The sequence below is a fragment of the Lissotriton helveticus genome, chromosome 1_1 (genome assembly GCF_964261635.1).
Source record: "Lissotriton helveticus chromosome 1_1, aLisHel1.1, whole genome shotgun sequence".
NCBI lineage: Eukaryota > Metazoa > Chordata > Amphibia > Caudata > Salamandridae > Lissotriton > Lissotriton helveticus.
The window spans coordinates 402,680,841-402,752,929 of NC_136057.1; positions in this window are offsets into that span (position 1 = coordinate 402,680,841).

Sequence of the window (72,089 nt, forward strand, 5' to 3'; positions counted from 1 at the left end):
CCATCGTCTTGCTGAATCATTTAGCTGAAAATGGGCATAAGGTATCTCCGAGCAAATTACAGTACTGCCTGACAGAAGTACAGTACTTGGGTCACCGGATAGAAAAAGGAAAGCGCAGGGTGTCACCAGATAGGATAGAGGCGATAATGAAGATGAACGCGCCTAGGACACAGAGAGAAGTCAGGATGTTCCTAGGAATGGTTGGTTATTGCCGACAGTGGATAGCTAACTTTTCCCTGAAAGCAAAACCCTTACAAAAATTGACGCACAAGGAGGTGAGTGATCCGGTACCATGGGATAAGGATTGTTTGATGTCGTTCCTACAGCTGAGAGAGGACTTGTGCTGTGCTCCAGCTTTGGGGATGCCTGATTACGAAAAACCATTTTCACTTTACTGCTGCGAAAGAGAGGGTTGTGCTTTGTCAGTTTTAGTACAAACTCATGGAAATGCCCGTAGACCAGTTGCATACTTTTCGGCTACTTTAGATCCGGTAGCCGCAGCGTTGCCCGGATGTCTCAAATCCGTTGCTGCAACAGGTGTCAGCATTGAAAGGTGTGAGAACATAGTCATGGGACACCAATTAGTGGTGTATGTACCTCATTCTGTAGAACTGTTAATGACCAGGACTAAGACACAGCACTTAACCAATAATAGGCTCACGCGCTACGAGCAAGTTATTCTTGCTGCGGAGAACGTGACCCTTAAGAGGTGCTCTGTTTTGAATCCTGCTACATTGATGCCACTTCCTAATGATATAGAAGGCGAAGAATGTGAAGATCACGATTGCCTTGATGTGACTGAACTATGCACCAAGCCAAGACCAGATATTGTGGATGAGCCGTTGACTGACCCTGATGAAATTTTCTTTGTTGATGGCTCATGTTTAAGAGACGATACTGGTCGGTTGAGAGCAGCTTATGCTGTTTGCACCATTACTGGAGTTGTGGAAGCCGCTTGCCTGGAAGGAGTACACTCCGCTCAGGTAGCCGAAATCATTGCATTGACACGTGCCTGTTTAGCAGGTAGCAAAATTAGAGTCACCATTTATACCGATAGCCAATATGGTTTTGGTGTAGTTCATGATTATGGGCAATTGTGGTCTCAGAGAGGTTACATGACCTCCTCTGGTTCGCCTATTCGAAATGGGGAATTTGTGCGACTGTTGTTAGAAGCATTACAAGGTCCAGCAGCAATTGCGATCGTTAAATGTGTAGCCCACACCAAAAATACAGATTTTGTATCGCAAGGTAATCGATATGCAGATGAAGTTGCCCGCTATTGTGCGGAGCAAGGATATTCTTTCACGGAAGTGGAAGTAGGTGGGGCTCAGGAAAAGACAGAGTTAAACATGATGCTAGAAACAGTTGATACTTGGGAGGATTTAAAAGACAGCCAAGAGAACGCACCTGATTCTGAGAAAAAGGCATGGGAAACAGCAGGCTGTGTGAAAAGTGAAATGGATTTGTGGGTTTCAGCAGATGGAAGGGCAGTATTACCTGATGAATTAGTGAGTCCAATGGCACGACAGATACATGGTCCAGTACACTTAGGAAGAGATGCCATGCTGAGGTTATTTAGGCAGACTTGGTATAATCCTAAATTTAGGATTGCAGCAGAAGCAGTGTGTCAAAGATGTGTCACATGTCAGCAATTGAACGTAGTGAAAAGAACACCAGTTACAATGAGTCACATTGGGAGGTCTGGTGGGCCTTTCAACCGAATGCAATTAGATTTTATTGAGATGCCAAAAATCAACCGCCTCAGGTATGTTCTGGTGGTTGTATGCATATTTTCCAGATGGGTCGAAGCATACCCTACACGCAGGTGCGACACACTCACAGTAGCAAAGTTGTTGCTTAGAGAGTTGATCCCGCGCTTTGGGGTGCCGACCTCCTTGGAATCAGACAGAGGAACTCATTTCAACAGTGAAGTTGTGAAGATGCTTTGCTCTGCATTAAACATTGATCAGAAGTTGCACTGTAGCTATCGACCAGAGGCTTCAGGTATCGTGGAGCAGATAAACGGAACTCTAAAGTCCCGAATAGCCAAAGTATGTTCATCGACGTCCTTAAGCTGGCCTGATGCTCTGCCCTTGGTACTTATGAGTATGCGTAGCACACCAGACAGGAGGACAGGTCTCTCTCCACATGAGGTTTTAATGGGGAGGGCAATGAGACTTCCGTCTGTTCCAACTACAGCCTTGTTGAATATTACAGATGACCTGATCCTGGATTATTGCAAGGGACTTTCTGACGTCATTCATTCTGTGTCTCTTCAGGTGCACGCTGCTGAAGTTCCATCTTCAAGGGACCTGTGTCACGACTTATGCCCTGGAGATTGGGTGCTTATTAAAAAACACGTCCGGAAGAACTGCCTAGACGTGCGTTGGAAGGGGCCCTACGAAATAATCCTGACAACGAACACTGCTGTAAAGTGTGGAGGGCTGCCAAACTGGATCCACGCTTCCCATACTCGAAGAGTTCCAGCACCCTTAGAAGAAACAGCTCCTCTCACAGATGAAAATCCAGCTGTGGACAGCGAACCACTAGAGGGGATCAGTCAAGCTGTGGGGGTGTCAGAAGAAGTTGGGAGTGCTACAGATCCAGAAGAAGAAAGACAGGACGACAGTGAAACTGAAGTTGCCACCGAAGGAGAAAGTTGCTGTGAATACGGCTCAGACACGGATCAAAACAAGAGTGATCAAGAACCGAGTGTGAGGACAAGAAATAGGAGAACAAGACGTGGAGAAGCTAGTTGGCCTGAAAGAAAGAAGAGGCCGAGCTTGAAGCCAACTCCAGAGAGAACTCTTGCTCCTATATCTGAAGACTCGGATCTGGACGAAGGTGCACAAAGACAGGAACAGGAAGGTCCAAGAAGATCGAGGAGGGTGCGAGTGCCCTGCAGAAGATACGCTACTCCTGAGTGGACCTACCTAGCAGCAAATGTACAGTGCACGGAGATCTGGGAAGGTGAGGGAAGTCACATTGACCAGTACTGACCCAATCATAACATTGGAAGTAGTGTTGTTGATACCCGGAGTGGAAGTCGAAGGGTTGCTGACACTCACTAGCCCTAATCCTCCTTATCTGAGCAGGATAAGAGAACTGGTTTTAAACAGAATAAAATTTCCGACTTGTTGTTCAATGAGGCCAACACCCGAGGAGATCACTCTTCGTTTAGAAATACTAGAATACGTGATTAGAGCCGCTGGAAGATTTTGTAAATAAACAGATTGAAAGATAACCTAGCGCCAAGTGGAAGAAGAAGAAATTTAGGGACTTCCCATGTAGTGGACGGAGAAGGGCTAGGGTTGTCTGCTGCTATAGAACTCAAAGACTGATCTTGCGGAAGGGATTATCAGCTTCCAGGTGTGGTTCGGAAAGACTGAATAAGCAAAGAAAAGAGACTTTGTGTTGTGAAAGAAAACCAGAACTACACTGTCTTGAGATCATGGAGGCCGGCAACCCAAACCGCAGGACAAAATGCATAGTAGGCACACTTTTAGTAGGAGTAATTTTTCTTATAGTTTTAGTAGTTACAATATCATATGTAGTGGGACATGAAAATGAAGAGAAGGCAACAAAGGAAGCAAAAATTGTATCGATACAGAAACCTACTACTGCTGGTCAAAGGGGGGACAATACCGAGAAAGATAAAGCTTTACTAGCAGCAGAGACTCGTAGGTTGCATGTGGATGAATCACAGGGAAATTTCAAATCAAATGCATATGCTAAATTGCTTTATGAATATATTGATGCTATGGAGGCCAAGAATTGCTATGTGTGCATGCAATTGCCAGCCTCTGTAGACGAAGGTATTAGATATCATCATCTTCCATTGACTTATGGAATCACATTTAGTTTGTTGCTTAGTATATTTTATGAACGTGATGGTTTTGAGTATTATTTTTCAAATTGTGATGCTGTTTTACCAGAAGTTCCAAACTACAAGCACATGAACAAGTGAAGATAGATTAAAGAAATTTTTAATTCCTTGGAAAACGTTGGATATTTCACATGCCCGAAGAAATAATTTGACTTGTAAAGTGTCAGAAATTGAGAAAAGGTTTATAGGACAGGTGGATGATCGGTACAGGAGACAGAAGATCTTGAAGGCTTCAGGCCAATGGAAAACAGATTGGACTGAGGAAGAAAGGTCACACCAAAGAAAGGGTAGTAATGGTCCAATAGCTTTAGATCGAGAGAAAAAGGGGAAACTGTGTAAAACCTATTATGAGAACGTGTTTGTGGGAGAAGTAAATTGTGAACATGCTTTCCAATTAGAATATTATACAAAAGATTTCTTGAAGGGAATGCAGGTGATCCCGAATGTATATTTTGTTTGTGGAAGAAATGCATACGTGAAACTACCGGATAATTGGTATGGATCATGTTATTTAGCAATTGTCTTCCCCAAAATATACCATGCTAAGGATTTGGAAATTATAGAGAGAGGAACTCAAGCTAGAGGAAGAAGGGATGTAAGCTATGAGGAGGTAGTTGGAGATGTATTTGGTGGTATGTTTCCTGTCTTAGGGATAGCACTGAATGATGTCAAGATTAGAAGATTGGCAACAGTTGTAGATAGGTTGTCCGCCAGTACTGCTAGATCATTAATGTTGGTGGAGGGAGAGATGCAATCGATAAGGGCAATGGTTCTTCAGAACCGACTTGCTCTAGACGTTCTGTTAGCCAAAGAGGGAGGAGTCTGTAAGGCTTTGAAGGTTCAGGAATGTTGTACTTACATTCCAGACAATTCAAAACCTCTAGAAAAGTATATACGGAACATCACTGAAATTCATCATGAGATTGAGGATTTGACACAGGTAACTGTGTGGGAAAAAAGTAGGTCAGGGAATGGGTAAAGTTGGAGGTTGGTTTGCCAACTTAGGAAAGGGTTTCATTTGGTACATACTGAAACCTATCATCATAATAGTGATTTGTATAATCACCTTGTGGGGATTGGTGCGGCTGTACCAATGGTATAGATCAAACAGGTTGCAGAGATCCATGAGAGAGCAGGAAAGGAGATTAGCTACGATGCAGGATAATCAGTACAGGAGTCTGAGGGCTCTAGAGATGATGAAACGAGAGAGTACTGCAACGAGTTCTATTTGATTCAGTTCAAACCTCAGGGATGGTGTTGTGATGGTGATGACTACTAAAAGTCATCAAAGGGGGGAACTGAGAGAGCGCAAATCAAGAAAAAATAGTAGTGCACCATATTTACAAGCACGTTGCATCAGCTTAGTAAAGATTACATAAGAGTGTCGAATTTATAGAGTGAAAATATATAAGAGTGTTTAATTAAAATAGAATGCATATATCAGTGTGAAAAGCTAATGTAGAAGTGTGTAGAGATGTTAGAATGATGTTGAAATCCCATGTTATGTGGCTGTTGTAGAGGAGAATGTAATACTGATAAACGTAGAAATGTGTAGGCCACATGGCAGTTCACAGAGAATGAAAAGGTGCTGTTACACTCTCACATGATATGGATTTTAATGTTGTTGTAATTCAAAGTATTATTGATCATAGAACTGAAATATATTTTATAGAAGTGTTTCATATAACCATTGTGTGTAATAAGTTAGAATACTGTTTAGACTAAGAAATTAGAGGTTTACAGAGTGCACAGGCCCGTTTCATGTAATTGTAATAGGCCTGAATAAAGAAGTTCATTTCTTTTGATCTGCATGTGTTAGTTAGAGGAAGGTCATGTTAAGCATAACTTACAGAGACTGTTCGATGGTTTACGACTTAGAAGATACGGTGGAGGCCGGAATTTGGGGCCCACTGTACAAGTGTCTGTTTGCAGGTGCGAGGAGGTTCCAATCAAGAGAGTGATGAATAGAGTTTTGTTCAGGGAGCCAGGCACAGGCCTGGAGGAGGCTTCAGGAATTTCCTGGGGGGTACCGTCCTGCCGGAGAAGAGCCTGAGAAGCAAGGTCAACGCTAACGATGGGCCTAGAGGATTATCAGCATGGAAAATGCCAGAACCGACACCACGTGAGGGGCGTCTCTAAAGGGCGTTTCTATTGTAAATGTGATTTTTGTATTAGGGACAGCACCCCTGGGTGGAGTTAGGAGCAGATGGTCTGAGGAACCTAAGAGAGCGGATGGGTAGGCAGATAGGATAACTGCGAGACACTGATTCACAACGAAGACTAAGGGAAGTGAGTGATCTTCTTTGGAAGTCACTACGGCTGACACCTTTTTAGGTTAAGATTTTACTAGTAGGGATGTCACTTAGTCTAGTGTAGGGACAGTCTAATCTGTATTTTCTTCCTTTCTGTAAATGATTTACAAGTTACAGCTTGTGTCTATTCTTGCAACTCTGATGATTTTTGAATTGGTTTTGGTGATATTCTTCTGCCGACTAAGAGCATTTAGAAAATTTATGTTTGTATTGATACCCGTATATCTTTTGAACCTTATTTTGAGATGTTTGTATCTCCAGTTAACTTTGGCTTTGTAATAAACTTTTAAACTTATTCGTAGTTAGTGGTTCTTTAGAGTGGTGTAAGTCCTTAACTGATTGACCTAGTAGTGGATTGCCTTTTACTCTATGACAGGTATCAACGGTTCAGTCGACCTGAGTTGGGATCTAGATCTATAGCAATAGTTCAGAAATCCCACCGTAACAGGGTCGTACCAAGGCATGACAGTGACCACAACACCCTGGTCTTAACTCTTAAGCCTGGGTCCTTTGGCTTAACTAACCCCAACCCTAATCCCACCACGGTGTGTATACCCCACACGGTAACTAACAATAGGAGAAGGATCAAATGGCCCCATTGTGTAAACTCCCCCACCCTGCTCCCTAAAATCTATCAGATAGCTATACCGCACATAAGTGAGATGGGTAACTTGATTTCCCACCGGCAGGCCATAGAAATTCATAGGCAGTTAGCCGTGATGTTAGGGGATGTATTCTACACAGTAGGTGGAAACAAACAGCAAAAGTCTATGACTCACCCCTGGTTTGATCACACCTGCAAGAAAGCAAAGAGGGACCTCCTTGCAGGGAGGAAGTGGGAGGAATCAAAGTGGGAAGACCTGAGACATGCATTTCTCTTAAAGGATGCTAAGACATTTTGGGCTATAGTCTCTTCTGGAGTGAAGGAAGAAGGAGAGGCTGTACAACAGAACATTGCACCCTCAGTATGGGAGGCTCACTTCATGGCACTTTACGCAACCCCCGAGTTTGGCGCCCAAGAGCCCCAACATAGGGATAATATGCCAGAAGCAGACACGGCCCCCCGGATTTCCCCGGCCATAGACCCCCCCCCCCCCACGAGTATAGACTGGCGGGGGACTCGGCATTCTGGTCGGGCTTGCTGAATGGTCGGGAGACGATCCCTACTGAAAGATTGGAGAACATTTCTCTCAAAGAAGTGGAATCTGCTATTCAAAGATTGCTCCCAAACAAAGCCCCGGGCCTTGACAAGCTCCCAGGTGACCTCTTTCGCTCCCAGCCCAAAATTTGGGCACCTTACCTGGTAGTCCTTTTTAATGCAGTTCTCCGGGGCCCTGTGTACCGGAGAACTGGCTGGGAGCGGAGATCGTCCCAATCTTTAAGAAGGGTTGCCCGCTAGTTCCATCTAACTACAGGCCCATTAGTCTTCTAGATACCACCCAGAAACTAATGGGCCGGATACTACTGTGTTGTGTTTGTTTTCCAGGATGTCAATAAAGCGCCGGGACACTCTTTTGAGTAGCCGTGCGCTATAAAAGTCACAAATAACATAACATAACATAACATAACTATTGGACAGACTATTGGGTTGGATGGAGGAACACGATACATTAACCACCCTCCATGCCGGATTTAGAACGGGCATCTCGACCTTGGACCAAATCTTCCGGCTTCAGGTCCTATTCTGGAAAACTGCAAGAGTAGAGGGTGGCAGCCTCTACCTTGTCTTCGTGGACCTGCTTGCCGCTTTCGATTTGGTGCCTAGGGAGAGATTATGGGTGGTGCTGGAAGAACCAGGTCTCCCGCCCTACCTATTGGATGTCCTAATTAGACTACATGCAGGGAACTATGCGCAGGTGAGGTGTGGGAGGAACGGTGAACTCTCGGCTCGTTTCCCTGTAACCAGAGGCGTATGCCAGGGCTGCGTCCTGGCCCCTACACTTTTCAGCCTCTACATTAATGGTTTGGTAGACGCACTTAATGGTGTTAGGGACAGTGATGCCTCGCGGTTGGCCACTGGTCGGGTGCCCGCTCTGATGTTCGCGGACGACACTCTGTTGCTGTCCCGAACGTCAACATGCATCCAGCGGGTCTTGGACGGGTTTGTAACCTTCTGTGCCTCGAGGGGATTGGAGATAAACTTGGAGAAAACCAAGTTTATGATCTTCAATCCCCCGAGGCACACCCGTCCGAACCCTGTCTTAAGTGGTATTCCACTTGAATGGGTAAAAACTTTCGTCTACCTGGGGGTTGCGCTGACTGAACACTTTGATTGGGGCCACCAAGTATCTAAATCTTCCCTGAGACTCTCGCAGATTTTAGGGGGCATTGGTAAATTTCATAGATCCTCTCAATTTAAACCAGTTGCCCCTGTTGTCGAGATTTACAGTACCCAAGCAAGGTCAGCAGCCATGTATGGTGCAGAACTTTGGGGACATACGAACATAGAGAGCCTACTAAAGGTTGAGCAGGCCTTCATGCGTAGTTTGGTGGGCCTACCCCAAAGTACTCCTCTTATACCATTGCGGCTGGACATGGGCCTGTAGTCTATCAAAGAACTGGTGGCGCACGACCACTGCTCTACTGGAGAAGGCTCTGGTCTGTACCAGAGCTTGCTGCCTATAGAAGAGAATTTGTTGCGGTCTGGGGCCTTATAAAGAATAAAAACATACAGTGGCTATCCCATATTAAAGCTTTCCTCTACCAAATTGGCCTACCACAACTATGGGACACCCCTGAGGAAAGTTGCCTGAGGATCCAGAGGTCAGAGTTGTTGGCCTCTGTGAGATATTACAACTTTAAATTACTACATTGTTCGACAACTTTGGGCAGGTTATCCACCGAGTTTTTGTTGATGAAAACTGAATCCAAGAAAGAGGAATTCTTGGACTAAGTCCAGCCCCCGCTTGCAAGGAAATTATACACTCAATTGAGACATGGTTCTTTGCCTATTAGGGCACTAACTTCTAAATGGGCCAATTCAAATGAGGGTAGTTGCCCTGCTTGTAACAATGGCAGAGAGAACATTGCGCATGTTATGTTCTTCTGCCCGGCATATAGTATAATTCGGAGATGTTGGCTGATGCCGCTGTGTAGAAATTTGGGACTCAGACAATGCACACAGGCCTGTAGAGTTTTAACATTCGATACCTCCCCCCTTATTGTTTTCTCTGTTTCCCGTTTCCTGTATGGTATGTGGCGTAGAAGAACTGTTTTTGTTAATAGGAATTAACTGCCCCCTTCTTCTGATAACTCACTGTTTAATAATTCTTTTTTTTTAAACTGTTTTTATCTATGTATTTTATCATTGTGCTTGTACATATTTTATCTGCACTTTTATGGTCAATGACCGAAATAAAGTCATCAAAGAAGAAGAAGATATTTTATATGATGCTTGTTGCATGATTTACATACAAACTATTTTACGGGCTTGGCGTGCGTATTAGCTCTCAGAGTCAAGCCAGACCTTTGGCTCTACTCTAGCTAGGATTGTTCTGTTAATTTGTTGGCTTGCTCACCTCTATATTTAATAGATTTGGGATTTAGACTTGGGGGAGCACAGCATTCGCAGAGCTTCAGGATTTGCACCATGGCACAGAGGCCCAACACAATGCCACTGAATTGTGGTAGTTTAATAGATGGCCAACCACCAGGCAACTGACCGACACTAAGTCACATGGTCAATGACCATTTCTTACAGTTTCATGCAGTCAGTCAAAAACCCAGTAGCAGGGCTTGGCTCCCGCTAATTAGAAGGTTAGGATGCTCAGGGCCATGTTTGATTACAGACTGCCCCTGTAGATTCAAATAAATGAAGTAATTCTCTCCATTAGATAGCTCATTAATCTTCTGTGGAAGATCAGATACTTAGAAGAGAAATAAAGGGAACGAATTGGCAGGGCAGTTGTGAGTTCTAATTGTGATTGTTGACGCTCTATGTGTGTTGGTTCTTCTAAATCCAACATATCCAAACTGAGGCTGCTGCGGAATTACAATCAAGAGGTAAAATGTTGGTGACATAAAACAAAAATCCAAACAAGAGCAAGAGGCAGAAGCTTTCAACCCAACAGGACAGCCTTGTGGCATTCTCTATCAATGAAAATGTGCAGCTGCTCAATTCTCTGCACCTGAGAAAGGGATTAGATGTTTGTGATGAGTGCAATAGTTGTATCTTGTATAGTTCCTGTTGCAGAATATTTTTGTAGCTTAGAGCCAGATCTATGAAGCCATTTAGTGATTGCAAAGAGTGTGCTTCACTAAATCACAGGCTTTGCTATCACTAAATGACTTGTTTTAATTGTACTAATCCCAGTTTGTGTATTGGTTAACTGCTTAGGGAGTCACAAAATGGGTTTATAAATGTACAACTTATCCCTATATCCCTTTTGGATTGTGGTTCAGAGTGCTATCTATTAATGGTTTGTGACTGCAACTTCAGTTGCAAACCATTGATAGGTTACCAACTCCACAAAGTGGGTGGCAACCAATTCACCGCGGCACCCATTCCCCTTTGCGAAAGTAAAAAAAGTTTTTAAAAGTTTATTTGGGAGTGGGCAATGGTCCAGGGAACCACTGCGAATGTTTGAACAATTAAAAAAAGTAAGGGTTTTCTCAAATGCTGACCCGCTCCATTTAAGGAAAACTGTATTTACTAAAAAAAAATGTACTTTAATTAAATGCGATCACAGACATGGTGGTCTGCTGATCCTAGCAGGACACTATCCCTGTGAGGGATTCCAATTGGATTGGAATGCAATTTGTAACCTATCTTATAAGTATTGATGAGGTAGGTCAAATTGCAACGTATTCTGAGTGGTAATTTTGCAAACTGACCTGTTAGTACAGAGGTCTCTTCACAAAATCAGAGGGGAATCTCAAAAGTTTGTTCGCAATTAGAAAATGCTTATTGCAAAAAAATCTTTGTATGTCTGACCCCTGGTTCCTTTTAATGCCCATTTGTTGTGGGGAGGTGGGTGTTAAGTGGTCTCAACTTTTATGGGATTTTGAAAGTGGATGTTGATTTGGAGTGCATGACTGTAGAAGAGAACACCACGTTGTCAGTGGAAAACATTCAGCTCGCTTGGAGTTGGAGATCAATGACAGGCTCTATACTATTGTAAATGTCTGGAGAGCTAGAAAATTAGGTGTGTTGTTGGGATGGGAAAGTCCCCTGCATAGTAAACAAGCATGTATGCCTCTCCTGACTACCTGACTGCATGTGAAACTGGTATCCATGCTTTTCCTTAAGCCTAGCTTCACCTTAACGAGGTGTGTTTGAAGATGCATAGGCCTGTGTCTGGTCCAGACCCAAAGGTGCACACCAAGCATACCCTCTTATCTGGGCTGGATAGCATAAACAGTGGTGTAAGCATTCTGAATTTTAGCTAATTATCAAGTACCAGTAAGACTGGCAGTGCTGCAGGGCTTCATCCATACCACATCAATACCTATGGGTACAAATCCTGACTAGCTCATAGTGCTTTATCGGCCCTCCTAACCTTTTCCAGAGTAACAGGTAAGTTGGCACCCCAGAACACTACTCTCTAGTCCGCCCAGAGTACCGGAGTAAGAGGTAATTACCTTTCATCCTCTCACTCATGCATGTCCATAATAAACAAACAAACGACATGTGGAAAGTTTACAATATTTATTGAAATTATCGTGCTCTATTAATTTTTTTCTTTGTAAACAAACTTTATTGGGGTTTACAGACTTTTCAAGAGACCATCAATATATCACATTTACCAAGTATTCGGATATTAAGTTACTGGACACTGATATGTACAACTCCATTATGTAACAACATGAAGATGTCTCAGGTCCTTGCTGTACTCACAAGACCTCTATTGTGCTCTATCATGTAGCAACTGTGCTGCAATAACAAAAAACATATGCAACTGAGCAGAATACTTAGCAATGCTAATAAACTGTATACAATGAAAAGCCCTGTCATGGCAAATGATATATAATTGTAATTAGTAGATTTATATAGCTAGGCTTATCACCCATGTGGATATTCAGGCGATGTCCCTGGGCACGGGGAGATTAAGTGATTTTCCCAGAATCACAGGATGCTGAGCTGAAGCCGAGACGTGAACTCGGATCCCTAGCTCCAGAGTCAGCAGCTCTAGCCGCTGCACCACACCCTTTTCCCTATTTGCCTAAGCCTAACCTCATAGGTGGGCAGAGGTCTCTGGGACTGGAACCTGGCCCCATACTTGCCAGTTGCTGTTAGCTGGTCTGCATCTAAGATTGAGCAGAGCTGGCGCTCTTATCCCTAGACCCAGGGGCGTAACACAGGCCCTCGCAGCCCACGCGGTGCGAGGGGCCCCTAGCTCCAAGGGGCTCCCTCGGCACTGAACTCTGGCCGGAAGAGCTCCTGATTGAGCCCTGAGGGGGCTACCCTAAGTACCGTGCAGGGATGCCCCCTCACTTTTCGTTACGCCAGTGCCTACACCTTTCCTCGGCTACATATCCTACTATGTGTTTTCAAAATGTCAAGTATTGGCTTATATGATAAGAAATGCCGTGCTAGAAAACAACAGCTGGGTCTCGCTGTTATATCTATATATTAGAATGTGTTAGTGACTGACCACAGAGAAAAATAAGGCACAATGTTGTATCGCCCAAATCCAGGACCTGTCTCATCTGCTCATGACCTGCAGTTGCTGCAACTGCAGAAGACGAGAGCTGCTTGCAGGAGCTACTGCAATGAAATCCCCATCCACTTCAAGTCTCAAGTGAAGCGCTGATGCCATGCCGATGGTTCCGAAGGTGCTGCCACATGAGCAGGATTGCTGCATGCATCTGTCTCAAATCTGTCCAGATTGCAGCTTCGAGACGCAGGTACTTGTTGGGCCTATGAGCTGTGTGTGAATGAGAGACTGAATAGCAAGCTGGGCCTTTGAGCTGTGTGAGAATGAGAGACTGAATAGCAAGCTGGGCCTATGAGCTGTGTGTGAATGGGAGACTGAATAGCAAGCTGGGCCTATGAGCTGTGTGTGAATGGGAGACTGAATAGCAAGCTGGGCCTATGAGCTGTGTGTGAATGAGAGACTGAATAGCAAGCTGGGCCTATGAGCTGTGTGTGAATGAGAGACTGAATAGCAAGCTGGGCCTATGAGCTGTGTGTGAATGAGAGACTGAATAGCAAGCTGGGCCTATGAGCTGTGTGTGAATGAGAGACTGAATAGCAAGCTGGCCTGTTGCATGAAATAAAAACATCTTTATGAATGTCTCTGACACTGGGGAACTCCGTTAGCAGAGGGTTTGTACTAAAGGGGGCAGCACCTCAATAACACATGCAGGATTTTAACCCCATGTTCCATTTCCCTACTTATGCTGTGTATTATTAGGTAACACTGGGGGTATTAAAGCATTTTTTTCTATTCAAAAGACAAGCATTGGAATGTGCAATATATTATTGTATATATTGGTTGAGTGTTGAGCACCTGTCTCCCACATTACCTCACTGAGAAACCTTTAAGTGCTCGCTTCACTAATGTGAGAGTAAAGAGTGAAACTGGTGTGGAGAGGTGTGGTGCAGCGGCCAGGGCAGCTAACTTCAGAGCACTGGGTTCACGGTTCGATCCCCGGTTGCAGCAGCTCAGCTCAGCACCATGTGACTCTGGGCAATAGATGCTTAATTTCCACGATGGCCCCCAGTGCCTGGAGACCCGTAAGGGTGAGTATTTCGCTTTACAAATACGGATATACATTTATATTTATTTACACTAGTGTACTTGGCCCAGTTTGCAGAGCTATAATGTAATGGACACCATTAGCAAGCCACCTCAGTCGGGGCCCAGTATCCACAGTTTTACATGTACTAAGTATGATGGACACCAGTAGATATTAACCTCAACCTCCGCAGGTGGGGCTCAGCGGCCCTAGTCTGCACTGTGGCCTCTGGGTCTGACGTGGTTTCACAGACAAATCTAGGGGACCCTATTACCCTTGTGTAGGAGTGGTTCTTAGTAGTTGCATCGGTACCCTTGCCCCACAACCCTCCACCCAAATAATACACAGACAAGTATGTTTGGGAATAAAAAGTTGCAGGTTTATTTGTGATACAAATAACAGAGCGGGTTAACTGACAGGCGACCCCTCCACCCCGCAACCCCTTGTTGCAGGGCGCCTGAAGTAGAGCCAATGAAGCAGACACTAGTGGCCCTGGCCACGTGTCGACCGGGGAGGCGAGCCTCCCCCCGGTGGACCTATCGTCCACCTGCCCCGCCCACCTCTGAACAAGGGAGAGTCAACTCACACCTTGCCCAGCTAGGAGGGGCGTTATTAGCAAACCCCCGGTTGCTCAGGTTACAACCGCCCTAAGGACTAACGGGGTGCCGTTGAACCAAGTCCCCAAGAAGGGCCCCTTGGCTATGTATGACTCAGTATGGTGCCTCTCGCACTGTGGCTTCAGGTCCTGTTCCTGGGCCTGTCCTGTATGGGGGTCGCCTTGTAACTCCTCCTGCAACCTGGAAGACAAAGACATCATTACTATTCCCCCCTCCCCACTTCCCCCCTTCCATCGGGTGAGCGGTAGGGAGGGGAGTGAATTTGCGGGCCTCGCGTCCGGCGTCGTGGGGGGGAAGTGAGGGAGCGGAGGGGGCTCGGGGCCTGAGACTGGGCTGGCGAGGGCAGCCGGGAGCGACCGACGGGGGCAAGGAGCAGCGGCAAAGAGGGCGCCAAGGAGGAAGTGCGCCCCGTATAGTCAGCAAGGGAAAGGGGGGTGGCCTGATGTCCTGCCCCGCCCACCCACCCTCCCCAAGGCGGGCCCGCGGTTCCCTGCGCACTACTACGGGGTTTGCCCTCCTATGGGGTCCCCTGCAGGGACCGCGGGCCTCCCGCATAGTAGTTGCATCGGTACCCTTGCCCCACAACCCTCCACCCAAATAATACACAGACAAGTATGTTTGGGAATAAAAAGTTGCAGGTTTATTTGTGATACAAATAACAGAGCGGGTTAACTGACAGGCGACCCCTCCACCCCGCAACCCCTTGTTGCAGGGCGCCTGAAGTAGAGCCAATGAAGCAGACACTAGTGGCCCTGGCCACGTGTTGACCGGGGAGGCGAGCCTCCCCCCGGTGGACCTATCGTCCACCTGCCCCGCCCACCTCTGAACAAGGGAGAGTCAACTCACACCTTGCCCAGCTAGGAGGGGCGTTATTAGCAAACCCCCGGTTGCTCAGGTTACAACCGCCCTAAGGACTAACGGGGTGCCGTTGAACCAAGTCCCCAAGAAGGGCCCCTTGGCTATGTATGACTCAGTATGGTGCCTCTCGCACTGTGGCTTCAGGTCCTGTTCCTGCGCCTGTCCTGTATGGGGGTCGCCTTCTTTTTCCACAGCCCTGGGCGTGGCATCCGCTGCGCCCAGAGCCCCCACTACCTAGCCTCTAGTTCCCTCTCTATCTGCATCCGGCTCTTTCTGGCACTTCCCCCAAGTCTAAGAGGAAATCGCCATCCCCACTTTGGACTTTTAGTTAGCTTTTTATCCGTATCCGGATGTTTCGTGTGCTTCCCAGTTGCGCATGGCTGCGTGTACGCGCATGCGGCAACCTCCCGTGTTCCTGGTGGCTCGCCCCTTTCCATATGGGGCCAGGAGTCATTCCAGACCATCAGAGGCACGTGGTCCCAGTTCACTGCTCAGTGCGCAGAGTCCGGTGCGCGGCAGCGGTCTACCCTCTGTCACCGGCATGCCTCAACTTAAATTTGAAAGGGGCTGAAACTAAGACAAGGGCATTGGGGCGGGGGGGGGGGGTGGGGCACCCCGCCTGTCCAGTTATAACTGGCCTTGGTATGTTTCCTAACCCAAAGCCCTTGAACATGAAAAACGGCCTTCTAAATTGCTGACACTCATGTCAAGACTAAAACTCTCCAAGTTGAAAAACGGCCTTCTAGTTTGCTGACACCTATGTCAAGACGAAAACTCTCCAAGTTGCATGGGGCCTCGCTGTATCATCTCACCTCTGCTGCGGAAACCATCCGTGCTAAGAGCCTTGATGATTGGATATCAAGGAATTCGCCTCAATTATCGCATGGAAGCTGTCTGGGTGCCGGGGTGGTTCTATGTGAACCGGGGGATGTGCTTTCTGTTGTATTGACCCGGACCGTGTCCTGCTTCTAGCATTCTGGGTAATTTTATAATGAATCTGTTATCCGTCAGCGCGCCCAGTGATAGGACCTTCCTGTGCGAATTACTAGAGGAAACTGAATCTGTTGTGTCTTTTACGTCGCTTTCGCTTTAACGGAAGTTTACCCCAGATCATATAGATGTTTTCTGGTCTATATTGTTTGCAGATCAGGGCACCGTGAGGTGTGCCCGCAAAATCTGGCATGACTACCGCGGCTCTGTTAGGCTGTTAATACTGCGTCGCTCTTAGTAACGGACCTACCAGGATCCCTGCCATTCGGCCCGGTACCCGGAGATCTTTACATTCCCAGACATAACGTTGGGAGTGCCTTAATTCACCCAAGTTCACTGTTGATAACCGTTTGGCAGAGAAAGAGTCGAGCATGTCTACATCAACGCTCACGAATAGAGTCAGTATACGTGGACCCTTGCATGGACGGAATAACTTATATACCATGCCGGCTGCTGATGCCCATTATAATGCCTCACAACATATGACCGAAAGCGGAAACACCATTATATATAACTTAGCTAAAGCAAGTGTAGAAGTATACACAGCATAAAGGGATGATCACTTATTCTAAAATAAATTGCTTATAAACCCGCCCTTGTCAATTTACCACTGCACAGCACTACAACTATGTTACCACTGCACAGCACTACAACTAACAGATGCAACTGTTAAACGGCCCGGTGAACTCAGTTCATCAGCATCGCTATGATGAAGGTACAGGCAGGTGCTGCAGGGATTCCAACTGTACGGTGATACTGCCTACCTGGGAGCCGAAGATGGTCATTATGTAATGTAACTTACTGACTGCATCCGAGGCAAAGTAACGTGCGACAGGAAGGGAAGTTCTGAAGTGTTCAATTACTTAATTCAATAGGAATAACATTAGGCAATGCGCACGTGTGATGACACGACAGCCCTAAGTCTAATACGAGGACCAGGGAAGAAATGTAGATTGTGGGGGGATCCCCAACCCAGTTTGAGTCACAAAGATATACCCCTCAATGTCGGTGGTGGAGTCTAACTCCTCGAGGTGCAGAGGAGTACACATCTCCGGCCTGTGGCGGCGTCTCCGCAAAGGCATGGGAGCGCTCCCCCCATGGCTGGCAGTCACTGACAATAACCCAATGACATCACCTGCTGCTGCAGCTCGGCAGGCAGGCGGGGCAGGGCAGCTCACAGATGCGATGAGGAGAAGTCATTCGCCCCTCCCCGGGGTGGGGAACCCACCCGGCTCCTACTGCGTGTTCGAGCCCCGAATAAGCACCAAGGTATTGTAGCATTGCGAGTGGCGATGAGGTACCAGGTGCTTCCTGCTTCCTGTTCGGGCTAAGACAGATGACAGAGGAAGACGCGAGGGAGACGCGGCTATAAGGATAGTTTGCTGTTCACAGCAGTGCAAGGACTTCCATGTGCAAGCCCTTGAGCGAGAATGGAGGGCGCACCTCGTGCCAGCCCCAATCCCATCTCAAGTCCACGCGCTATCTCATGCAGTAAACTATGGCGTCACGACTGGGGAGCAGCCTGGAGCAGCCGCATCACTGCTGTTCGGGGAAATTTAGAAACATTTCTCATATATTGGAAGTGTGCCACCGTCAGTTGTGAAGCGCCAATATTACTTTAACTAACAAGATGTGCATTAAAACCCAAAGGCACCCGCACATTAATCGGTACCTTCCCCAGCCCGTTCGACGTTATGATATTTGAAAATTGGCCTAAACGGCCCGAAAGTGCATTACCGCATTCTTATTTGCCACTGTAGACCTCCTATGGAGACCTAACGCCTAAACGGCTTCAAGGTCATTGCATTTCTTGAAGCCCGTGCGTCCCACCCAGGGGGTTTCCGACTGGGTGCATGCCATTCAAGCAGCGGACCTCGTCCACCGCGAGAATCAAAGCACCGCTCAAGTTCCGCTGTGGGTCCTCCGAGGACACGTGGACACTACTGAGATAAACTATGCGTTCATTCCAATCTGTAATGAGATTCCATCTTGTCTATGGGCGGGATGTGCAGGTATAGTTAAATACAATCTTTATAGCTAGCAAAGTCCAGAGTGGATTCCTACTCTGACGGGCCTAATTAAAAGTATCTGTTTTGAGGAGCTCGTTCCATAACGTCTCCCTCTGCCAACATGAATGGCCGCACCAGCCGATCCCTTGATACATTATGTAATATTGTACATCTTGCAGCCCGAAGCCGTCGAGGGGTGCTTCCCAGGACGAACGTGTGTTGAATGGCAAACTTTCCGGCTTAAAGAGGAACACTCAATTACAACTGCACTTTCTTTGCATAATATATGCCCTCTTGAGTTCTGTGAAAATGTACGTATCATGTCGCCATAAGCACTGTAATTTCCGTGTGCATGGCTTGCAGTGGCAGTAGTTGCCCATGAATATGTAAAGCCAGATGAAGTAATGTATGCATGCTACAAACTTCTTTAAAAGCAATTTCGCCAATCTTGAGGACCAACAACACATTCCCATTGGGTAAATGAGAAACCACTCCAGTCTCGCTCACTCATACACCGACATTTGAGCCTGAGTTTACCAACTGGAGTTGGCTGTGCTCGAACTCCCAACCTTTCAGTTAGTAGCCGACACTGAAAGGACGGCGTCACAGAGGCTGAAAATTACGCCAATAGAAATTAATCTCCTTTCTCAATCCCTTTTCTTGTGTGAGTTCACACGGGCCCTGCAATTGACGCCTCTAAAAGTGAAACTCCGGGGTTTTGGTCGCATGTTTGCCATGAACCTTTGCCACTTCCACTGTAAGCGTTAAAAGTTGATTCACTGTCTATGTTGCAACCTAAATTTTTATCATGTAAATCCCCCTCTTATTCCCGTGTCCTCTTGATGCGCAACCTAAGTTGATCGTCGCAGGCTAATAACAGCTCCCGAAACTTCTCGCCCCCTCGTGACCGCAAAGGGTGCAACGACCTGAACTAATCCGAGGCTAAATGGGGAAGGAGGCTCGGTCCCCCGGTACAGTCGCAGCCAGGACCGGGGGGTGGCACCAAAGGGGGGCCTTATCTTTAAATGCGCGTTGGTGGCCCAGCCAGCTCAGCGCTCTTCCACGTCTTCAAGTAAACCTGGATCCTTAGCATGCCGCACAGGCATGTTGGGGGGGGGGTCGCCGAGGCCACGAGGAAGGGCTACGGCATGGATGCCAGGGAATGCGGGCACCGTGCTGTCAGGATGTAAGCAGCCGCTGCCTGCGGTCCCCAACCTTGCCCTCCCCCACCCTTGTCCTGCTCCTCTACCTCTAACAGACACACCCTCCAGTAGCAGGCATGTGCAAAGCAAAATTGCACGCCCACTGCTTGCGGCGTGTTGATGTTAAACAGCTGCATGTGTATAGTTACCACGGAATCGTTGTCAGTTTATCGACCTCAGGAGGATGAAAGTGAATTGGCCCTGCCGCAATTCGAAGCGGTGAACCAAATTCGTGGAGTGGAGGTAGAAGCAGTCCAGGGAGAACTAGGGGGTGGCGGTCATCTACGGGGCTGGGACTCGTATCTGGCTTGTCCGGAGCGAGGCTGTGCTACCTGGAGCCTGATGCCCTTTGACCAGATGGCGCCCCTGACCAGATGACCACCGTCAGACCAGCGCGGTCCCATCTCCAGCCCCACGCTGATTTGCTGACCACCGCGAATCCACAGAGACGCACACAGCTGCCCATCTGACCCCCACGCCCCCGGCACACCGAGGGTGCCATTTGCGACGTGCCGAGACGCCCCGCCCCTCCCCCTGAGTGGGAGCAGAGACTGCGGCCACCCCACGAGGAGCAGCAGTAGCCGGAGCTGTCCCAGCAGTGAGAGTCAGGACACGGACCTCACCAACGTTTGGCTTTACTTTTGCTGCCTTTCCCCCGGCACACCGAGGGTGCCATTTGCTAAGCGCCGGCACACCGAGGGTGCCATTTGCGAAGCGCCGAGACGCCCCGCCCCTCCTACTGAGTGGGAGCAGAGACTGAGGCAACATCAGCGAGGAGCAGCAGCAGCAGGGGCCGCACCAGGCCATGCACACAACCCCCGCTTGGCCAGGCGCACCGCAGCGCCGCTGTTTGCCCCGACCACGCTGCTAAAAAAGGGGAGGGGGTTGCCTCACCGCCCGTGACTCCCCGACGCTGCTGGCCCTTCAAATGCGGCCGGCGGACCCCACGCGGAGATCAGCGCATATGTAAATCGCCCCCGTTGATCAAGTTGACAAATTTGGCAGCGGTTTGCGACCCATTGTATTTGCAGCCAGTGGCGGGTAATTCATCGAGGCCACTCTACCCTTCTCGTCGCGCGCATCACCCCCACCATATTTATGTTGATGGCTTGATGGCGGCGGCGAGACCCAGACGGTAAAATCAGCCAATTTGGCGGCCGTTTGCAAGACCATTGTATTTGCAGCCAGTGGCGGGTAATTCATCGAGGCCACTCTACACTTCTCGTCGCGCGCATAACCCCCACCATATTTATGTTGATGGCGGCGGCGAGACCCAGACGGTAAAATCAGCCAATTTGGCGGCCGTTTGCAAGGCCATTGTATATGCAGCCAGTGGCGGGTAATTCATCGAGGCCACTCTACCCTTCTCGACGCGCGCATCACCACCACCATATTTTCGTTGATGGCTTGCTGGCGGCGACGGGACCCAGAGGCAGTAACCCCTCCATCGCGCGCATCACCACGACCCAGGCCGCAGAGAACTCCCACAAACAATGGCGATCGGCCATCATTGAAATTGATGACGGCGGCGGAGCACATACGGCGAGCAGCGTGAGGCCCGCTTGATCTAACTGCAGTTCTGCCCTGTACTGTTGCAGCGGGGCAAACCTTTCGTTATTGTACATGCGCCTCACCAACACCAATCTGATTTCGGTGACGGAGGCGGGCCCCACGCGGTGATTTTGGTGGCGGGCCCCACGCGGCGGAGCATATGGCCCCCCCCCCCCGACGACCCTCCGCCACTTAGAACTCGCAACAACAAATGCGACCGGCCACAAAGTGGGATCTGAACCCTCGCCTTCAAGTAAACCATGCCCCGAACGCAACGCCTTAGACCACTCGGCCAAGTCCAGCGCTTGTGCCTTGAGCGGCACCCGTGCACTGCTGCAATACATTAATGGGAGAGAGCCGGCACCTTTAAGGATCAAAAATGTACTCTAAATAGGGATTACCTGCACTTCTATAGGTCCATTTAAAGCAATAGTCTCCGGCACAGAATGAAATCGAACCAGCCGCCTACCAACGGCCTTTAGAGACAAATTGGCTTTGCCATAATGTGGGAAACCCCGTAAAAACACACATTAACGCCGGGAGGAGATTAATGGACGTAAGAAGAGTTGGCCCCCCGGGGCACTGCTCGGTAGTGCTTCTAGGTAATGCTCGTCAAGCTTTGATAACAGTAATTGCGGCTCAGCGCCACTCCTGAAAACCTGTTTCTTTTGTGCACCGCCTCTTGAACCCGAAAAGGGCGCGTGAAGCACAGGGTGCGGCCTATGCTCGTCAAGCTTTGATAACAGTAATTGCGGCTCAGCGCCACTCCTGAAAACCTGTTTCTTTTGTGCACCGCCTCTTGAACCCGAAAAGGGCGCGTGAAGCACAGGGTGCGGCCTATGCTCGTCAAGCTTTGATAACAGTAATTGCGGCTCAGCGCCACTCCTGAAAACCTGTTTCTTTTGTGCACCGCCTCTTGAACCCGAAAAGGGCGCGTGAAGCACAGGGTGCGGCCTATGCTCGTCAAGCTTTGATAACAGTAATTGCGGCTCAGCGCCACTCCTGAAAACCTGTATCTTTTGTGCACCGCCTCTTGAACCCGAAAAGGGCGCGTGAAGCACAGGGTGCGGCCTGGGGGGGGTGGCGGGGTAGCTGGCCCAGAGAGCGGCGCCCTTACCCGGCCCGGGGGGGGGATGTGGTACTGGCGCGCATTACAGGAGCTCCCCAGGCCAAGCCTGGTTCCTACAGTCAGCACCCATAAACCGCCCGGCCTGGGGGGGGAGGTGCGACGAACTGCCAGGCCCCCAATAATTATACCTTTAATATCACTTTAGACTAAGCGCATCACAAATCATACATTACGACGCCATGTCATTACCCGCCCCGCCGCTGGAGCCCGTTGCCTTAGGCCTTATTACCCCACGTGTCTTCTTTACCGCGGGGTGGTAAAAGGACCATTATCCGCGCATATTGGAGCGCTGCCCCACATTACATTACCGCCTTAAATCACTCAAATAAAGCGTCACGTAATGGCCAGTGGCGGCGGACCCACACGCCGATCCCCGCCACAGCCCCCGTCTTCCGGATGGACACACCACACTTAGCGGCGCCACCATTTATTTCCCCCGTATAACACCCTGCGCCTTCCCTCCCCTTCCAAAGCATTCAAGACGCCGACTCGGCACACACAACAACTTGGATCCTGGGCTCCCCCGTGGTACAACCACGCAGCCCGTCGACCCGGATATTCCGGGGACTGGGCTCGGGGGGGAGGCCTAAAATGATCCCTTACCTTGCGGGCCTCGCGTCCGGCGTCGTGGGGGGGAAGTGAGGGAGCGGAGGGGGCTCGGGGCCTGAGACTGGGCTGGCGAGGGCAGCCGGGAGCGACCGACGGGGGCAAGGAGCAGCGGCAAAGAGGGCGCCAAGGAGGAAGTGCGCCCCGTATAGTCAGCAAGGGAAAGGGGGGTGGCCTGATGTCCTGCCCCGCCCACCCACCCTCCCCAAGGCGGGCCCGCGGTTCCCTGCGCACTACTACGGGGTTTGCCCTCCTATGGGGTCCCCTGCAGGGACCGCGGGCCTCCCGCATTCTAGACAGACTCTTGCGGCGGGAAGCCTAGCCTGCTTCTCCGTCCAGTATTGTCCATCACACATGTCCAGCAAAGGAACATCAGCAAATCAAGCAATACCCTAGTCAGTGACCCTCAGACCTCTCTCTTCTCCTTGACCCCGCATCATCCGTGTCTGCACCAAAGGTACTTGAACTAGTCTGAGCCTTCTATGAAACCCTCGGGCTGTTCATAAATGAAATATAAGCATGGTCCACAGTGGGAAAGGAATAAAACTGTCACGGCATCTGCCAAAATGTTTATGCATCATATAAAATTAGAAAACTCAAGGCTGCAAGGACAGGAAAATGTCTTGGAAAATCCTGCTGCTGACAAGGGGGAAGGGCGACGGAGGGGAGGCGGAGGTGAGGTTTCCTCTCTAGGGTGGTCCCGTGTTCAGGAATGAAAGCAGACCTCCAGTGATAAGTCTCTTTGGGCACTGCAGACCCTTGGGTTGCTCGGCTGTGTTTGCTTTATGAATTGCAGCAGCTTCCTGCTGCTCGCTTTACTGGTCCCGGGCCTGGATTTCAGAGGCATCCATTACTGTGCAGGGAAGAGGGAGCAGGAAGCCGAAAATGGCCTCTCTCTGAAGCCAAAGCCGTCTGTCAAGTCACTGGGTTCATCTGGCAATGCCACAGTGTGTTGTGTGATAAACCAGCTATTGAGAGGCTCTTCCAGAGTTTTATTTTCGACTGGGGAATTTTTATTCAAATGTAAAAAAGTAGAAATGCCGTTTTCTGGAAGTGGGCCTTCTAAAACATTGGCATGCTGGGAGGCTGTAGAGCATGCCCGTGGCCTCATTCGGGACCGAGTGCAAGAGCAACCGCACACTTAGAGCCGGAGGACATCTTATTCCCAGCCCTCGCTGTAAAAATAGATCAGGTGCATTCAGCACTGGCAATACCGTTGACGCCAATTCTATAAATGCAATGGAAGCAAATGTTGGGGAGAATTCATTCTCACCTCTGCTCCATGTAAATGTAAAATTATCGAGGTTGATCCTATTGAGAAATAAAATTCTGGAAATTAAAATGTCGAATTTTATTGAGAACTGGGCACACTTTGCCAGAAATGCTGGGTATGATGTATTATTTTTCACTAAAGCCGTACATGTGCACAAACTAAAACAAAGAGCAATCCGAATGGTTTTGATCCTTGAAAATTCTTTGCAGCGTTTGATAGGAGAAGATTAAAAAAAAACTGATATAAGGCAAGTGTTCTACCCCACCTTTTAATTTCGGCCACTTATGAACACGAACACTTATTGACCCTACTTTCAGCAGGTCTTAATTTTGTGGGTCGCAGAGGAGCCAAGTCAAGGGTTGGAGACTTTAGATGGAGGACGTGAAGAACACTTCTAGGTGGGTGTGGCTTACAGACTACGGTTTGATCACGATAAGCCATTATTTGCTGCTCACACTCCTACATGACATAATGGCAACTCATTCTCTGAGCGCACATATTCACTCTCTGGAGTACCACAGGACCTGCTCACTGCTCCCGCATACTTCTACATCTATTTTAAAATGCCAGGAGAACTTCTGTATTGGCTCAGAACCTCATTCAGCGAAAAGATATGGGTGGCACTCAGTTATATCAAAAAGTGGACTGGACAAAAAGCTTCCATACACTGACCCCAAGTACCTCTAAAATCCAAACATTGTTACGACATATGAAAATGAAACTCAGGGGCATATTCTCAAGGATTAAATGCCGAGTTATCAGCACTTGATCGCAGCCAAAGTCACGATAAATATATCGCCCCATTCGCAAGCTGGTGCTAACAGCCCATATCACCAGTTTACCTGCGATAGCAGCCTCAAAAAACATCGCCACAGATGAGCCCGGCAACTATCGCTAATGAGATGCAGAGTAGGAGTTCCCGTGCAAAAAGCCGTGACAACACCACTCCGCAACATTCTCAACGACCAGCCAGATCAGCGATAAGAACCCAAAACAGGCGATAAGGCGCGTTGGCAGCAGGAAATTGACACCTGCTCTCACCTGGTGTAAAGTCGGATGACAGCCTGCACCAGAAAAGGGAGCCCTGACCAGAGCCACACCTGAAGGGCAACCGATGCCGTGGAGCCTCTGATCATGCAGATAGGAGCCCCAACAGGGCCACAACACCCACCGCCACCACCCCCAGACCCTGCTCCGCATCCCCACCGGACCACCACGGAAGCAGCGCAGAAAAGGACAGCAACCTTCAGAAAACACACCAACCTCACAGACCCAACACCAGAGAATGTCATTGCCCACCACAGGTTCAAAAGGACAACCCTCCTCCGCATCCTGAACATCATGCCCACAGGCTGACGGTACCAACACAGTGCACAACCAACATCCCACCTCAGACAAAGCTGCTGACCTTGCTGCACTTGTTGGCCTCTGGTACCTTCCAACCAACGACCGGCAAAGTCAGAGGAGTCTCACAGCCAGCCCAATCCAAGTTCCTCACAACTGTCTTGGATGACATCATCAGCTTGGTACCCCACTACCTATACTTCCTCCACACTGCGTAGGAACAGCTGGAGACCAAGCAAAGTGTCTACGCCATAGCTGGCTTCCTGCACGTGTTAGGGGGCAATTGACTGCGCACATGGCCTACTTGTGCCCACTGGCAACACTGCACACAATAACCGCAACAGAAAGCACACACATTCCATCAATGTGCAGGCAACATTGGACCACTGGGGAATCACCACCAACGCCGTCGCCAACTACCCAGGCAGTGTGCATGATTACTACCTCTACCGACAGTCCATCATCACCCATGGAAATGCACTGCTCGTTGGCAAGTACCAAATGAACGCATCACACACCTAAACTCCACAATTCTGCAACTCACAACTCTGGGAATGCACATGTTACAAACTTACATACAGCATGCCCATCCACCAGTCACAATAGCACAACTTTTTGTCGGTACCTGGGCCAGCCATGTACATAAGCCATCAACGGCATGGCACCTCAGCCAGACAATAGCAGATTGTGGGGAGAGGTGCATGTGCGAAGTAAGTGATGGCCAGACTGCAGTATGCAGACCACACACATATCCATGTCGACATACACCGCTGGTGTATGGAGTGTAATGGACGCAACCATGTCACCCCAGCCAGTGGGGAAGATAGAAGAATTGTAGCTTGTTACATCCCCCCTGAAAGCGTGAGCGGAGTGGGCTGGCCCAGCATATGCCAGGCCAGCGTAAAGGTGTGAATAAAAAGCACATAACTCTGGGTGTGGTTCTCTTCCGGAATGCCCAATGTCTCTGCCAGAGCAGCGCCTCTCACCCCTCCACGAGGCCGACGTCGTGAGCGGTGTTGCCTGCGATCCTGTGTGCCTGCTGCACCCCGGGCCGCTGGTCCTCGAACCCATCTTGGCTGCCCCTGCGCACCCAGGTCTCACTGCTCACCTGCAGACACTGGCGTGTGTCAAAGAGGGCCACCACTTGCCGGTGCAAGCTCCAAGCCCGAGGCCTGCAACCTTGGCAGTCTCCTCAGACCATCTCGGCCTCCGCGACACAGGCCCGCAGTACTCCTTTCTCGTTGACGTACTCCACCAGCATACACAGCGGACTAGTAGGTCTCACATTTGGAACGGATTCTTGATTACACTATGGCAGAGTAAATTTTTTATGGTAGAGTTCATATCACTATACTCCCTTCAATGTGGTGCCACCACGTCTGTGCATTCCAACCACACGTGTGTGTGGGTCCTCGCGGACTACTGCCCTTGGGCCACACTGCGCTCGAGTAGGTCACACATTTGGAACTGAGACTTGATTTCTTCATGGCAGAATTCATATCATTGCACGCAAGGAGAGGGGTAAGAGGAAGATGCGTTTCAGTCAGGAGGAAAAAAGGATCATCGTTATGGACGTGATCGAAAACTGCCAACAACTGCCCTGGTGTCACTAACTCTGTGCATCATAAGAAAACGACACGTGGCTGTGGGCCCCTGCTCACTGCTGCCTCTGGCCTACACTGCGGTCGAGTAGGTCACACACTTGGGACTGAGTCTTGATTTAGCAATGGTAGAGTTCATATCATTGTACCAGCCTCATCGCAGACTGTATCCCATCTCACCCCCAGTGCCACTAAGTCTGTTAACTGGCATTCATGGACAATTTCTGATTGATCTTTGGTGGTGTCTGATTCTATGGACTGGGGGTTGTCTTCACCCTCATGTAGCTGATACTGACTTGGTGGTAATAATGAGGCTGCCACTTCCGGATGGCTTCTGCCTTCTGCATCATGCCATGGAGGACACCTTCCACTGTACCCCGCAACCCTCGCCACATTCTCCTTCGACATCGACAAGGTCCGGCTCAGTCCACGTGGCCCTACCTCAGTGCACAGCAAGTCACCGTCCTGTGGCGGTGTGCATGTGCCTGCCGCAGTGCATCCTGGGTCACTAACTCAGTGCAACTCAAGTCAGGGACCCTGTCTGATGAGATATTGGATTGCCGCTGGGACAATTGCCTTGTGGTCATCAACGCCATGAGTGTGGGCTCTGCGCTGTCCATTGCCTCCAACCTCAACTGCAGTCCAACAGGGCTCCCACATCAAATCGAGTCCTGACCGGCCCAGACGTCGCATCACCGCAGGAGGCACACGCCACCACTTCCAGGACCACCTCTAAATGCCAACTGTCAGAGTTGAAACAGTCGTACTGGCAGACTAACGGAGTTGCTCACACCTATTGTGGATGTCATCATCTGCCTGAAACCCTGCTCAGCACTCCTGGTGCCACTGACTCAGTGCACCACAACTCATGGACCATTACTGATTGAGTTGTGTTGTGTGGATGGTTCACGCAGCAATGTCACCTCAGGCAGTGTCGGAGACCTGGGACGATGATGAGGAAGATGATGCGGGTGTACCACACCCCACTCCAGCTGCATCAAGAATATCCTGCAGGGACACAATCCTAGACAAGTTCTTCACATGAGCGCGCTCAGCTATAGAGCCCCAACCGTAGTGTACTGCAACTCACGGACACTTCTGTTTGCATATTGGGTGACTGACCTCTGTACTTGCTCCGGCTACCATCATGATGGTGTTTTCTGTTTCTATTTCAATAGTGTTCACTGTTCAAGTTGTTGCCAGCAACAAGCACTCCATGCGGGCTGGCTTACATTGACCCCACACACATCCAGCACAGGTGTCACTGTACATGTGACCCTGCCAATAAAGGGGACGGGCGCACGTGCCCATAGCCAGTTCCACAAACTATCTGCGTTTGTCCGTGTGGTCATAATGTATGCATGAGGGCCCCAGGCCCTATAACATTACATTGTGCTGTGTAAAGCGGATGCAACCATGTCCCCACTGGCAGCGTGTGAGTCCTTGGACATGTAGCTTTGTTGTCCCCCATTCAATACGTAAGGGGAGTGGACTGGGCCGCCGTACGGAGGTCCAGCATGGGTGTGTGAATGATAATTGCGGGACTCTGGGAGTAGTTCAATACAGGGAATGTGGAAATGCATGTGTCTCTGTCGCAGTGTGGGTCTCCTTTGTGGGCTGTAGGTGGTCCCTGATGGGACTTAGACACCCACGTATGTGATCTAGTTCGGCTTCCATGAGCTCTGACCCCACCCGTACCTGTTCGGCCACCTCCTTTTGGCATTCTAACACCTGCCATTGGAATGCGATGTGTGCCTCGGTGAAGTGTTGGGAGCCAGCTGTGGTGGCGGATGCTTCCTGCTGTGTGATCTGTGCAAGGGCTGGGGTCTTCTCTATGTAGCTTGGCTGCCCTGCTCCTGGGAGTGGGTTGCCTGAGATGTCCATGAGCTGATGTCGGGCGTCGGTGTCGAAGGTGTGGTGGTCCTCTCCAGCATCACTGATGAGTTGTCTGGTCTGCTCTGCTGGAGTTTTTTGTTTGTCCCTCTGCAATGTGAAGGGTAGATGCTTGTTGACATTGTGTTGACATGTATGTTGGTGCATTGTTCTTGTTTACATGCAGACTGTATGACAATGTACATTGTGACTGTTTGGGAGGTGCTGAATATTTGATGCAGGACAGTGGACATTTGGACTACATAACAGATGTGAGGTTGTACACGTACATTTCCATCTCACAGTTTCCTGCTATGTTAGATGTGATTGGCCTGTTTCTGCGCATTAGCGGACCCAATTGTGTCCTCTGTTCTGTAGTGTTGGTTGCACTTTACAACACATTGTCGTCGGATGTGCTGTTTTTGCTATGTGTGTGTGTTGCAGTGTGCTACGGGGATAAGGGACATGATCCTGGGTGATTGTGGGTATGCAGTGTGCTACACATCATTGTGCATGTGTGCCATTGTGCCCATCTCCCCCCTTTTCCCCGAGTCCCTGGTCGTTACTCACCCTGTTGATGTTGTGTCAGGTCCTATCGAGCTGTGTCCGTACTCCCTACTCCTGGCACAGTCTCCACACTGATGACTGTGGCCTCCATTTCCTCCAGCTCCTCCTGTAGCGCAGGACTCCCACTTCCTGTCACCATTGCTGCCTTCCTATTAGCAGCCGGTTTGTGCTTGGTTTGGCTTTTCACATCATGCCAGCGCCTCTTGGCCTCCTCCATTGACCTCCTTGACACTCCGACTGCATTCACGTTTGTCAAATTGACGTTCAGTTGATGGTAGTGTTCTGTCACGTTGTGACGCTGATCTGGTTTTTCTGCAGACTGCACTCCGTCTTCCTCTTCCTCTTCTCTTTGGCCTTCCCCGACCCCGGGGTTCCTTGCTGGTGCTCTGTGGGGCTTGTGGGGTTTGCGTTGGCCTCTGCACTCAGTCCAGGTGCATCCATGGTGCTATGCAGTTTGTTTTTGTTTCCCTTTGTTTTCATTCTGCTTTCATAGTGCCTTTTCCTGCTTGATGCATGGGAATTGCAGGCCTGTCGCTGGTTAACGCTGATTTTTGTATTGCGATTGGTCTCATCGCAACTTTTTTTGCGTTCGTGTTTTGCATTTTTGCAGTGTTGCGTTGACTTAATCGCGGACATTTGACGCGTTATCGTTGGCCTAGCGCATGGTACCACCATGTTGAGAATACAATGTTAACACAGCGTTATTTTCCCGCGATAGACTGCGATGTGAAGAGCTGCGTTAAGCTAATTTTGCAGTAATTATCACACGTTCTTGAGAAAATCGCCCTCAGTCCATAAAAAATTAATTCCTCACCTCCCTAAACTGAAAATCACGCACCTTATCAGATATTTCCTCTCTGAAATTGTATTTAAGGAGCCTTGTTAAAGTTATGGCCATCTGAAGAACTGAATGTGGGACTGCACTCATAGGTATCCAAGACACTTATTTTACAGCACTCAAAATAGTCCTACAATCTGCACTCCATCTCATCTCTCGAAGCACCAGGCATGGCTACCCCTGCAAGCATGCAGTACATGTATGACCACGTGCATTAGTTAAAAGACACCACATATAAGCAACTTTAGGCAGAAACATTGCTTCAGGTGGAAAGAGAGCCTTCACAAGCATATTGCATCTTTAGTTTGAAATCCTCAAGATTAATCGACAGTCCGGCCTTACACAGTTCCACAACAGAAGTCAATACATGTCTAAAGGGCCATCTGCTGCTTACCTCTACTACCACGAGATGACAGAATCCAGAGTTATATACCTGTAATGTTGGGCTCTTCTACTGATAGAATATTCCATCAGAGAACAGATTTTATTCTGACTCCTACTCCGGACAATCATTATCAAGAGCAGCTGGAATAATTCTCTTCAGATAAAGCGGTGGCAGAAGAGACGTTTATTATACAACTGACACCTCCGGGTCACTAAACAACAATGAATCTAAATCACCATCATTCTAAGGTATTCCAATGACAATGGAAGGCAGGGGGGGGACAAAAGAAGTCACGGAAAGGGAAGGTAGGGGAAATACCAAGTGGAGAAGTAAAGGAAAATGGTACATACAACTGATACTACTGTTCGAAATAGTGCGGGTAAGTATAAGAAGTTACATTACAGCAGCAACATTCACCGAGATGAAATAAACCAACAAAATTAATTTTCTCACATGTGATGTAGTAAATGCTCTCACTCCTGTTACCAGAACTCCCCGCGCACTAGCTGTTAACTCAGTGGGTACATTGTCATCCATGTGCGGCTGCCTGCCGTTTTTGAGCAAGTATATGTTTCGCTCACATTATTAATACCTGTGACTCAACTCTATCAATAGATCAGCCACGTTGTTGAAGGTTGAGTTTGTGCTGTAAAACCAATAAATAAACAAAAATAATTGACAGGGTGAGTTGCAAGAATGTTTTCAGGGCACGCTCATCAGGAAGATAACATTTTATGTAGAAGTAGCAGGAACTGAAACACCCTGGCAAGATATCTAAAGCAAGTGAGATGATGATCCTGAGAAATCAGTATGTAAGGTGAACTTAAGGGTGCCAGGGGCCCAATGGAGCATGTGGGAAAGAGCTTCAGGCTTGACATCTGACAGGCTGGCAGGGACAGAGAGGAGTGAATGTGTGGAATGAGTGAAGGACTGAAAGATAACGTTTTCTTTTTATTTCTGTCTAGAGCCGAGGGATCCAGCAGTAAAGAAAGTGGACCCTACTGTTAACTTCGTTTTCATTAACTTGTTTTTCATGGTGAGGAGTTGATAAAGCTCACAGCCCCACAGGGCTCACCGAGCCCTTAGTAAACTTTCCAGAAGGTAGTTATGTGTCATTTCTTGATTGCCAATTAATTCAAATCATTGCAGTAGACACCTAAATATTTGTGCAAGGAAAATTTGTAAAACCCACCAGAGATCAAATTAAAACTAGTGATCACATTAAAACAAGGCAGCACAGAGTATACATATGATGGCACAGACTTCCACAATTACAGCAAGGTTGGGTATTCCAGAACCAGAGCTTAAAGTGCCTGTACATCCAAAGTGACCAATGCTTATTAGTGTATAAAGTCCATATAATGAATGAAAACTGTGACCTGAGATTATTGTCAGGTAAAGTGCATCTGATGAATGGGATACTGACACCCTATTGATGGGGTCCTAGGAATGAGAATCCTCACAGTCACTTGACGGACAATCTCTGGCGTTCTAAACTGTTCGACTTTGTGCAGTTTGTTGCGGCGTTCTCTGTGTTATGCCCGGGCTTTTTACAATGTTGGTCCTTTTGTCAATATTCAATTTTGGTCATGTGCGCTGTTTGTTGTGAGAGCTGGTTTGCACCCTGGAGCACAAACCTGGTTGTCTTGCATGATAGGTGGATGGAGTGACCGTTCGAAAGTGTCATTACTGCAGGTGTCAGGACCTGATTTGAAGGGCCCTCAGTGTTTGGAGTAACAATTTCCTCCTGAGAGATAGAAGGCCAGGGCACGTGCAGATTAGATGGAGCATGCTTTCTTGGCTCTGACCACATAAACTGCAATGGCTATCTGGCCAGGCCTGCTTCCAGGTGGGTACAAGGGCCTTAGATGGAAATTTTTGGTAATTCGGAAGAGCAGTAAGGCGTGTTTTGTGGCCGATGACAGATGTGTGGTCAGATATGGCTACAGAAGGTGTATGATTGGAAGATTGCCCAAGCGCGCCGTTTGTGGGTGAGCTCTGCTTTGTCGATGATCCAAGATGGCAGTTTTGTAGCTTTGTTGGTTGCTAATTTGAAGGCGGCAAATTCCATGTTTGAATTCCAGGCTTTTTATAGTTTTAGGACACGAATGGCCTATTGGAGGACAATTCGCGATGAGTTTTTATAGTGATTTTGCTTTGCGATTTCTAACCAGCACATGCCGGCTAGTGAATCTAATAGAGATGATCTGATCTTCCAGCAGAACGTGATAAGCACTCCACTCCCCACTGGGCCTTGGTGAAACAGACCAAACTCCAGTCTGACCTGAGCTTGTGAAGTATGTTGTGGGAGGGTGAATAACCTCTTGAAGTGTGTCGATTGGAGCAAATTTAGTTTGGTTGCGTCGCTCCCTTTCAATAGTTCCGAGCCATAGATGAGTGATGGTAAAAGCTTTGCACCGATGACCTGAAGCAGGTAGTGATAAGATGTATTGCATAATGTTTTTGTAGCAGTTTGAAAGCGAACTGAAGTTTATTTACGGTGGCTCGTCTACCAGAAAGTGCTCTCTGAAGGTTAGATGAGCGTCCATATGCACACGTAAATATTTATACGATTTAACCAATTCTAAGGGTTGACCTGAGGCTTTCCAACTGAAGAGAGGGGTTAGTTCTCAGATATAAAGTTGATAAACATACCACTTTTGTTGTACTATGGTTTCGTTCCAACCCCAGCATTTGATGTATTTTGCCAGTTAGATGATAACACGCTGAAGGCCGATCAGGGGGTGGCTCAGTAGGACAATGTCATCAGCATATTGAAGGCATTGCACTAGTTGGCGGGCTGGTTAAGGGGGGATGCACATCACTTGGGCTAGTTGGTTTTCAAGGTCAGCCTAATAGATGTTAAATAGGGAGAGGGCTAGACTGCATCCCTGCTTTAGGCCTCTGTGTGTGCTGATCTTGCGAGTGGTTCTTCGACCATCGCCGACCTCGATATTAATCCCGTTGTCTAAATATGAGTTTATAACAGCTTCCAGTAGTAGTTTTTGGCACTCCCCAACAGGACATTTCTGCCCAAAGGCGATACCTTGGTACCCTATTGAAAGCTGCTTTCAGGTTCACAAAGCATACATAAAGTTTGTTTCTTTTGGCTTTTGCCTTTTTCTGTGAGAAGGCTGACTTCCAGAAGATTGGTTGTTGTGTTCATGCATGCTCTGAATCCTGTCTGGGTTTTTGGAATGATGTTTGCAATGGAAACCCAAACTTACAGGTATATTTAAAGTTTAAAGGCATATATCTTTGTTTCCACATCGATGAAGGTGATCAATCTGTTGCTTGAAGGATTAGACTGCAAGCCTGATTAGTAGATTGGATGGAGTATGTTGACTTACCAAGATGCCGGTATGGAGTTGGTGAAGAAAGCGTAATTGAACAGTGAGGTTATGTTAGTGGCCCAAAATGATTGATCTTTTTTAAATAAAGTGTTTGGAAGTCCATTCGGTCCTGTTGCCCCCTTGGATCTAAGGTCTGATAATGAGCAGTCTAATGAAGTGGTTGTAGAATCCTCCATTAAAGTAGATTGGACTTGAGGCCCGGAGTGCGCCAATGTAGGTCTTGATGAATGAACAACATTGTCCAAAGTGTAGACAGCTGCAATGTATGCGACCTAGCAACCTTCAGTAATGTACGGATTGTGATGGTGGGTGCTCCCGTTTGCATCCGCCTGGATCAGGCTCTCCTACTTAAGGAACACATTACCCAAGTCACAGGTGCATGTTTCCGTGTGGTTGGGCTGCTCCGACGTGTTTTCCCATTTCTACCAGACAACCACAGAAAAACGCTTGTTCAGACCCTAATAATAAGTAGGATGGATTATTGTAATGGCCTCTATATATCAGCTAATGAGGAACAACTGAAGAAATTGCAAATAGTGCAAAACACTGCAGCAAGGTTAGTTCTCAATGCCCCTCCCAGAACTCCCTCCCGTCCCCTTCTTCACCAACTCCACTGGCTACCAGTAAAGCAACGCGTGAAATTCAAGATATGTGTCACTATACATAAATGCCTGTTTGGCTCTGGTCCCAGATACTTAAAGGAAAAATTTGTTCCATACACTCCCGGACGCACTCTACGGTCCAGCAGCCATCACCTACTCCAGGTTCCAAAGTTTAGAAGAGCCAGACAGGGAGGACGGTCCCTCTCCTATAAGGGCCCTGTCCTCTGGAACTCCCTACCACCTGTGCTGAAACAAATCACAAGCCTTGAATCCTTTAGAAAAAATCTAAAAACCTACCTTTACACCATGCCATAGGTATAGTCTCCTCATACCACAGCCATAACCAACCAACCATATTACCCTGTTAGAGATTACCAGTAGAAGCACAAGCGCAGAGATATCCCTTTGGGAATTGAATCAGGCGCTATACAAAACTATAAATAAATAAATAAATAAAGTATGTTGATCGCAGCCCAGAACAGTTTAATTTTTTTCTGTTTTTTTCTGTTTGCTCACATGGAGGAGGTTTGTCCATACTTTTGTCTGGTTTGTGATTTTGGCTGCCCATATGGCCTTTCAGTTAACTTGACTTATTGAGGAAAGCTTATTCTTGGTTTCTTGATTAATCTGGGGTTGGTTTTGAGGGTCCGTCGGATCTCCGTATTTAACTGCCTCTTCTTCAGTAGTAATTGGGGGGGAGAACCATTCTGCCCCGTGGAATAGTTACCTTGCTTCAGGATGGATTTAATTGGAATAGTAGTACTGATGGAGTTGACAAAGGACTCTCAGGCCTGTATGTATGGGTTGAGGCAAGCTTTGGGGGCTTAATTGCCAGGTGGACAGTGGCAAAGTCCAAAACTTCTCTGCAGGCGGGTCTGACCATGTGAGATTTTTTAAATTAAAGGCCCTGGGATATGTTAGTACATTATTAGCCTCTTTGCACCTTAATGGGCAAATCTTTAGCTCAAAGTGCTGGAGAGAGTGGTCACTCTGCACCCTAGATGTTATGCCATAATGATTAATCATCGGAATAGCTCAGCATCTGCCAGTGTACAGTACAAGACTGTATTTGTTTTGTGTGACAGCCTGGTGTATGCTGCTGGCTGATCCTGGGGGAGGCATCCATTTAGTGTACGAATGCCAATACTTTATAAGGCCCACAAACAAGATGTTCAGTGCAGGTCAGTTCTGGTGTATTTGAAATGATTAGTGAGAAGGCTTGTTGGGTCTGTACTTGATGGTCTGGAACTGCTTTGTAATATGTGCATATTAATGTCCCATTAGAGCACCAGGTGAGCTTGAGAAAAGGTGGACTGGAGAGTTTTGAACAGGGCAATCAAAGCCTTTATTTGATAAGTTTTGTTCATATTACCTGAGTGGATATATAAGTTTAGAACTAGGAGGGAAGGGGGGTAAAATGGTTATGTGAAGGGGAGGAGGTTGGGAGTTTGATGCATTGTATCCAGGGAAGACCCAGGTCTGAAGGTTCTTGGTCCCATTGAAGACTGGTGGCAATATTGGTGGAAAGCACTCCTGTAGCTCTTCCTGTTGGGCTCCATTTAGTTGCTTTGTTGTGAGATTCATTGAAGCCAGCTAATGGTGTCAGCGTTTGCTTCCAAGTTTCCTGCAATAGCAGGATGTCAACATTTTGTAAGTAGGTTGTGAAGTCATTCTCACCCACTTTGTTGCTGAGCCCATTGAAATTCCATGAACAAAATTTTAATGACCTTTGTTCCATGCCTGGGCCCCTTTGTCATTGAACTCATGCTGCCCACAAGCCCTTGATGAGGATCCCATCAGTCGCTGTAGGGTGACCAGCCTTGTATTCAATGGCACTTTCGTTTGAGATATCCTGGCATCCTCTAGTTTTATAGTGTGGGATCAATTATAGCCATGACAGGGCTGTATCAGGATTGCCTCCCTGTGATAGTGTTAGGACCCCCTTCTCGGGCTGGTGGAATATCGGGAGGGGATTCCACTGCTGCGTTAAAACTGTGTGCCTAGTTTGTTTGAGAGCTGTGTATCATTGGGACGTTTGAAAGAGCGGTTGCACGTTGGATGTTGTGAACGTGCTGCTTCAAAATGTGACCACTGGTATGTTGCATGTTTATGAGAATCTGGCCTAGGGCCCCTGGAGGGTGTGGAGAGACCTCACCCGACCGTTCTCGGGGGCCTACGGTACTAAGTGTTATGGAGTCGGCTCATTGGTTGTAGTAAAAATGTCTATGCGCCTTGAGGGTGATGATGTCGTTGCTTGGGGGGGATACTGACCTTTTCAAACTCTTGGGTTTTAGAGGTTACTAGGCTATGATTACCAGTCGTCAAGCCGCAGGGTCGGATCCCTGACTGCTGATTACATTTATACATTTATGCTATACCACCTACCACACTGCTGGAAGCGCGCTAGCATAGCGCTGTGTAATCTCTTTTAACTCGATTTTGTTTTAGTATTTGGTTTTTGTTGTGTTGTGGGCTTACTCCCTTACCTGTTTTAAATAACTCGCTGTCTTCAGCTGTGTTCCGCTCCCCTCACTGCACATAAAAAGGGCACCTCTGTGCCTCCAAAGCACCACTATTTTGGTGGGTCCGGGTCTCCATTTCGGCAGCCATCTTAGTTTGGGGCTTGAGATTCCGCGGCGGCCGCCATCTTTGAGCGGACTCGCGCGCCAAAGGGCTTGCAGGTGAGCCTATTTAAGGCGGTCTTTCTTGTGGCTGGCTCCTATACCACCTACCACACTGCTGGAAGCGCGCTAGCATAGCGCTGTGTAATCTCTTTTAACTCGATTTTGTTTTAGTATTTGGTTTTTGTTGTGTTGTGGGCTTACTCCCTTACCTGTTTTAAATAACTCGCTGTCTTCAGCTGTGTTCCGCTCCCCTCACTGCACATAAAAAGGGCACCTCTGTGCCTCCAAAGCACCACTATTTTGGTGGGTCCGGGTCTCCATTTCGGCAGCCATCTTAGTTTGGGGCTTGAGATTCGGCGGCGGCCGCCATCTTTGAGCGGACTCGCGCGCCAAAGGGCTTGCAGGTGAGCCTATTTAAAGTCGCTCCCCTACGCGCAGGTGTACGCCCTCGCTTAGCCTGAGTCGTGCCGGAGTCCTGCCCGTCTGCGCCCGTCAGCGTCCCGGAGGCGCCGGGGCGGCGGAGGACTGCGTCACGGCCGGTTGATGAGGGAGGATGCGTACTTACACCTCGGCGATGTTGCGTGCCATGCGGACTTTCTCATGCTCTTGCCGCTCGGTCTTCCCTGGCCGCTGTAACGGCAAGAGGCGCTGTCCGGCCTGTGGCTGGTCGCCCACGTGGACTCCGGTCAACGTGCATAGACCTCCTGAGGCTTCTGTTAAACATCTGTGCTTGTTGCTGAACACAAGGTCGTTGGGCTGTCACGCTCTACACTTATTCGATCTTCTTGTGAGGGAAAACCCTTTGTGTCTTCTCCTTACCGAAACTTGGTTGGGAGAAGCGTCAAACCCTGACATTTTCTCTGCTATTCCTCCGGCTTACAACATCTACCGGCAGGACAGAGAGAAGGGCAGGGGCGGTGGAGTGGCGGTGGTGGTGAGGAAGAGTGTCTCATGCTCGGTTCTCCCCCCGAACCCCATTGGGAGCTCGGAATCCATTGCCCTCACGCTTAGACTGTCCCCGTCCCAAGCACTGAAGGTGCTGTTGGTCTATAGGGCGCCAGGCCCCATGGGTTCCTTCCTGGAGGATCTGCAGGTTGTCATCTCTGAGTTGGCACTGACCACTCAGCATTGTATAGTGGCGGGCGACTTTAACTTCCATCTTGATGTGACAGGTGACCCGGACACAATTAAACTGCTGGATATAACATCCCCGCTGGGTCTTGTCCCATACGTGTCTGGTCCCACGCACGAGAGAGGGCACACTCTTGATCAAGTGTTCTCATCAGTTCCGGTTGCTGATGTAGAAACCTTGCCTGTGCTCTGGACAGACCACAGGCTGATCAAGTTCTCGGTGCCGGAGATTGGGCGGCCGGGTAATATTGCTCCCGTGTTACCTAGACCAGCTTCGAGAGCGCTGCACAGAGTGACAGCCGACATGCTGGAGCAGGCGCTCGCGGAACACCCCTGTCAGCTTTCGGGTGTTCTGGAAAAAGACACGGAGGCCTGGCAGTCGTGGCTGACCGAAAGGTTGGACGATCTTGCCCCGCAAGTTGCCCCTCGGTCCACGGTAGCGCGGCAATCTGCGCCGTGGTTTACTGAGGCGTTGAGGGTGGCTCGCAGCCAGTGCAAGGTTGCTGAGCGGGCCTGGCGCCTTCAGTATAATGGGGAGGCTAAACTTGCCTATAGGGCGGCTATCAAGGCCTATCACCGGGACATCTTGGAGGCCAAGAAAGCATACCTGGCTAGGAGGATTGAGGCAGCGGCGAACTCCTGCAAGGAGATCTTCACGGTGGTGAAGGAGTTCACGTCCCCCAGCTCCCAGACACCCCCGTCAGTATCATCGGAGTCGTGGGCTTGTGATCTTGCCAGCTTCTTCACAAATAAAATCAAGGCGATTCAAGCCTCCTTCTCGGAGAGCACCGTGGATAGTGATTGCGGCCCCGGTGCGGGATGTGAGCTACCGCCCACGCCTGTCGCTGTTCTGACAGATTTTCCTGCTGTCTCGAGCGAGGCGTCGCGGGCGCTGCTTGCCAGCCTTAAATCGGGTTCGCCACTTGACCCCTGCCCTGCCAGATTTTTGGCTGAGATGGCGGCGGTGGTGAATCCTCTGGTTAATCCTATCCTCAACGCCTCCTTGAGGGAAGGGAAGGTGCCTTGTACCTGGAAGAGGGCGATGGTCATTCCCCTCTTGAAAAAGCCAGGTCTTGATGCTGAGGTCTTGGCCAATTATAGGCCAATTTCACTCTTGCCGGCGTTGGCTAAGATCACCGAGAAACATGTTCATGGCGTCTTGTCGAGCTTCTTAGAAACGAACCATCTGCTCCATCCTTCCCAATCCGGATTCCGTCCTAATTTTAGTACGGAAACGGCACTGTTGGAGGTCTCTGAGATCATCAGGGAGACTCTGGATGTTGGTGGCAAGGCCATGTTAGTCATGTTGGACCTGTCGGCGGCCTTCGACACCGTCCCTCATGCGGCGCTCCTCGCCAGGCTTCATGACATCGGCATTAGGGGGACGGTGTTCAAATGGTTTACATCTTTTTTGGAAGACCGCCGCCAGACGATCTGGGTCTCGCAGCGCTCCGCCGAGATGCCGCCTTTGGGGGTTGGGGTTCCACAGGGCTCTGTGTTGAGCCCATCATTATTTAACATCTTTATGACCCCTTTGGCGGCGGCGGTGGAGGCGTATGGGGCCCAGATCGTGTCCTATGCCGACGATACGCAACTCCTCTTCACATGTGGCAAAGACCAGCCATTTGATGGAGAGGGTATTCGGGCCTGTTTGGCCATGGTATTTGATTGGTTCCAGCATAACAACTTGAAGGCCAATTCCAGCAAATCTGAGGTTCTCTTTTTTGGATGTGCCACTGACCCTGAGTGGCGACAATGGTGGCCGGTTGAAATGGATCCCCCGGCACAGTCATCGTTGGTTGCCAAAAATCTCGGGGTTAAACTTGACAATAAATTGTCATTGAGAGCCCATGTACTTGGTCTGGTGGGCGCCTGCTTTGGTGTTCTGAGGATGCTCCGCAAGTTTCTTCCATTGCTTTCTGCGGAGCATAGGCGGATCACCGTGCAGGCGCTCATTGGATCAAGGCTGGACTATGCCAATGCCCTTTTCCTTGGCCTCCCAGACCACCTGGTCCAGCGTCTACAGGTTGCACAAAACTCTGCTGCCCGCGCGATTTTCGGCCTGCATAGGCGATCGCGAGCCTCGGGGCTGCTTCAGAAGCTCCACTGGCTGCCTATCCGTAAGCGGATTATGTTCAAATCCCTTACGTTGATGCACAAGGCACTGTTTGGCTCTGGGGCCGGATATTTACGGCGCAGGTTGATTTTCTATCGCCCTGCTCGCCTACTGCGCTCTGCAGCTCTTTTCACTGCCGTGGTTCCTCGCGTGCATAAGGCCCGCACTGGGGGCCGCTCCTTTGGCTTTAAGGCACCTCAGTTGTGGAACTCCTTACCACTGGCGTTACGCAGTACTCCTAACTTGCTTCAATTTAGGAAGAGCTTGAAGACATGGCTTTTTAATGCTTAGTTGTTTTCTGGGGGGGTTTTCTTTTCTGTATTGTTTCGTGTTATGTTATTACACACTGATTTATTTGTGGAAAGCGCCGGGACACTCTGTCGGAGTAGCCGTGCGCTATATAAATATAATTTAACATAACATAACATAACATAACATTTGTTTTCCCCTTCTTTCTTTTGAGACCGGATATGAGGGTACTGTTGATTGACTTAGCTGGTTTTGCTGAGTCTCTGTGAAGTCCGGAAGTTCACCTCATCCCTCATTGCTTTGACCAGGGGAAGGGGGCTTTTGTATGTTGTTTTCACTCCTTATTCTTCTGTTGGTCCTGGATTTTCTACGACACTTACACTTTCTTTTCAATAGGGACCGTTTTGGACTTTGTTGGGCTGGGTCCTGCTCCAGTTGGGGGGGAGGGGTGTATGATGACCTCCTTAGAATACTGATTAGTGGGTGCTTCCATTGCCTGTTTGGTCTCCTTTGATTCATGAATGGTTTCTACTTCACCCTTGTGATTTGGCTTGGTGGAATGTATATACAGGGTGTCACACAGCACCGTGTTGGCTGTTACTGTTACTACTTTGTCCAGACCGAAGTATGACAAGGGGTATTTAGAGGGTAACGAGCCTGGAATGCAGGTTCTTCTGTTTGTGATGGCTGAGAGGCTTAAGAGACTTTGAATTCTTCTAGAAGGTCTGACACGAGAGTGATAATGTGTGGCCAGGTCTTGCTGTACTAATAATGCCATTTAAATGCTGCAGTTTTTGGTCAATGCCTAAAACATAGGTCGCCAAGGCATTTAGTAAGTCCACCTGAATTTCAAATTTTTCCAAATGGAAAGTTAGGGCTCAATATATCAAGTACATGGTATCTAATGGCGGGGGCGCATGGGATTTGAAGAATTTAAGCTTAAATTGGCTGGTGAGGGCCTCCCCTTATTACCATTGGGTGAATTAGTTGATCCCTTATTGCCACTGGGTTGAGCTTGGGGCAAGTCAAAGTAGCTGTCTGATGATCTATCTTTAGGTGTCCTGCAGCGTGGACTGATTTCTATCGGGGCAATTGAATTTACTTGTGGTAGTTTAATGGGGGAGAGCAAGACATTGTAATTGTGCATCAGTCCGGAGTTGTTTGAAGTGATGTGCTGGTCTGTGACGCCATCATAGGGCTGGTCAAAGGGAGCTAAGAACATCTCTGCTGTGACCTCCCTCTACTAGGGTGTTATCTAAACTATGGGAGGACAGGCAGTTTGGAGTCATTTGAGGATGCACATGGGGGCTATTCATGGGTGCTGTTTTTTACTGGTGGCTGGGCGATGTCCCTGCTGATGAAGTGTGGGTACATTCACTTTGTGGTTGCAGTTTACTAGACCCTAAATCGTTTGCATGCACCAGTGCCTTGGCCTCTAGTAGGCTCTGACTGTGGGCCTCGGCACATAACAGTATTGAGGATGGGGAAAGACTCAGGGCCTGCAGCTCCTGATGTTGAAACTGGTCCTGCCCTTGCTCATTCCGGGGCCCGCTCGATGATACCAGTGGTAGGTGAGTCCTGTTGTGTTCACGACTCATGGAGGAATAACAATGGTCTTTAGGGAATTTTAGAATGTCCGTTTGGTTTGCTATCCTGGAACCCATGGCAATGGTAGAATGTGGGCTTTTTGCTGTTGAGTTTGCCTTATTTTTTATTATCGTTGATGTTGTTAATTGTAAGATGGACTCTGGGTCTTTGGGTTTTGCCTTCTCCTTGCCACCACATTTCTTAGCTAGCTTCACGCCGCTTTGTACCTTATCAGATCTCTTGGTTGTCGGGCATCAGTGCCATAAGAATACGGTCAGATAGACAGTTGAAAGGGGGGCAACACAGTGACTGTTGGCAATGAGTGGTCTACTAAGATACATTGTAGGGCAAACAGACAGATGGGTGTGGAGCTCACCCGGCAGTACAAGCCATACTGGGGCATGGACCGACTGCTTCAGCACTGACCCTGGCTCTACCCTCAAAGAACGGTATCTGAACTGCACCTCGCCCTTAATAGCCCTTCGTGGCAGTGTCCCAACTTAATCCTGTGCTTGTGCCTATGTGTATATTTGCTAATTGTTGCTGGTTGCTGCAGTGAATTGGTGAGCTGCAGCCGGTCTTTGGCTAGTGGGGCAGATGAAGGAGAGGCCGAGTGGCTGGCCGTATAGCTGTTGTGTGCCAGGTACTAGGTGCTAGGTGAAGGCAAAGCGAAAGCGATGATGGTGGCTCGCAGCGGTTGGTGACAGTAGGAGCTATAAGCGACAGAGCAAGGATGGCTGGGCAGAGTCATGGGAGCAGGCTGAGAGCAGGTAACGGGTAAGATCATATGAGTCCGTAGCAGACCATCAGTGATCGGGAAATATGTGTGGCGAGGTGTATACAGGGAGAGATGAACAAGTGGGTATGCAGTACCCCCCCTCCCCAGCTAGCACAAGCCTCACCAGCCTAGCTTGCTGCCGCTTCGCTTTACCGGGGGCCTGCTGCCTAACGCACTCACTGCAGTTGCCTGCTGCGTAGAGTTGCTACCAGTGCACTGCCCCGTTTTCCTGCTGGTCCAACAATAAGGTACCTCTCTCGTAACTGAATTTGACCGCTAGAAACCAGTCCTTGCTTTTCTGCTTGACCAAACTGTGAGATCTAAGGAAATTACCTGATTTTACTGTGCCTCATTTTTCTTCATTATCACATCTGAGATTACCTTGAAATACAAACTACCCCACATACAGGGAACACATGTCAACTTAATTGTCTCTGTGTTCACAAACACCATCTTCATAATGGTCATGGAGAGGGGACGCTCTTCATATAAATGCGACTCAATACAGTGATGCAATCTAATGTAGTAAAGCAAAACACCTCCATATGTTAACAAAATACAGATTTTTGTATTTTGAAGAGTCTTTACCGTACGTTTGCTGGACATTTATTGCATGATTGACATGCATTGCCAAACATGTTCATGGCTCGGCTCATGGATGGCTTTCTATATTTACAAACCATTGCCTCATTCATTAGCTTGGGCTGCTGTTCCTCCACTGGTGAAAGGAACAGGACCAATGTGTTTCGGAGTGTGTTCCCAGAGTCATATATTTGACTGGATACTTGATTTAGTTTTGGACATTTTAAAGATGTTTGAGATGGCAAGAATGCTCCCCATTCACTCTGATGAATTTTACTTTTGTCACTCATCACTGCCCTTTAATTTGTGTCCACTCTGACACAATTGTTTTTGCAGGTCTGGCACTTAGGACCTGATTTCTATATTGGCAGATGAAGTATTTATTCGTCAGCATGGCGGAGTATGTTATGACAGGCTAGTGGGCATATCTAGCATTTCAAGTAACTGATGTCACAAGGGTTACTGTAAATGTTTTGAAAGTTTCACTGACCATATATCAAATTTTCAAGCTTTTTTGTTTTTGAAAACAAAATCCGAGAGCAGGATTTTGTTTTTGAAAATAAAAACACAATTCCCCACTCGCCATCAGAGTTATCTTCCATAGCGAGGGGGACATTTTTCAGGTTTCACTGCTCCTTACCGCCAGGGGGTTTCCTGGCAGAGATATGCGGGTCAGCCTTTGACGGCCCATGCTCCATCTCCTTATTGTGCCCCCAAAGATTCACCCTCATTAAATCGGACAGGCAAACCATTAGGTTTGGAAGAGTACCCTTTCCACCAACACATAAATTAGGCCATAGTGTCAAACTGAAAAGTTTCAGATCAAAGCCCACTGGGGAACTCTTGACTTTTGAAACATTTCACAAAGCAAAGGTCTACTATGTTGGAAGAAGGAAGAAGCAACAGGTGCCGTAGGGAGACAAATGGTGTATTTACCCAGAGCCTCTGAAAAGATGACATAACGATTACAAGGTAGGAGTTGTGTTTATTTGGTCCTATGCACTCCAGGAATCTACAATAGAATTCCCACAGTAAGCACGAGCCCAAAGCAGATCCCAACACATCCCCCTTCCATCATAATAATAACAAGACAAAAGTAAAGAGAAAAATAAAATGAAAAAAAAACAAGTAGCAACAAAAACAAATAAAAACAACCGGAAAAGAAAAAAGATTATCGCACTTATAACAAGCAATTAGTTGTACAATTCTTGAAATTAAAAAAAAATTACCCCATTTTATAATCTTGTAATTTGGCATGAACAAACTTCAATCTGGGTGAAGCATCACTCAAAGGGACACGGTCAGTAAGAACAATCCCCTACCCGTGAGTATTAGTGGGTGCAACCATTGGAGGGGAATGAATACCAGATTTCTTGTTAACACAATCAAGCATAGTCTTGGGCACAATGGAAATTGTACTCTTATTCCAAACCCTTCCGTCATCCAACACTACAACATGATCTTTTACAGCAGATACTCCTTTGGGAGATGAGAACCGAGATTACCCCTTGCAAAGAAATCCAGGTTTTTTGATTCTCACCCAATTTCCCACCCCGACTTTGAATGAACAATGAAAGGGGGGTCTAGTGTCATACCTGGCTTGAACAGCAGCCCTAAGATCAGTCACAGCATACACATTTTTGGCATCCACAACTCTCCTGGGCATCCATTCCTTGTTCAGTTTAGAACCAGCCACCCTTACCCGCAACAAAGCAAACAGAGCAACACTAGTAGACACATGGGGCGTGGTCCTTACTGCCCACAACATGTCACTTACAGCACACCACCAATGCAATACATTTATCAATGCCGGTTGTAGGTGCTCTTTAATAACACGGTTAAAGAGCTTGACTAACCCGTTACTACGACGGTGATAAAGGGACGTAAGGATATGTTTTATACCAGCTTCCTTGAGAAATTTCAGCATCTCAGAAGAAACAAACTGGGCACAATTGTTGGACACCAACTCTTCCGGAAAACCTTTTCTAAGAAAAATGTCCGGCAAAAAATTGATGACAGAAGAGGATTTGGCATTATCAGCAAACCTGACTTCCGGCCATTTAGACATGTAGTCAGTTAAAACAAGTGCATACTTTGGGGAACTACCAATAAGGCCAAACGGACCAGCAATATCAAACACTAATTTGGTCCAAGGAGTATTTTTTACTACTACAGGTTCAACAGGAGAAGGATGAGTCACTTGAGATTTATCGCTGTTGACACACGCACAACAGTCGCAAACAAAATGTTTATCATCCTTATCTAGGGCAGGCCACCACAAATCCTGTCTCACCCTGCGTTTCATAGCTTGGATACCAGGATGGCCTTCATGAGCCAGATTCAGAATCCTTTTACGAATAGGAAGAGGAACCACTAATAAGCTGCCCCTCCTCAGCACCCCATCCACCACGGAAAACTCCTCCTTGACTCTTTTATCAGGAATAAGCTCAGAGGGACAATTTTTGTCACCAGGCAACACATCAGCCAAAAGGTCGATGACTCTTACGACATCAGCATCTTGAGAAACACCCTCCAACCATTCACGTAACGTTCAGAAAGAGCACAACCCACAGTATTTTCCGAAGAACATACAGCACAGACTACTTCCAAATCATCACACTCAGAAACATCATCCACATCAGGGAGAGGCAATATAGACAAACAATCGGCTACCAGGTTTTTTGCACCAGCTACATACTCAAGCCGATAGCAACATTTCTGTAACCTAAATTGTCATTTCAAAATCCGTGGGGTAGCTCTACAGTGGAGAAGTGTGGCTCACTGGTTAGAAGAGGCAGACCCTGAAGCAGAGGTCAGACCCGGGACCAGGGTTCAATTCCCGACGCGGCAGGGTCTTGAGCCCAAATATCCACGGACTCGATAATTCTCGTTTCGGTGCCTACTCGAATCACGGGTTCACACTCTGCAGCTCTGGGCATTAGCTGCTTAATCTCCACTACGGCCCCCCGCGGCGGGATGCCTGGCTTTCACCTTGGGGATGCCCAGTACGGGTATCTCACAGGGGAAAAGCCTGGACGGGTTCCCAAGGCAAGCGCCGAGATGCCTACGGGTAATCGAGCGCTATATAAGTACGCATAATAATAATAATAATAATAACCTTTGGTAGTGAACAAATCGACTAAAGATTTGTGGTCAGTCCTTAAAATGAAATTGTTCCCCCACAAGAAATTTTTAAAATGTTGAACACCCCACCACATGCCAAGGGCTTCCTTCTCTATGGTTGAGTAAGTACTCTCAGCGCCCCTCAAGGTTCTTGAGGCAAAAGCTATAGTTTCTTCCCGACCATCACTCCTCCTCTGAAGAAGGACAAGCCCCAAACCAACATTACTGGCATCAGTGGAAACAATACACAAATCATTGATATTGAAAAATTTGAGGGGGCGAGCAAATACATTTTCTTGTTTGATAGTTTCAAAATTTCTATTACAGTCACCATCCCAAATAAATAGCAGCTGTTTTGGCAGAAAAATTACTGATGAACTTAAAATGATACTCCACCAACCCTAGATAAGAATGGAGTTGGTCCTTGTTCAAGGGTGTAGGTGCATTCTGGATAGCTTTAATGAAGTTTGGGCTCAAATCCCTTGTGAGAGATGTGACGACCTAGATAATCAACTCCATCCTGAAGAAATTTACATTTATCAGCCCTTAATGTTAAACCACTGGTTCTGATGATGCTCAAGATATGCTTAACCCTCTCGTCATATTCAGATTCGGTCTTACCATGGATAAGGATATCGTCCTGGAAGAACACGACTCCAGGAATGTCCTTAAATAGATTGCTCATTAATCTTTGAAATACTGCAGAGGCGCCTTCCAGAGTGACGAACGATGTCAAATGCCTGGACTCCTTGCACAACTCAATCTGATGATAAGCCGATGAGATATCAAGAGAAGTAAAGAACTTGGCACCCTTTAGAGTAGCCAGCATCTTGTTGATGTGCGGAAGTGGTTGTCGATCAATCCAGATATTAGCTTTGATATCTCTCAAATCAACACACATTCTGAGACATTTGTCGGATTTCCACGCTAAAACGATAGGAGCAAGCCATTCGGAACCTTCAAAGGGTTCAATAACTCCTGCAGTGCATAAATGTTCTAATTCTTTTTTAAGTTCAGGACGGATACTCAAAGGCACTTTGCATACTTTATGAGCCACCGCTTTTGCACTATCCTTAAGTATAATGCAATGCTGGAAACCTTTGAGCTTTCCGAGATCACCATTAAACACGTCAGGAAACATTTGCGCCCACTTGACACTCAAAATCTGAGTGACAGTATGATTGGAAGATGTGTCATGAAGAGTAGACTTGTAATATTGACTAATAACATTGCGAGACACCACCATGTCAGGGTGGTTAGGGTCCAGGATAATGTTTAGAGCTCCGTGTTCATCCCATCCTAAAACATGTGCACCTTTCTTGACCACAAATACAGTTCCAGAGGCCTGATTGGTATTAAAAACCTGGACTCCTTGCACAACTCAATCTGATGATAAGCCGGTGAGATATCAAGAGAAGTAAAGAACTTGGCACCCTTTAGAGTAGCCAGCATCTTGTTGATGTTCGGAAGTGGTTGGCGATCAATCCAGATATTAGCTTTGAGATCTCTCAAATCAACACACATTCTGAGACATTTGTCGGATTTCCGCGCTAAAATGATAGGAGCGAGCCATTCGGAACCTTCAATGGGTTCAATAACTCCTGCAGTGCATAAATGTTCTACTTCTTTTTTAAGTTCAGGACGGATACTCAAAGGCACTTTGCATATTTTATGAGCCACCGCTTTTGCACTATCCTTAAGTATAATGCGATGCTGGAAACCTTTGAGCTTTCCGAGATCACCATTAAACACGTCAGGAAACATTTGCGCTCACTTGACACTCGAAATCTGAGTGACAGTATGATTGGAATATGTGTCAGGAAGAGTAGACTTGTAATATTGACTAATAACATTGCGAGACACCACCATGTCAGGGTGGTTACGGTCCCGGATAATGTTTATAGCTCCCTGTTCATCCCATCCTAAAACATGTGCACCTTTCTTGACCACAAATACAGTTCCAGAGGCCTGATTGGTATTAAAAACCAAATTTGCAGTGAATTTACCCAGCACTTCCACTCTTTTACCCCATAAGCAAAACATTTTATGTTAGACTGTTCTAAGTGTGTGCCGACAATTTGATCAAAATCCACCATGTTAATCAGGGTAAATGGTGAACCTGAATCAGCGAGAAATTTAAGATTGACACCGTTGACAGATATGCAACAAGAAGCAGACTTTCTCTTGTGAAGTCCTTCCAAAAGAGGATAATTCAACTACACCATCAGTGTGGGATGATGAAGGAGACAGCATTAATACATCATAACTCTCCTCATCAGAATCCTCAGCAATGGCCTTCACTGTCTGAGTGGGATTTTTCTTTACAGAAACAGCTTTGCACATCCTAGAATAGTGACCTTTCTTTCCACACTTGTAACACGTTTGATTGAGAGCAAAACAGAATTTGCCTTTGCCCAGATGCGATTTGCTCCCGCAGCGAAAACACATGAGATCATTTTGTTTGGGTTTCGATGGAGTTTAGTTTGGTGGAAAAAGATGAAGGAGAACGAGAACCACTGGCATCAGGTACTTTTGCTTTGGAAACAGGTTTAGAGTTCAACAGTTTTACTTCACAAGAAGAAGAAGTACCACTCATTTCTTTAACACAAAACTGAGAATGCTCTATGCTTCTAGCCAACGTGAGTGCAGTCCCTAAATCGGGATCATCAGAGGACAGTAATTGTTCTTGAATCTTTTTATTGCAAGTTGATCCTGTATAATTTTTTCTCTAAACTCCCTGTAGTTACAGGTGATAGCCAGAATTCTAAGAGCAGCAACAAAATCATCAATAGACTCTCCCGGAGTTTGAGCACGTTGAAGAAATTGATGACTTTCCAGTACAACGTTTCTTTTGGGACTTAGGGCCAGATGTTGGTAATCCCAGATTACCGATTCTTAAATACCGAATCATACCGATTCGGTATTTAAGAACTGGCAATCGGGATGTAGGTATTTTTACCGATTCAATTACCAAATCGGTAAAAATCGGTAATTACCGAATCGGTATTTACCGATTCGGTAATTGCCATTGATTCCTATGGGCCTTGAGGCCCATTCGAATCAATGGCAATTACCGAATAAGTAAATTCCGATTCGGTAAAATTACCGAATTTACAAGGGGGACAGGGTGTCACTTTGACACCCTGTTGCACCCCAGATTCTGGCTTGTGTGCAATGTGACACACATACATGCCCTTAGGGCATGTATGTGTGCCACATGGCACCGGTGTACATGCACAGATGTGCATGTACACAGAAATTCATAATTTACCACCAAATATTATTTGGTGGTAAATTATGAATCGGTAATGGCCTGTGGCACTGTTTAAAGTGCCACCTACATCTGGATTTACCGATTCAGTAACTTTACCGATTCTGTATTTTACCGAATCAGTAAATTTGCCGAATCAGTACAATTCAGGCCACCTACATGTCAAATCCCAAATACCAGTCGGTAACGGCCGAAATCGGCCGTTACCGACCGGTATTAGGCGACCTACATCTGGCCCTAAATCTCTTATCTAAGGTTTTAATAAGAGAAGCGTATTTGTCTACCAATAGTAATTCACCGCTGTCACCACCGGTCACTAAGGTGCTTACAACCTCAAGAGGTAAAGTTTTCAAAATGTTCCTACCTTCAGCACCAAGATTATAAATTAAGAGTTTTTTTTTTTTTAGAAGGAATTTTCTCTCCATCAATGGCTTCTAAATATGCATCGAAAGTGTCTTTCCACTGTTCCCATTGAACAGGTGACGTGCCAGCTGACTGTAACAAGCATTTGCAATGCAACAGGTCTCGCGTTATTAAAGTTTGAGCTATTGGCATTGCTAATAATAATGCAACACCATTAGCTCAAACTTTAATAATGCAAGACTATTGCTTTGCAAATTCTTGTTGGTATGGTCCACAAGAGGCTTTGGCCTTTAGACAGCCAATAGCTGTATGCGAAGCCTAAAAACAGAGATAGAAGTATCAGCTGCGAAATCTTTGTAGCATGACGACACAAATAAGGTACCATTGGGTAACGTGGCAGCTGCAGAAATCTATGTCCTACCTGCAGGTCACCGGCTAGTTACCCAGAGACAGACTTCGTTTTTCATCCTCCCGGGATCTATAAATTATGTACTAGTCAACGGGATAGTAGCAGCAACTAATATTTAAAGAACCATGCAAGCACGAATCATCGGACAATGGCAGCCAACATAATATAAACTTGATACAAAGATAAACAAGGTGATGAATGAATGGCCGAGAGATGGATGGACGGAATAAAGTGATATATGAATGGATGCAGTAGGGTGATGGGTGGATGAATGTAAGAAGGCAATGGATGAATGGGTGCCTGGCGGATAGATGAAACAAGTGGACTAATGGAATAAGATGGGTGGATGAGTGGAGATGGAATAAAGTGATATATGAATTGATACGATATGGTGATGGATAGATGAATGGAGCTGGCTATGAACAAAATGGGTGTCTGATGGATAGATGAAATGTGATGATGTGTGGACAAATGGAATAAGATAGATGTGTGGGTGGGTGTTTGGGTTGGAGGAAGGAAGGGTGGGTGGATGGGGATGGATGGGGATGGATGGGTGGGTGGACAGGTAGATGGATGGATGGATGTGGGTGGATGGGCGGATGGATGGGTGGATGTGCGGAAGGGTGGGTGGATGAATGAATGGTGGGTGGATAGATGGAATGTAAATGTAAATATAAATTGATACCTGTATAGCGCACTACTCACCCACAAGGGTCTCAAGATGCTTGTACGAACACCGCTGTGGAACCCATTATGGCTTTCCCTGTGAGGTGTCCACTCCTGGGCACCCCCAAGGTGGAGGCCAGGCATCCTTAGCGTTGTGGGGGCCGTTGTGGAGATTAAGCAAGCTATTGCCCAGAGTTGCAGAGTGGGACTCCATGATTGGAATAGGCACCGAGGCGAGAATTATCAGGTCTGTGGAATTTTGAGCCCAAGACCCACCGAGGCGGGGAATTGAACCCTGGTCCCGGGCTAGACCTCTGCATCAGGGTCTGCCGCTCTAACCATTGAGCCACACTTTTCCACAGTGGACAGGCGGACGGGTGCGTGGGAGAGTGTATGGATGGGTGTATGGATGGGTGAATGGATGTAAGGATGGACAGATGGGTGGACGGGTGGGCGGATGAATGGGTGGTGTGTGGATGGATGGATGGACAGGTGGGCGGATAGTTGGGTGGATGGATGGGTGGATAGGTGGATGGATGGACAGGTGGGCGGATGGATGATGGATGGGTGGATAGATGGATGGATGGATGAATGGAGCAAGTGTCTGTCGCACACCGTGAGGTGGGTGAATGTTATCTTACCTTGTATTCCAGGGCCGCCTCCTCCAGGGGCACCGCCTTGTGGGACCGGTGCTCCTTGGCCTCTCAGTACACCACACAGATGGGCGTCCCCTCCTTCCTACAGAAGAGCCGCAGCTTCTCACGGTGCGGGCCGCACTTCCCCTCCACCTGCAGCTGCGCGGCCTGCTGGCAGAAGTCCTTGGCGATCTGCGCAATGTTGGCCAGCTGCCGTTTGTAGCTGAGGGCACCCTTGGGCACATAAATGTCCTCAGAAGATAAGTCTCGCCGTAAAATCCTGCTGAAATCTTGAAATACGAACCCGATCACCAGCCCAGAACACTGTATTAATACAAATCTATGGTGAACCTGAAATTTTGCCTGCCTGCTCGAGAAATGCAAAACTGACAGAGATGGTCACAGGGCCTAGTTAGGCCGGAAACGAGGATGAGCTCTGTGTCGCAGTGGTGAATCAACTGCAACTGGGACCAAGATCATTGAGGTATGAGGGCGAGTCCCGGAGAGTTGTCCCCCCCTTCTCCAGAGTGGCGTGGAAAGTGTCGGCCGGCATCAGGACAGATCCCGGACGGGGAGAGGCCCTGCTGAGGAGGATCGGCTGAGGCGGAGTGGCTGCGGCCTGGCTGAGGCTTTCGATGTCCCCAGTTGATCAGCATCGGCCCTGCGGTCGCGGTGTGGGTCGGGCCCAGTGCAGCTATCCAGACCCCCACTAGTGACTGAGACTTGGGGGCCAGGCAAGGAGGCAGCGCGGGTTTAGAGTAAGCCTGGGCATAGTTTACATAGCAGCACTACACATAGCTTCACGTAGCTAAAATTGCAAAAATAATTGCAAAAAGCTTCCGGACCAAATACGATAAAATAAGTATTTCTAACTTTATATGCTAAAGTGCAGATAGTACTTTCAAAATGGTGAAGCTGAAAAATTAGTAAGCAGTGGGAGATGTGATGATTTTGGGATCCTCCCTAACCTAGGGGGAGTACCAAACAGATGCCTTGAAAACAAAAAAGCACATCTTATTGAACGATTTAGTTATGGTCCCATCCTCTTAGGACAAACCCAAACACAGTTATTGGCAAAAAAACATTCCCAACCAAAGGCCCTGCAAAGCATTATGGGATGAGATTAGCAGTGGGCAGCGAATATTATATAGTATACAATATCAAAAGAATTCTACAAAGAGCTGCAGTTCCACTGGTTGTCCCTAGATGTCCCTCACGAGTCAAATGCAAATGCATGATGAAAGGGTTTCAATGGTTTTGCATTTGACTCGTGAGGGACATCTAGGGACGACCAGTGGAACTGCAGCTTGATGTAAGAATAATTTCAATGCTTTGCATTTGACTCGTGAGGGACATCTAAGGACGACAAGTCGAACTACAGCTCTTTGTAGAATTATTTTGATATTGGATACTATAATATTCACTGCCACTGCTAATCTCGTCCCATAATGCTTTGCATGGCCTTTGGTTGGGATTGTTTTTTTGCCAATACCTGTGCTTGGGGTGGTCCTAAAATGATGGGATCACCACTGAAGTTCCACAACATGTGCTTTTTGTTTATGCTCTTTGTGTTCAAGGCATCTGCTTGGTGCTCCCCCTAGGTTAGGGGGGACCCCAAAATCATCAGCTCTCTCATTACCTAATGTTTTCATTGTAAAAGTTCATTTTTGTGAATTGGTTTTATGCTGTTAAGCATGTAAAATTGCTTTTTCATAGTTTCTGAGAATATTGATGATTAAGATGCTACACTACGTGATTAAGCACAGTTTTGGTACTGTACTACGTGCAATTTGCAAAGTGTGAATTAGTACAAACTTAACATGCTCCGTCAGCGTAGTGTAGTTTGAAGCCCAGGGTTAGTTTAGAGGTGGTTTCCACTGACAACGGCCTGAGCGAGCCCCCCTGAGGCTTGAAGAATGACCTTGTCGGCCATGGGACTGCCTCTGCAAAGCCGGTAAGCCTTTTTTGCTGAGTCCTGCCCGCCAGCAAATTGAAACACACATGCCTGCAGCGGGGCCGGGCATTGCAAGGAACGCTACAGTTGAGTGCCTTGCAATCCGTGTTTGCTGAGCTGCCGTGGACTGGAGTCAGATTGTCCACCTGAATGTGCTGCAAAATTGATATACTCCCTCCTCCTCCAGTCGATGTGCAGAAGAGGGAAAGAGGCAGCAGGGAACACTGTGTGAACCGGGCAGCTCATCGTGGTGCCTCCGCAGGCGCCGATGCTCGGCCCCAACTCCTCACTGCCCTGCTCCTCTTCACCCCAGGTCTCCGAGTAGGGGATCTCTGCCGCTCCTTCATCCTCTCCACCGGCCTCCTCCTCCCCCAGGGGTACCTCACCGCCACACGCATGAGTAAAAAAAATGAAACGGAAACTTAAAGGCTAACAAAGTCACGTGCACTGTTCACAAGGCGCGCGTCGTGATCTGATTCTGCAAAGCTGTCTACGGTAAAAGCTCACGCACGCGACCAAATCCCATTGTACAATGCTGCGCGTAATGCCGTGGCCATCTCTTGTCTCCACTCTTTGTCGGCTGAGCCGACGACTATAGTCTCGCGGCGAGAACGCGCTTCGCACTTTCGCCAGGCCGAGACCTAAAAAGGGCGGAGGTGGCGAAACATGATCCATGTCTCAACGTGGGTGAGTTGCTGCCCCACACTGATATGTGTTAAAGTATTCTTTAACAGTGAAAGTGGCCTAGCCCCACCCTTGGTACTAGGACTCCAACATGCATCAACGAATTAAACAATATTCATATTTTTCCTAAACATTTTTATTCATGTTTTATAAATGACTATTAATTCATTTTGATAATTTTAGTTCAATGAGCTATTCATAAATTCACAAAAAATATATACAAAGCAAATCAATGCATATTCAGAAACTCCAAATGTGCGAATTTTCTTTTAAACCCAATGCACTTCGGGACACTTGGTCCCTTCGTCAGGTATTATGAATTGCTGTTAAAAAGAAAAGGAAACACTTTCAAAAAATGCCCTTATTCAGTTTTTCATAATTAGAGACAAACTAATCAATAATTAATCAGCTCCCAATATCATTAATCACAAGAATACTTGATTGCATATATATGCTTACGATCGTGAACATTCCATTACAATGAAATTTCAATTTTGAACATGTGCATGTGTAATTTCATATGATATCTCTAGTACACAGTGATCTCATTATCTATCAAACGAGTAATCATAACAGTCTATTTTACAACATGCCATAATTCATGTGTGTCATGTGAATAACATGCCTGGTCAATTCAAGAGTTGAACGAGCCTCTTTTAGCATCACCTAACTTCACAACTTGTCTTGAGTTCAAGTTTCAATAAAAATGCTGCTCACCTCAATTGTGAACGTGTATATATAAAAAACACCACGGATAGCCTGTGTCCCGACTGTCTTTTTCTGCTGGTATTGTAAAGGTATGACTGAGTTAGTACACCACTCTCTTGGTGAATTTTAATCCAAAAGACTCACCAAAGATATTCCCGCGTACCTCACCATGACACCAATAGTTATACCGGTACTTCAGTGGGTGGCTGACCTCATACCACTGAGAAATAAAAGAATGTCAACATAAATAAACATCTATAACCTGGCCATTGCCTTTATACAATGCAAGCTCTTAATTGCTCACCTGTATTTCGACCAGTCAGTGACTCACCCGTGCAAACACCGACTCCCGAAGTGTACCAAAAACGATTGCGCGCCGCGTGAAGTCCTATTGCTGTTTTCATGTATTTCCGCGATGGCGACAGAATCTAACTACCAAAATCGATGAAGAACTATGTTTAATGGAAACTGACTGCCAAAATCAACAGAGGACTATTTTTGATAGAAACTCAAGACAGACTGCTTTGCAGTGACTCGTTCAGCTGTCAACCACGATCTTATTCTAAACAGTAGGCTCTACAATAAATTCCATGGCCCGCATGTAACTAAACAAATGTGCAAACATAAATCAAGAAGTGACACACTGAACAATGTCCAAATTACATTGTGTGAAATACAGTTATTATTAGTATTTTTACACAATCTGAAAAACATTTACATTCATATGATACATTGTGCAGTAATCATTGTAATGAAAATGATGACATAAATATTCTCTCATCCTCCTGTATTATGTGATGTTGAGATCTGAGTGTCTATACTGAACTGTGATTATGAATGATGCAAGATATGGGTTCCAACGTGGTACAAAAGACTTGCGTGTTGTCATTATAAAAAACAAGACACCTCGAGTTTATCATTGAGCCCATGGGGCATCATGGTCTTGAGGTTTTTTTATCCAAAAAACTTCCCTTTGGAGGAGGATTTTTGAGTTATCTACTCCTGGAATCCGTGGTACTTGCTCGATAATCTGAAATTTCATCTGAGCAATGGAATGTCTCGCTTCCATCCAATGGACCGCTAAACTGGAGGTAGTATTTTTATTGCGAATTCTGATTTTGTGTTCGGATAGTCTGATTTTGATTTTTCTCTCCGTTTTTCCGACGTATAAAAGCCCACAGGGGCATTTGATCATGTAAATGACATGTTCTGAATTACAATCAGTGCTATGTCGCAATTTAATGCTGGCCCCCGTTCTGGGGTGTAAGAGAATATTCCCTGGAATTATATTTTTACAGTTCTTACAGTTCCAACATTTTGTTGTCCCTCTTGATTTATCCGTTTTCTCGACATTTGTAAGCTGCGTGTTTTTGCTCAGTATTTCCTTCAGATTCTGTGCCCGAGTGAAGGCAAACAGCGTTTTTTCTTTGAACAATGAACCAAAATCAATTTCAGATTCCAAAATTTCCCAGCGTTTGGTGATAATGCGTTTAATGTCTCTTGATGCAGAAGAGTATTTGCTGACAAATACCATTCTTTTGGTGAGTTTCTTGGGTTGTTGTACTAACAGATGGTTTCTGGATGTTGATTTAATTTTTGCTAATTTAGTATCCAGCAGTTGCTCAGGATAACCTCTCTTTAAATAGTAAGTTTTTTGTCTCTGTAGTGATTCTTCACATACTGATTCTTCCGATGAAATGCGTTTGATCCTTAAGAATTGTGATACTGGCAAATTTTGAATCAATGATGGTGGATGAAAGCTTTGATAGAATAGCGCATTGTTTTTGTCAGTTGGTTTTCTGAACACTCGGGTAGCAATCCTTCCTTCCTTTAGTTCGATCAGTACATCCAAAAAAGATATCATGTTCTTATTGATGTTGTATGTGAATCGAATTTGAGGATCCACTAAATTCAAAGGGGCAGATTTATGAGGCTCTTGCGCCTCCTTGCGCCGCAATTGCGTCACGTAATGTGACGCAACGGCGGCGCAAACAATGCGCTCTATTTACAACGTGACGCATCTAGGAGATGCGTCACGTTGGAAACCCCTGCGCCATAAGGAGGCGTTCCTGCGCAGGGGGGGGCGTTCCTGCGCAGGAACGCCTCCTAAAAGTGGCTGAGTGAAATCTGTGAGATTTCACTCAGTCACTTTCTACGTCAATTCCCTACGCCTGCTTGAAGCAGGCGTAAGGGCGACGCACCATACATTGAACAGGTGGGCCCTGTGCATTGCAGGAGTCATGTCGCACTTGCGACATGACTCCTGCAATGCGCTGCCCGTGCGCCGAGAGATGCGTCACGCATCTTCACTGCCTTGCACCATGGTGCGCCGCATCATAAATGCGGCGCACCATGGGTGGCGGAGCAGTGGCGCACTGTGGCGCATGTTAACTGGCGCATCCCTGGGGATGCGCCGGTTAACATAAATCTGCCCCAAAGTGTGAATGTTAGCCACTAGTAACTCTTCTGGTTTCTTCCATATTAGGAAAATGTCGTCAATGAACCTTCGAAAAAATACCAGACCTTCTTGCCATGTCCTGTCTGATAAAATCATTTTCGAATTTAGCCATAAATGTATTGGCATAGACCAGTGCTCCGGGAAAACCCTTGGAGTTCCCGTTCAGTTGTATGTAGTATTTGTCTTTCCATGTAAAATAACTATTTTGTAGACAAAATTCCAATAGTTGCAGGATAAAATATTTTGGCGTGCCGCCATCTTAGGCTTGGAGGCACCATCTACAGTGCGTTGTTCTGCCAACCATGTACCGCGTTCTTTTTTATCAATAAAGCTCATTGAAGTGCTTTTTGTCAATAACAACATCTCTCTGCTCTGTACTGCTTCGTTTACCAGTTCGTGATGATATTCAGGTTTCCTGGTAAGGCGTAAGTTTCTCATTGGCAGGATCTTCACGTTCAAGGTCCTGTTCTATTTCTTTCCCTTCCTTCTTTCTGTCGCATATGTGGGCTCGTGAGCACAGAATGCCTGGGAGTGCGCTCGAGCACCAACAAGATTAACGGCCCAACATCAAAGGCACATAACATTCACACAGTTACCATAAGTTTGTGCAGGTTGAAGTACTGCAATAATGCATCCAGTATCGCCACGATGTCTGCTCCCCACAATGAACCGTTTCATATCACAGCGATGACTGAGATACAAATGCCTTGCTCAGAATAGCCAATTTCAACAATTAACACCGGGGCCCGATTTTTGCCCCCGATCAACTCATTTCATCGTGTCAATCAACACTGCTAAATAGCTTTAATTAGCAAAAGGGTCCCATCTTTGCTCTCGCTCGGCATTTTCAAAGTATAAATACACAGTCTTGTGGTAATCACCTTAGATGGCGCATGCAAGGAGAGACACTCGCAAACCAGCAATTGATTCAGACCCGCAATTTACACATGGTTTGAGTGACGTATGGAGTACTTGCTTCTTGTTTTCTTTCTTTGATTCGTTTTTTCTAGTTTTCTCTCATTTCTCAGGTTTCTTGTTTCTTTTGCTGATGTTACTGGCAGCAGCAGAATAGACCGCTGTGGGTTCTTGGTGCGAGGTGCTGCTCGAAGCTGAGATGACTTCTTCTACATGGAAAACTCACACTGGCTGAGCAGCTAGGGACAGCATAACATGAGAATACTACATACTCTTACAACAGCCACATCATCTTCATCATCTCCTTCGAAGAAAAGAAAGGCCACTCCCCCATCTTTTCCAAGCCCCCTTCAGATGTAGGTGACATGGAGTGGATACACAAGTCTCACTACGGGGGACAAAGCAAAAGGTAGGTTCCAGAAAGTCTGGTTGGCACTGAAGAAGATGAACCAGTGATTGAGAGTGACCATGTAAAGTTCAAATAGTTTCTTTTCAACCCTTTCCTGTACCACCAACACCTACTGTGATCATCTCAAAGTTAAAAACCAACATCAACAAATCCCTTCAGAGTTGCAGCTTACCGTAAGGAAAAGCAAACCCTGCCTAGATCCACCACAACCACACGTATAAGTATAAGTAGTTTAAAATAGAAGAGATATCTTCAGTTTGTATTCCTTGGTATGAGGAAATAATAAACCAAGTGGTAGCGTGTTTAAAGGTGGACCTGAAAGTATTTAACAATAAAATAAATAGCAATAAGTCAGAGAGCCAAATAAAGAACCTTTGATTCAATGCAGAATTCATAAATCTCTGAGGACGATTAAGGAAATTAGAAAGATACATAAGGTATTCAGAGACTAAAGAGGGTAAAATCAGATTCATTGATCTAAGGAAAAAACTAAAAAGCTTGATAGATAAAGAAGTGGTCCCACCAAGAACAAAGCTGAAAAATCATGCTAGAAACAATAGAGATTAATAACATTAAACAAATTGGCAATTAGTACAATATGGTTCCGACAAAAGTGTGGGGAAGCTGACATTTCAGTTGGGAGAGGAAGCATGGGTCACATACCTAAAGTAAATAACCAAATGGGATGTGGCTCCGCACTCGTATGTATACAGCTGTACTGTTCAAAATTTGTAATCTTTTCCAATAGTGTCGTTGGTGCTTTGTGTGAATCCCCCACTGAGCAATACACACACCCACAATACACAAAAGAAATTAATGATCGGAAGCTCAGAAAATTCAAAAGGGACACTACTGACTATCACCTCGGAGAGGTATACACATGGGCAGATATTTATGCTAGAAGGAGACAACAGAAACCAAACAATGATAAATCCTCGGACGAAACATCTTCTGATGACTCACAACAGAGACGTGCACCGTTTGACAACAGGAGACCACAGTTAGCCCTAGGAGGTAAACAGTCAAACACCGCAGAAAAAATAATACCGACCACATCTGGCACAGGGATTGACCTTTCTTCATCTGCTTCATCCTCTTTTTTAGGGAGAGGCACTGGACCCCAAGTAGAACCCGGAGGGGGAAAAAAAAAAACATCAGTAGAAACTGTGGCTTAAAATACGAGGAGTCAGAAACCCTAGTGATCAACATATCCAAATACAGAATGACTACTAATGAAATCCAAACTTTACAAAAAGGATCATCATATGTACCCACATACCACTCCAACTTTTTGGAAACCAAAGTATGTCTGTTTAAATTTCTGAGATCACTTAGACTACGCCATTTTTTCTCTAACGTAATTGACGCACCAACAGAAGTAACAGAAAATGTACTAATGGGCCTAAGGCCAAAGAGCAAATTCATCCCCCCAGTGAGTCACAAAGTACTAGATGCGTTTGAAAAAGTTGTGACAAAACAAATCGAAGACATTTTTAAAAAACCAAGATCAAAACAGACCAACTTAACTAAAAAAAGACAGACAAACATTACAGAACTTGGCAAACAATTGTCAAATAACAATCAGGCAAGCAGACAAAGGTGGTGCACTCATCATAATGGATACTGAATATTATGAACAACAAGTAGACATTCATGTGCAAGACCAAGATACATACATGACCATGGAATTGGATCCAACAAAAGAATTCATAAAAATTCTAACCAACATCATCGAAAATGCAGTGGACAAAGGTGTGATAGGTCATAAAGAGAAAGATTACCTTCTGAAAACCAATCCTTCCATACCTTACATCTATATGACACCAAAGATTCACAAACATGCCACAAGACCGCCTTTACGTCCAATTGTCTCCACCGTGGGATCCATACATGAGCCAATAGGGAAGTTTATTGATAAACACCTACAGAACATTGTCCAAAAATCATCTACATATATAAAAGATACCACCCATTTTTTAAACATTTTGGAGGAACAAAAGATCAATTTCACGAAAGACATGATAATGGCAACTGTGGATGTGAAGTCTCTATATACTTCTATCCCACACAACTTAGGAATGACCGCAGTTGAAAGCTTTTTGGTTAATGAGGATAAAAGTGATGACTTGAAGATATTTTTGATGAAGCTCATCCATTTCACCTTATTCCATAGCTATTTTGTGTGGAAAGAGAAATTTTATGTCCAATCCTCTGGAACTTCAATGGGCAATTGTGCGGCACCTACGTATGCTAACACGTTCATGTACAGATTTGAATTAGACCACATATTGAATCAACAAATATGGCAAAATAACTTGATTCTTTATAAGCGGTACATTGATGACATATTTGTATTATGGAAGGGAACGGCAAACAGCTTAGAGAAAGCTTTACAACAACTTAATAACATTAATGAAAGAATCCAATTTACGTCTACCATCAGTAGAGACAAGATATCGTTTCTGGATGTAGCAATATCAAACCAAGAAGTAAAGATTGTTACCAGTGTGTTCACAAAGACCACAGACAGAAATAATCTCTTGCATTATAACAGCTTCCATCAACCACCACTCAAAAAACACCTCCCGTTTTCACAACTTGTAAGGATAAAAAGGATAGCATCCACTGAAGAATTATACACCAAACACAAAAAAGAAACGCTACTCAAATTTAAAAACAGAGGATATCCTGAATCCATCTTGGAAGCCACGGCAGAAAGAGCAGACAGATTACAAAGACAACATTTGTTATCTTCCAAAACAAAACCTGAGAAGCAAAGAACTGTATTTGTCTCGAAGTTCTCGACACAAAGTTTTTCCATCAAAAAAGCCATAACTAAACATTGGCTACTGTTGGCACTGGAAGATGATTTTAAAGGAACATTTTCAAAGGCACCCATATTTGCATATGAAAGGATGAAAAATCTTATGGAATTAATCAAGAAACCCAAGCAGGAAGACTGTGGTAAATACAAAGGAACTTTACCTTGCCACAACTGTGGAAATTGTTCGGCTATCATCAAAGGTAATGTCATAAATCACCCCACCAAAGGAACACCGGTCAAACTCAAAGTTTCAGGAACTTGTGATAGTAGTAATGTTATATACATGCTGAGATGTCCCTGTGGATTATCATATGTGGGTAAAACACAAAGAAAAATTAAAACCAGACTTATTGAGCATAAAAGTAATATAAGGCTGAAAAACCTTAAATCCACCGTGGCAACACATTTCAATGAAGCTAAACACAATCCTTCCCAATTAAAATTTTGCATATTGGAAATGGTGACTATTCTGCCAGGAAGAGACAATAACAATCACTTATTAAGAAGGGAAACATTTTGGATGAACTTCTTGTGTACCCTACACCCGAAAGGGTTAAATGAACGGATGGAACTTAGTTGTTTTCTGTGATATGAGACACTATGTAAATATGTGTGTAATCAGGCAGTTCGTTCCAGACTATTGCGCATATTATTCAATGTTGTATTTTAATGATGTTTGCTTACAAAATTGCTGACTTGTACAGTATTGTTCCTTAATACCATGTTCCCGTTCCCCCTATTACATCACGTGATACCCATAGAGCCAAGGTCGCATTGTGTATCACTAGAACCGACTTATTCCCAGATCGGTCATGTTAATATACCTGCATATATTTATATCAGACGCATGTACACCTGGCTAAATATTGTGGGTATGACCCAGTTTGTATTGACACAATATACATGCATAGTCAATATATATTACGGGTAGAGTCTGTTTACGATATCTATGTAGTCCGCTCATCACGTGATCGGACCACAGAACACATAGAGACGAAAAAAGGTAGAGCGCCGCACGCCAAAACGAACTTAGAAAGACTGAGACGTCGCGGGTTTTATGCGTACACGGTAAGAGACGGATACATTAGAAATAACGGCTATTATTTGACGAGCTTACGGAATCTGACCTGAGTATTGCATACTCGATGGTAAAGTGGTGTTTAACGTTTGTCTCCACAGTTTCGTGCATGAGACATCGTAGGAACCGCGCAGGTTAGTGAACGACTAATGTTGATGTGGTTTTGAGCACTTGTGAGAAACATAATATCACCCAGGCAGTTAAATGCACGCCGCGAATAGCTATTTCCACGAAGTCAGTGGTACGATAAGAAGGGCTATAAGGTTACACGTATACTGACACCACAGTAATAAGGTAAACGTACAAAGTGCGCATTGGGGTAACGTGGTAATGACGTTGATTAAAGAAGTAACTACTTGTTTTGTACCCACACATGATTTGATGTATTTTTTCAGAAAAAAAAGACCCCTGAGGGAGAGCAGTTAGCTCGAAATGCATCGGGCATAATGATTGAAAATTCATTTTGGAAAGTTATGATGATCAAATAACGACGTATTGATGAAAAAGAAATGAAACCATTACATAAAAAATATGTGAACACTTTATTTGAAAGTTGAATGAATGGAGCCTCTCTGAGTGCTTATGTAACTGTGAAACTTGGGACCCAAGAAATACGCACCAGAATCACATACCTAAAGAAAATGTACAATACTGGAGCATCAATCATCCCACAACCAGATATTTTTTACATAAATGATGAATTGAGAGAACTCTGGATGGTTCTCAAGACTAACTTTTAGTTTAAGCTTACTGGCCCAGACAATCTGCTAGCGGTAATAATAAAAACAAATATTGACTGATGGTCGAGCCTGATTCATCTAATATTCCAGAACATTCTTTCTATGGGCATTTTACCTAATAGTTGGAAGGGTGTGGTGATCAAACCCATATACAAAAAAGGAGAAACCTCTTTCCCAGGAACCTATAAGCAAATAAAACTGCTAGATGTGGGTGGGTAAGTATTTTCTAAAATCCTCCTAGGGTTATTGATAGAATGGACAGAAGTAAGTTCAGTAATACCCAAAGAACAACATGGTTTTAAGGTGGGACATTCAACAGTAGATTATTGCAATACATTATTGGCTACAGCAAAATAAATCATTAGAGCAATGTGGAGGAGGGCTGTATTGCTGTTTTGAGGATTTCTGCTCTGCAATCAATTGGTTGATTAGCCCCTGTTATGGGATGCACTAAGAAACTACGATATCCGCATTGGTTACTTTTGACCATGCAGGATTGCATAGAGGTAATTTGTCCCAGGTGGAAATGAAAGTTGATTGGGCTCTATCATGGAGATTAGATCTCAGAAATGACCACAGACAAGCCTGCGTTCTGGCGCCTATATTGTTTCCCATATTTTTTGCAGATCAACCAAAAATATTAGATTTACCCGACAGTCTTAGCCACAAAATGAATGGTTCACATATAAATTGCCTCCTCTATGCAGACAATTTGGTGATCATTGACTTAACAGAAATTAGTCTACAAAGAAAGCTAGATGTCTTTGGGGATTACTGTGATAAGAAAGAACTAATAATTAACTTGGAGAAAACAAAAGTGCTTCCATTTAGGAACAAGAAATTCAAGTTTATATGGTTTCTAAATAATTTTAAAATTGAGACTGTTAATAGTTCTAAGTATTTTGGCGCAGTGGTTCGAGAGGAGCCTGTCATGGAAAGAGCATATTTATTCCCTGCAGGCAAAAGTGTTTGCTTCAGTAGGGGAACTCCAGATATTTTGTTAAATGTATGGAGGCCCCTCTCCAGTGTTGTTGGCATATCAGGGAACAATCCAGCCACAGTTCCAAAATGGTGTGTAGGTAATCTGCATATGTTGCAAATCAAATTCTGATCTTGAAGAGGGTTGATGTCTAAAAAGATTACTTTCCGTACAACCCTCTACTGTGATCCAGGCCATCAGGATAGTAACAGGGCCAAGTGCATGGAATTATTTAGCTTTGGTATAAACGTTACAATTCTGCTCTAGAATGGATAGGGTTGGGCTCCTAAAAATATCAACACTGTGTAAAAATGAAATTATAGAAAGTGAATTATATTGGGCAAGATTAGTCAAGACAAGGATCAATGATATATGCCTGAAACTGACAATAAACAGCGATATGATAGGTTTATCATATGTTAGCAAAGCTGATATATCAAACGTTGACTGCCATGGATGGTGACCTGAGTTATTTGTGGAACAAGAAATCTGTATGCTCCCTGATGACCTTGTGGCTGGAGGGGGAAACATTTCCCTAACTAGATAATTTACCAAGTGCATGATAAGATTGAGCCTCCTGAAATTTAGATATGGTATTAATCAGTATTGTACTTTCTCAAGTGCAAGACTCTTTTTGGATGAGAAGAAAATGTATAAATGTGGTCTTAATATGAAAGGGGATCTAAAACACATTTTACTAGACTGTCTGTGGTTTTTAGGATTCCGTAAAAGATTGCTGAAACATATTTTGCAAAAATATGGGATTAGAGAAAGATGGCAAGCAGCCAATTTATTATTGAACATGCGATTTTTAGACGTACTTTGTGCCTTGGAGCGATTTTTACTGACTGTGAACAAATCTTTAGCAAATGTCTGAGTATTTTATTGGTATACATATTTGATGGAAATGTAGGCTATCCAATGTGGGTATAGATATGGTTTTAGATGGAATGGTTTTATAATTTGTATTTAACAATTAATTTTATGTAAAAGGTTTGTACTGTATACGTGTTTTAAAGACTAAGCTCTAAATAAGCATGCGGTTTGACTATTTGTAAGATACCTCACCACAACATCTGGCTTTGTCTCTATAAGGAAGTCCTCCTTCCAGGTTTGAAAATTCTTAATACTTAGACCCAATGAGGACCACAATGCAGACTGTAAAGTTCACGTCAGGCCTGTGTGTCTTGCGTAGCTGAGGGGACATTATTGTGTTGGGGGACAACTGGCTCTTATACAAAGCTGAGATCCAATCTTTTGGGGACAGCACCTTGTAGTGATGAATATTGCTGAGAGAGAAGAACCTGAACAGAAAAAAAGGATATTCTGATGATGGATAAGGTGTCATTGTCCTGAGAAATATCCAATTTGACAATGGAAAGCTTTCAACAATGTTACCACTTGACAGCATTCCTTTTTCACTGGTAGAAGGAGAATGATTTGTGTAATATGTGTTGGCTTTTTGTTCCGGTTTCAAACCAGACCTATTTTCAACTGTTGCTGCTCCACAGCCGCACTATCAGGAGCCTGAATTGTCTCTGACACAATGAAGAAGAGCACTGTGCTATTCATGCTAGGGTTTAGGCAAAGACTAGCTGCTGGTGACACCATAGCTGATTCATTTCGAGTCAACAGTTCTAATATTCTTCATAGAGAAAGCATAAAGCCTATACCAATTCAGTACCAAGGTCTATGAATGGCTTCAGCCCAGAGGTCTCAATGATAATATTGTTAAAGACATGGCAGATGTAAGATACTTCAGAGTGCTATGATGTACTCATTGCATCAATCTAACTGTGCAGAACTTCCATGTTGACTCCCTCATAAAGAGGATCCACCCATTGGAACTTCATCTTCTACAATGCCCGTTTGAGCAGTACTGGTCTAGAATTGATTATATGTCAGGAAGTAGAGGAAACTCTAATGTCCAAGCTATGGCAATGGAAGTTGAAAAATTGGGGCTAATAAAGCTTCTGGTCCATAGTAGGCTCGTGACTTTTGAGATTTGTGACATAGGAATTCAGCAAGGAGCATTGTACCATGAATCAAGCCATCCCATTGTTGCTCTTGCTGCAGGCCTATTTGCATAAGGTTGAAGAAACATATATCAAAGCTCAATCCTTCGTCTGGATACGAATCGGAGGCTGCAATGAGAATAGGAGGTACCCTTAAAGCTAGAGCAGTCAACCTCGAAACTGGGGAACTGGGTTTGTGTCTCGGCAAAGGCGCTCAACATCCTGTGATTCTGGACAAATCACTTAGGGCCAGATGTACAACCTGCCAAATAGCACCTCACAAAGTGCGTCGCATTTGCGACTCTCAATTTCCGAGGCACTATTTCGCATGTACAACAGTGTGTTCAAGACTATTTGAGATTCCCAATGGGATCGCAAATTGCGAGGCTCATGAATTTGGGACCCCTTCCAATTTGCGTATGCATTACCACGTACTTGAAGTAGGTGGTAATTTGCAAGTGTTTTGCGACTGCAACTGCAGTCGCAAAACATTGGTACATAGCTTTGCGGTTGCTATTAGAAAGGGAACGCCCCTTCCTAATAGCGAGTCACAAAACAGTATTTTACGAGTCGCAATTTATTTGCGAGTCGCAAAATACTGTTGGTACATCGGCCCATGCTTTTTAGCGTGCGCACGCTAAAAAGCATTGTACATCTGGCCCAGTATCTCCCCATGCCTTACAACATTGAATATGTCTATCAGTAACCAAACTGGTGCTCATGTAAAGCGCTCTGATACCTGCTATCCTCTGGTCTAGTTTGCGCTATATAAAACATATATAAGTGCGCCTATACTGGATCCATGATATAAAATTGGACATTTGCATTAATTTCTTTTCTTTCTTGGATACCTGCATTTAGAAGAATTGGGTTGTCAAGAAAGTTTTTTTTCTGGAAGATGCAATATTGCAAGAAGAACTGAAGTGCTGTCTTCATTAACCTTTGGAGAGCACTTTTGTGGCTGTAAGTCCAGAAGCAAACTGCACTATCATCAGCACTCACCACAGATAAAACAATCACCATACTAATTGTTAATAAATTATTTGCTTTTCTTTTAATTATATAATTTATGGAATACTTATTTATTTAGCTTATATTTTATTTGCAGCCTGCTAGGTTTCAAGTTCAAGTTCAAAATTTGTATAGCGCACTACTCACCCAGAGGGTCTCAAGGCGCTTGAGGGAGGGGGGGTACTTTACTTATCGAATATCCAAGTTTTTAGTTGCTTTCTGAAGGAGAGGTGGTTTTGTGTGAGGCGGAGGTGGGTGGGGAGAGAATTCCACGTTTTCGCCGCTAAGTAGGAGAAGGATCTTCCCCCCATGGTGGATCTTTGGATGCGCGGAATTGCGGCGAGGGCTTGGTTGGACGATCGTAGTTGGCGGGTGGGGGTGTAGAAGGACAGGCGCGTGTTGAGGCATTCGGGTCCTAGGTCGTAGAGGGCTTTGTGTGCATGGGTGAGGAGGCGGAACGTTATTCTCTTGTTGACGGGGAGCCAGTGGAGGTCTTTCAGGTGACCGGAAATGTGAGCTTGGCGGGGGATGTCTAGTATGAGCCTGGCTGAGGCGTTTTGGGGCGTGGGGTGGGAAGTTAATTAAATAATAAGTAATTAACAATTTATTATTAATGAATATTTAATTATTTCATAAAGGTTCAATAATGCAAAATATCTAATATTGATTTATTGTACTTATATTTTAGTTGAGGGATGCTAGGTTTGTAGGGGTATGGGGTTGGACATGAATTAAGTAATAATTAAATAACTATTAATTATTATGTGTAAATATGTAAGTTGTGGAATATTTATTTTATTTCATTTTATTTTAGTTGCGGGATGCTGGACTTCATTGTTACTCAAATATTTATTATATTTTAATCATGTAAGTCAATTTTTTTTAGTTACATTTTAAGTCCAGACTGCCAGGTTTGAAGGCTGCGGGATAGGAAGTTAAATAATAATTGAATAACAATTTTTTCTTAATTGAAAATTATTTTATTGTTGAATAGTAATTATGTAAAATTATTAATTGTTTTTAGTTTTTTAAATACATATATCAAATTCTTGCTGTATCTGGTCAGATTAATGGATTAATGCCTTCACCTTAAAGACCTGGGCTTGATCCCATGGTCACAAGTTCAAATCCCAACTGGCCCATTCAGCCTTTCATCCTTCTGAGGTCGATCAAAAGATTACCATTTAGTTGGGTAACAATAACCATCTGTTATTCAACACCCAGATGCCCACGAGTGAACTAGATACAATAGATGGTGTGTCCTGATCTTTTTCGTATGACATATATATCTGTATATAAACATAATGCATAATATTTATTTTGTATTGTATGTCACTTTTATTAATATGTAAGTATATCTATGAATATATAATAATATTGATGCCCACTTGGGCGGGACTTATCAATTTTGAATAAATTAAGTTTGATATCAAGCTGCTTCATTTGTTGTGAAGCCACTGAAGAAAAGCAGTGTCTTTGCTCGAAACGCGTATGGCACGCCACATGGGGAGATTGGGTTAGGCTGGGAACTGAACTGCCTGCGGTGGTATGTGCTGCAACCCCTTCGTAAGAGGCATCTCCTTGAGGGCAACCTGTATGTGAATATTAAAGCAGCTTGGCCGGCCGTGGAGATGCCCTACCGCTTGTTCAGCGGGTCTTGCGTGCTTGGATTTTACGGACATGTGTATTAACGGAGGGGGCCTCAGCCACTGGGATATATTGGCGAGGTTTCCACCACAGTTATCAAGACTTCTCACCCAACCGGGTTTGATATTTTAAAACGAACTGAAGCAGTGTGTCCACATGGTGAGAAACTACAAATCTTTTGAACAATTGAGACCAGAATGCCGTGGTTGACACTACTTGGGCGGGACTTATCAATTTTTAATAAATTAAATTTGAGATCAATCTGCTTCATTTGTTGTGCAGCCACTGAAGAAGAGCAGTATCTTTGCTCAAAACGCGTATGGCACGACACATGGGGAGATTGTGCTAGGCTGGGAATTGAACCGCCTGTGGTGGCATGTGCTGCAACCCCTTCGTAAGAGGCATCTCCTTGAGGGCAACCTGTATGTGAATATATATATATATATATATATATATATATATATATATATATATATATATATATATATATATATATATATTCAAAGGATAATCCGGCAGCAAAGCAGGCTTCACTTTTCTTGAATACACGGACACGGACCCAAATTCAGTGCAAAGTGATTTATTTGAAGTTGGTGCTCCCAGCCATCATGACGCGTTTCGCGCTACACAGAGCGCTTGATCACATGAGACAGATAAGATGGCGGCATTGGTTTATATATGCTGATGACGTTACGAAACTTGGCCTACAAAGTGCATAGACATGGAAGAAATCTTCATGTGCAAACTACAATACGGTATTATTTCAATTCATTGTGCTTTGCATGATTTATACAATGAATAAAATGTCGGCCAATAAATAAATAGATTCCTGCACATCATTAAAAAATTATACATTGCCTGAATCATGTGAAGGTGAGAAATAATATTAAACGTGAGATTAAAATTTATAAATTCATTATTATTAAGTATATGTGCAACATAGATCCTGATGTTTGTATTGGGTAATTTATATCCAATATTAGTTGTAGCAGCATAATATTTTTTCATCCCTGGGTATGTTTCTAGGTGGAACGATATGGAGCCCCATACGTTTGTAATGTCCCCTAAATATTAGAGTCCCCAAGGTGCGGAGATACAGTGCAAAAAGGCAAGAGCAACAGACTCAATTAGGTGCCACTTGTATGGGGGGTCAGGGTGATACCAGTAAGATACCCCAATTAAATAGCCCGGCCACAGTTCAATGTGCAAAACAACGCATAGCAATAAATGGATTTCAGAAGTTCATGAATAGAGTTAAATCTCTATCTGTAAATTGGCAACCATCATCAGCAATAAATAGGTGAATAAATATATAAATATACATTTAACAAATCAATTTATCCTTACGCCAATAATTAAAACCTTAAAATGGTATATACAGGCTAAATTTGATTTATAAGTTAAGTATATCTAAAAACCATCACGGTAGATGTTATTGCTAAAAGATGGCAAAGTGTAGCAGAATAAGAAAGACAATTTGGAAAATGTAAATCTAAAATCCATAAAACATGCTAAATTATTTTGCAAATAGAATACACCGTGTATTGACGTGTCATGTATACATCAATTGGACACATTACAAACATGTATAGAGATCTTCTGTAATGTTGAGACCTGACGGATGCTTAGTGTTCAGCGCAAGTATGTAATGAGTTTCAAGGCGGCACAGTTTGTCCTCTCTATTGCCGCCTCGTCTGCTTGCTGGTACGCAGTCTATTACATAATACCTGAGTTTACTGCTTTTGGAGTCGTGTTTTGCTTTAAAATGTCTCGCGACAGGGTAGGTGTTGTCCTGATTGCCAATAGCTCTTAAATGCTGGAGAATTCTCTTATGTACGGGATGTTTAGTACTCCCGACATAGAGCAGATCACATGGGCAAATCAGGACATATACGGCATATTCCGTTTTACATGTTAACACCTTGTCTATTTTGTGTTCCCTACTGTCGAATGGAGAGCGGTAGCAAGATTTATTGACTGCTTGTTGACAAGCCTTGCATACCTTGCAATTAAAAAAGCCTGTGTGTGTTTGATACCAGGCCGTCGACTCCAATACCTCAGGGCTGGTTTTCACCAGCTCGTCCCTCATAGACTGCCCTCTGCTGTATGTGATAGATGGTCTCTTGGGAAGATCATTCCCTATCACTGGGTCACTGAGGACTAATGGCCAATTCTTACTGATGGGGGATTGTATTTGTTTGTATTGTGCGCTGTACTGCACAATTATTCTGAATTCAGGTGGCCTGGTGACTACAGCCTCCCCCTCCAGTGGCGACTTAGAGTCCCTTGACAGCAGTTCGGATCTATCTTTTTGTTCAGTTTTTTGGATAGCTGCATCTATGATTTTACTGGAATAGCCCCTTTGTAAAAATCTATTCTTGCTCTCCCTTTGGGCGTCTCTCAGGTCACTCTCCCTGCTGTGAATCCTTTTGAGCCTTAGCATCTCCTCATATGGGAT